General features: G+C 38.7%; 1 protein-coding gene and 2 pseudogenes across 1 annotated transcript; all 3 read right to left on the reverse strand.

The window, feature by feature from the left end:
- Positions 1-1,834: 1,834 nt before the first annotated feature.
- Positions 1,835-45,301, reverse strand: LOC122890949 (annotated as a pseudogene).
- A 563-nt stretch (positions 45,302-45,864) lies between these two features.
- LOC122890950 (olfactory receptor 8S1-like) lies at positions 45,865-46,776 on the reverse strand. Its single transcript, XM_044226375.1, has one exon. It carries the CDS (start codon positions 46,774-46,776, stop codon positions 45,865-45,867), a length of 912 nt encoding a protein of 303 aa, XP_044082310.1.
- Positions 46,777-55,753: 8,977 nt separating this feature from the next.
- LOC122892372 lies at positions 55,754-56,665 on the reverse strand (annotated as a pseudogene).
- Positions 56,666-72,089: the final 15,424 nt, after the last annotated feature.

Consider the following 72,089-nt stretch of genomic DNA (forward strand, 5'->3'; position numbering starts at 1 on the left):
TCCCACATTGGCTCCTTGCTCGGAGGAGAGCCTGCTTCTCTCACTGCCTCTGCCTGCCTCTCTGCCTGCTTGTGTGTACTCTCTCTCTCTCTCTCTCTGGCAAATAAATAAAATATTTTTTAAAAACCCAGTCTACTAGTTCATACACATAGTATATTAGTTCCATTTAATTAGCTCCTCTATAACATTTCTCAATAAGCTGCTGTTATATATTTATGTTTATTAAGTAGATCCAAAGAGTACCTTCCTGATCTTTTAATTTTGCTTCTAGAATGGTTCATATCTATCCCCCACTCCATATACTGGTATACAATATGCATTTGGATCAACTTCATGTACTACATATTTATGTTTATACTTACATTTTTCAAAATTTTATTTAAGTTGAAGTTAGTTCACCTATAGTGTAGTATTAGTTTTAGTGGTAGAATTTAGTGATTCATCATTTGCATAAAAAAGCCAGTGCTAATTGCATCAAGTTCCCTCCTTAATGCCCATCATGCAATAATCCCATCCCCCCATGCACCTCCCTGCAGCAAGCTTCAGTTTGTTCCCTATATTTAAGAGTCTCTTACGGTTTGCCTCCCTCTCTGTCTTTATCTTCTTTTTCCATTCCTTCCCCTATATTCATCTGGTTTGTTTCTTAAATTCCACGTAAGAATTAAATCATATGGCATTATCTTTCTCTGACTGGCTTATTTCGCTTAGCATAATACACTCTAATTCCAGCCACATCATTGCAAATTGCAAGATTTCATTCTTTTTGATGGCTGAATAATATTCCAGTGTGTATGTATGTGTGTGTATATATATATATATATATATATATATCACATCTTCTTTATGCATTCATCAATTGATGGACATTTGGGCTCTTCCCATGTTTTGGCTATTGTGGATAGTGCTACTATAAGCAGTTGCACTACTAAATATCTATTCACAGGATACAAAAATAGTGACTCACAGAAGCACATGCACATACTATATTTTTAGATGTGATCCCCCAGGCAGGAGAGTTTAGGGAAAATAAAATAGGCACAATATACTGACTTTAAGTCTTATAGTCTATTAATTTTTATTTTTTAATTTTCTGTGCTGTATTGGTCATGCTTTTCCAGAAAACAGAGTGAATAGAATAGAATAGAATAGAATAGAATAGAATAAGAGATTTATTATGATAGATTGTCTGGCATGATTAGGGAGGCTGAGAAGTCTCATGCTCTACTGTCTGCAAGCTGGGCACCCAGAAAATCCAGTGGTGTAATTCTAGTCCAAACTTAAAAGCCTAAGAACCAGAGGAGCCAGTGGTGTAAGTTCCAATCTAAGTCTGAAGGCCCAAGAACAGGAGCACCAATGTCTGAGGGCAGGAGATGGATGTCAAGCAGAGAATGCAAATTCACCCTGCCAATGCAGTTCTGTTGTATTTGGGCCCTCAACAGATTGGATGATAACCACCCACATTGGTGAGGGCACTCTTCTTTACTCACACCATTGATTCAAATTCTTCTGGAAATACCCTCAAAGACACACCCAGAAATAATCATTTTGGCCAGACACCTGCTCTGCTCCAAATACACTTCACTTGCTATCTTCTCAGATGAAACCAAGATCCCTCTCTCAGAATATTTTGCAAAGGGCTGATAAGTAGGAGCCTGTGCATCAAACTCTTTTCCCCCAGCTTCCATTTTTGTGATCCTTTATTTGCTTTGAAGTCCAGGCAAATACTTGAATTTAACTGAAATGCAATTTCTCCAAGTGTTCTAGGCCTATCAAAATCTATCTTCTTTAGAGATAATTTTCTTCTATTTCCTGAGCAGAATCACACAGCTTTTTTTCTACTCTAAGGCACTCTTTTGTTGCTTCAGCATCCTCTGCAGAGCTGCCTTCAACTCCTGGTTCTTGAGGCTGTAGATGGGGGCGGGGTTCAGCAAGGATGTGATCACACTGTACGGGATGGAGATCACTCAGTCCAATACTGAGCCTGAGGTGGGACTGATGTACCTGAATAGAGCTGTCCCATAGAACAAGAGCACCACAGTGAGGTGGGAGGAATGGGTAGAGAAGGCTTTGGCTCAGCCATTACAGGAGCGGATGTTCAGAATGGCAGAAATGATTATGGAGTAAGAGAAGAGGATCAGAGGAAATGTCAGCAGTCCTAGAAATACACATGACACTGCTAGAAGAATCTGATTGACAATGGGATCAGTACAAGACAGAGGAAAGAGTGGAGGTAGCTCACAGCTGAAATGGGGGATGATGTTGGGACTCACAGAAACGTAACTTATGGATGAAGAGACTATTCATCAAGGAAATCAGAAATCCCATTGTCCAAGCTATGCTCACAATCACAATACAGAGAGGTCTGTTTATGACCATGGTGTAGACCAGAGGGTGGCAGATGGCAGCATAGTGGTCATAGGCCATGGCAGAAGGCAGATAAAATTCTGTTCCCCCAGAGAGAGTGAAAAAGAAGTTCTTTTCTTTTCCAAGATTCTTTTCTTCTGAGATAGGAAGTTCTGCAGCATTTTGGGCCCAGTGACTGAGGAGAAACTGAGATCCAGGAAGGATAGGTGTCTGAGGAAGAAGTTCATGAGTGTGTGGAAGCAAGAATCAACCATGATCACCGGGATCATCACCAGATTCCCCAGCAAAGTCAAGAAAGTAAATCCCCAGGAACAGCACAAAGAGCATGGTCTGGATCTGGGGGTCACTAGACAATCCCAGAAGGACAAACTCAGTAATTATACTGACATTTTTCAAGGTTGCTTAGAGATTCAGTCCCTTTAAAGAAATGAATGATTTTTCCACTGGGAAGACATTGATCTGAGTCTTTCTCAGTGAACAGGGGTTTTCTACTCACAGACAATATACCTCCTCACCTATGGACCAAAGCGGGAAACTCAGGATAAGGAAGTATCTTTTCAAATACAATTTCTTCACTTGCCCTTCTTTTCTAACTAGTAGCACTGTCTTCTCATGATCGCTATACCTTCATCACTCTTTTAATAAAAATACCATGCATGTGTAAGTCAGGTATGTCCTGGAATCAAAAGGGAAAAGAGCACCAGTGGTTAAGCCTGGAAAACCTTTTATGGTTAAAGACTAGGAGGTCCATGGACAAGTGATTCCTCTTCAGAATAGTAAGGTCATAGACTCACAGTAAGGGAGGGTGGTGTCATAGTGGACTTTAAAGCCTTTATTTTACACATGGGCAGAATGCATTGCCTAAGGTCTCATAGCAAAATGATGTTGGGTTGGTACTAGACCAGATATTTCAACTAGTGTGGTATGCTCCCAATGCACTACACTTGGTGTTTTGATTTGAATGTTACAAGTTGAGTTTTGTGTGGTTCTGGGGTCATAAGAAAATTTTCAAGTAGGGAGTTCACCTAAAATATATTTCAATATTTCTTGGCTCTAGTACTTAGACAGTGGTCTCTACAGTTGTATGTCAGCTGCTGTTGAAGTGGAAAAAGAACTAGTCTTAAAGTAGTAATCTTAGTTTGAGTCTCAGCTCTAACATCTAATAGCATCATCTGGTTAAAAGTTACTGTTTCTTTAAGCCTTACTGTATTCATCTGTGATATTGAGTAAATGAAACAAATACTTTTGTAAACCATATAGCTTATTACATGCTGTGCAAAAATCAAACTTTTGTTTGTAAGAATAAAGATTGATACAGAGTACTGAGAAATAGTAAAGATGTCCTTATTGGGTAGTATGCTTATGGCCTTTTTTCTCTTCTTTTTTTAAAATTTAATTTTATTTTACCAGAGTTCTAAGATTCATTGTTTATGCACCACACCCAGTGCTCCATGCAATATGTGCCCTCCTTAACACTAACCACCAGGCTCACCCATCCCCCCACCTCCTTCCCTTCCAAAACCCTCAGTTTGTTTTTCAGAGTCCACAGTCTCTCATGGTTCATCTCCCCCTCCGAGTTCCCGCATTTCACTTTTCCTTTCCTTCTTTTAATATCCTCCATGTTATTCCCTATGGCCTTTTTTCTTTTAAGACATTTTTCTAATGTTGTAAAATTATTTTTCCACTGCATATTTCTCTTTTTGTAAAGAAATGACTTGGAGAATTTCAGGAAACTCTCAACCTAACTTTGTTATCTCCAGGGAGGATGGCAGAGAGAAAACTGGATTGAAGTGAGAGAGAAGACCGAGGGCAAAGGAAGCTGAACTCCTAAAGAGCGAATTGTTTTGCGGTCTCTTCCACATCACTGCTGGGCATCTCGGTAGTTTGGTTCTGCTTGGGTAAATGGACTGAAACGGTACCCCCTTGAAATCCCTCATACCTTGGATGCCAGAACACTACCAGGGCTGTGTTTTTAAAGTCTGTTGAATGGAACTGTATATATTCCATTGTAGTGCCTTAGGGACCACTCTAAGTGTTGCGGTGGTAAGGAATTAGAAGCACCTTTGGGCATCTGTCTCAATTGCCTCATTTCTCCTTTCATTTATTTATCATACTTGATTTGGTAGTAGGATTTCACTGAAGCAAAGGGTTCTATTACAAAAAGCTGTCTAAAACACAGTGAACTAGGGATTCCATTGACAGAAGCACTAGGAATCTCTCACTCTCTATTCTTCACCTTTTTCATTTTTAATCCCCTGGGGAAACTTTCCTACTCTTCATCTGGCTTTGTAGCCATTAACACATTCCCATTTAAAATAAAAGCCTAATGTGTGGTGTGTGTGTGTGTGTGTGTGTGTGTGTGTGTGTGTCCAGAACCTGATACGTAAAGAAAGAGAACAGAAAGACCCCACATGGACAAAGGGCAGAAGACATACTTACAGCTCAGCTCTAATGAGAAGTAGCTATGTCTTATTTTGAGAAAGATACTACCCTAATCTAGGTCCTGTGTAAACTAGAGGGGTTTGGGCCAGAGGTCTGTCTACTAGATCTTCCCCAGATACATATACCAGCGTGCCTCTAAGGCTTTCACCAACTTTACTGAGCAGGACTGCTTTTGGTCCGATGTAACATCTGGTTTTCCAGCCAGGCTGCCTTGCCACAGGACACTGTTGCTGGAAGGAGATGTAGTTCCAACAGCTTGAGATGAGAGACCTCCAGCCAGGTCCCATGAAAAGTAGACTTTGTTTTCCAGCCAATAATATGAGAAGAGACAGATACAGACAGGTGTGGTTAAAAGCCAAAGTATTCTGATGCAGGTCTTTCTGGAGGTGACTCTTAAGACTTGGATTTTTCTCTTCTTTTTTCTCTGAGTACTGAGAAGAGCTCCTGGCCAGTTTGTGTGAGTTGTATTTCTTCTTTCTTTTATTTATTTATTTGACATAGAGAGAGAGATCACAGTTAGGCAAATAGGCAGGCAGGGTGGTGGGGGGGACACAGGCTCCCCACTGATCAGAGAGCCTTATGCGGGTCTCGATCCCAGAACCCTGAGATCATGACCCGAGCCAAAGGCAGAGACCTAACCCACTGAGCCATGCAGGCACCCTGTATTTCTTCTTTCATTAAATCTCTGGGATCTTGTGCCAGGCAGGCCCTGGGAAGGTAATGAGAAGAGCTGCTGGAGAGTCAGGAATTGTTCACTGCTCATGGGGAAGGGAACATTAACCAGAGCCAAAGGTGTCACCAGTCATAGGACAAAGTGGCTACTAACATGGCTATTACCAAAAGAAGTCTGGCTGAAAGTATAGAAGTGCAGAAAGTTTCTGGTCACAAATTGCTTTACTAACTAAGAAGCAGGGGATCAGGAGGCTCTGTAAAGGATTTGTCTTGTCTCTGACAGCTCTTGGATTTTGAATGTGAAAATGTGCACAACACAAATAACCAGGTCTATACAATTTAAAAGTTCATTATTCCTATAAAGACACTCCTTTCTCAACCCTTGCTTCTCCAGCTTTCAGCTTAGGCTCTTGCCTCCTATTTCATTGAGAAAATGTTCCTTTCTCTAATTTTATTGTATTGCTCTCTATGGGGCTTTAGCACTGTTATTGCTAAAGTCATTCCCATTTGAAAACATAGTGGGCAGAATTAATATCCCTTACTCCTCCAGAAGGAGTCAGCTTCCTTAGGGCCAGTGCTGTAGCAGGAAAGGACCTACTCTGCTAAGGAAACAGGTGGTGAGTATAGTCAGAAGAAAAGATGAAATGAAAACTTTGGCTTACCTCTACAAACTAGATTTTACTCCTCTGTAACAGGGAATGAAAGAGAAGGTAACTGGAATATATAAGAAAGCATATAAGACATCAGACTGGTGGAGTTCCCAAGAACTTCTTTATCTTTTTTTTTCTCTTTATAGTCAGTTTTTCTTTTTGGGGGGGTAGGAGTATACTCTACACTGTAGTCTCCTTGTCATTCACTTCTCAGCCCACCATCATACCTTTTTTTCTGTTAACTCTATTGGGGACAATTTACCTACTATATTCAGAATCCCACAAGAGAAATAAAGACTGTGGTTGATTGGTGAACACTGGTGGACTCAGTGAAGGCTTTGCCTTGACCCCCAGAAGACCGGATGCCCAGGATATTCTGGACTAGGAAAAGAGGCTTAGGGATACTATATGAGCCCCACATATGGAAATGGCCTCACAAAACTTACCTGTTAACAGTAAGCTCCATATTGGATGAAGGAGGAGTGGAGGCAGCTCAGAATTGAAGAGAGGCTAATGGACCTACAGAAGGGGAAGTTGAATGTAGCAGTCAGCCTAGGCCAAGTTATGCTATGATAACAAGTGACCCCAAATTTCAGTGGCTAACAACAATAATGATTCACTTCTGATGCTACATGTCTATTAAGATGGCAGTGCTTTTGTTAGTACATAGTCTTTACTCCAGGATTTAGCCTTATGGAGCAGCCTTTATTTTATTTTTTATCTTTTGTATTTTGTGGTTGTATTTAATATGATTTATGGGATGTTCAAAAAGAAGTACATGAAATCTATGCAACTGTTTGAGAAACAATTGTAAAATCTTGAGGGGTTATGTTTCATAATATCTTTATAAGAATAGCTAAGTTACTCTTTTTTTAAGTTTTCTTTTTTAAGATTTATTTATTTATTTGACAGAAAGAGACAGAGCGAGAGAGGGAACACAAGCTGGTGGAGTGGGAGAGGCAGAAGCAGACTTCCCATTGAGCAGGAAGCCTGATGCAGGGCTCGATCCCAGGACCCTGAGATCTGGTACTCATCACAACTATACTGCTATACTATATATATATATATATATATATATATATATATTATACTGCTTGAATATATATATATTATACTGAATATATATATATTATACTGCTTGAAGCAATCTACACATTTAATGCAACCCCTAACAAAATACGAACAGCCTTTTTAAAAAAGATTTTATTTATTTGAGAGAGAATGAGTGAGAGAGAGCATGAGGGAGGAGAAGGTCAGAGGGATAAGCAGACTCCCCAAGGAGCTGGGAGCCCAATGCAGGACTCGATCCCCAAAGTCCAGGATCATGACCTGAGCCGAAGGCAGTTGTTCAACCAACTGAGCTACCCAGGCACCCCGACCAACAGCATTTTTCACAGAGCTAGAACAAACAATCCTAAAATTTGTATGGAACCACAAAAGAGCCCCTGAAAAGCCAAAGCAAACTTGAAAATGAAAAGCAAAGCCAGAGGCATCACAATAATTTATTTTTGCTTTTGTTTTCTTTGCCTCGGGAGACATGTTGAAAGAAGTTGCTATGGCTGTTGTCAAAGAAGTTACTGCCTGTGTTCTTCTCTAGGATTCTTATGGTTTCAGGTCTCACATTTAGGTGTGATTCATTTTGAATTTATTTTGTGTATGGTGTAAGAAAGTGATCCAGTTTCATTATTTTGCATTTAGTTGTCCAGTTTTCCCAACACCATTTGTTGAAGATCTTTTCCCACTGGATATTCTTTCCTGCTTTGTCTAAAATTAATCGACCATATAGTTGTGGGTTCATTTCTGGGTTTTTTAATTCTGTTCTACTGATCAATGTGTCTATTTTTGTGCCAGTACCATACTGCCTTATCACTTCAGCTTTGTAATATAATTTGGAGTCCAGAATTGTGATGTCTCCAGCCATACTTTTCTTTTTCAAGATTGCTTTGGTTATTTGGGGTCTTTGGTGGTTCCATATAATTTTTAGGACTTTTTGTTCTAGTTCTGTGAAAAATCCTTCAGTATTTTGATAGGAATTGCATTAAATGTTTAGATTACTTTGGGTAATATAGACATTCTAACAATATCTGTTCTTCCAAGCCATGAGCATGGAATATTTTTCCATTTCCTGTGTCACCTTCAATTTCTTTCATCAGTGTTTTTCTTTTAAACAATTTTAAAAAGATTTTTTTCCAATTTATTTATTTTTAGAAAAACAGTATTCATTATTTTTTCACCATACCCAGTGCTCCATGCAATCTTTGCCCTCTATAATACCCACCACCTGGTACCCCAACCTCCCACCCCCCCCCGCCACTTCAAACCCCTCAGATTGTTTTTCAGAGTCCATAGTCTCTCGTGGTTCACCTCCCTATCCAATTTACCCCAACTCCCTTCTCCTCTCTAACACCCCTTGTCCTCCATGCTATTTGTTATGCTCCACAAATAAGTGAAACCATATGATAATTGGCTCTCTCTGCTTGAGATTTTATGCATTTGTCAGTGAGAGAGAGAGAGAGAGAGAGAGAGAGAGATAACAATCAGGGGAGCAGCAGGCAGAGGGAAAGGGAGAAGCAGGCTCTTTGCTGAGCAGGAAGCATGATGCAGGTCTTGATCCCAGGACCCCAGGATCATGACCTGAGCCAAAGGCAGATGCTTAATGGATGGGCTACCCAGGCATGCTTTCATCAGTGTTTCATAGTTTTCAGAGTAGAGAACGTTCACCTCTTTGGTTAGGTTTATTCCTAGGTATCTTATGGATTTTGGTACCATTGTAAATGGGATAGATTCCTCATTTTCTCTTTCTGCTGCTTCATTATTGGTGTACAGAAATGCAACAGACTTTTTATGTTGATTTTGTATTCTGCAAATTCACTGAATTAGTTTATCAGTTCTAGCAGTTTTTTGGTGGTCTTTCAGGTTTTCTATATAGAGTATCACATCATCTGCAAATAGTAAAAGTTTGACTTCTTCCTTGTCAATTTGGATGTCTTTTCTTTCTTTCTTTCTTTTTTTTGGGGGGGGGTCTATTATTGCTGTGGCTAGAACCTCCAGTATTATGTTAAACAACAGTGGTGAGAGTGTACATCCCTGTCTTTTTCCTGACTGCCTTCCTTAGTTTTCCCCAATTGAGGATGGTATTAGCTGTGGGTTTTTCAAATATGGCCTTTATTATATTGAGGTATATTCCTCTAAACCTACTTTGTTCAGGATTTTTATCGTGAAAGGATGTTGTACTTTGTCAAATGTTTTTCTGCATCTATTGAAATAATCATATGGTTCTTATCCTTTCTTATATTAATGTGGTCTATCATGTCAATTGATTTGCAAATATTGAGCCACACTTGCAACCCAGGAATAAATCCCAGTTGATTGTGGTGAATGATTTTTTTAAAATGTCTTGTTGGATTCAGTTTGGTAGCATTTAATAGAGAATTTTTACATACATGTTCCTCAGACATATTGGCCTGTAGTTCTCTTTTTTAGTGGAGCCTTTAACTAGTTTTTGTAACAAGTAATGCTGACCTCATAAAATGAATTTGGAAGTTACCCTTCCTTTCCTATTTTTTTATTTGGTAGAATTCACCTGTGAAGCCATCTGGCCCTGGACTTTTATTTGGTGGAAGTTTTTGATTACTGATTCAATCTCTTTGTTGGTTATCAGTCTATTCAAGTTTTCTATTTCTTCGTGTTTCAGTTTTGGTAGTTTACATGTTTCCAGAAATTTATCCATTTCTTCCTGATTGAGCAATTTGTTTTGGTGTATAGTTTTTCATAATCTTCTCTTATAATTGCATTTCTCTGATTTGTGATTTTATTTATTTGGGTCATTTTTCTTTTTGACAAGTCTGGTTAGAGGTTTATCAATTTTATTGATAAATTTTATTAATCTTTTCAAAGAACCAGATTGATCTGTTCTATTGTTGTTTTATTTTGTTTTTTCAGTTTGTCATTTATTTCTGCCCTGATCTTTATTATTTCCTTCCTTCTGCTAGCTTAAGGCTTTTTTTGTTGTCCTTTTTAGTTCCTTTAGCTGTAAGGTTAGGTTGTTTATTTGAGGTATTTCCTGCTTCTTGAGGTAGGCCTGTATTGCTATATACTTCCTTCTCAGGACAACTTTTGCTACATCCCAAAGGTTTTCATTTTCGTTTGTTTCCATGTATACTTTTAATTTCTTCTTTGATTTCTTGGTTGACCCATACATTCTTTAGTAGCATGTTGTTTAACATCCATGTATTTGTGGTCTTTCCAAATGTTTTCTTGTGGTAGATTTCAAGTTTCATAACATTGTGGTCAAAAAAGGTGCATGGTATGATTTCAATCTTTCTGTATTGTTGAGGTCTGATTTGTAACCTCATATATGATCTATTCTGGAGAATGTCCCAAGTGCAGTTGAAAAGAATGTATATTCTGCTGTTTTAGGATGGAATGTATTGAATATATCTGTTAAGTCCATCTGGCCCCATATATCATTCAAAAACATTGTTCTATGTGTATTTTCTGTTTAGGTGATATGCCCATTTGGTGTAAGTGGGGGTTAACATCCCCTAACATTGTATTATTATCAATGAGTTGCTTTATATTTGTTATAATTTTTTTATATATTTGGGTGCTCCCATGTTGGGTGCATAAATATTTACAATTGTTGTATGTTCTTGCTGGATTGTCCTTTTTAATATGATATAGTGACCTTCTTTGCAAGAGACTCATTTTAGACCTAAAGACACCTGCAGATTGAAAGTGAGGGGATAGGGAAACATTTATCAAGAAAATGGATGTCAGGGTGACTGGGTGGCTCAGTGGGTTAAAGCCTCTGCCTTCAGCTCAGGTCATGATCCAAGCATCCTGGGATCAAGCCCCTCATTGGGCTTTCTGCTCATCAGGGAGCCTGATTCCCCCCTCTATCTCTCTGCCTTCCTCTCTGCCTACTTGTGATCTCTGTTGTCAAATAAATAAATAAAATCTTTGGCTAAAAAAAAAAAAAGAAAAGAAAATGGATGTCAAAAGAAAGCTGGAGTAGCAATACTTATATTGGACAAACTAGACTTTTATTTAAAAGTTTTTACTTATTTAAGTAATCTCTACACCAACAAAGGACTCGAATTCATGATCCCGAGATCAAGAGGTGCACACTCCTCTGACTGAGTAGGCCAGGTGCCCCAAACAAGATTAAAACAAAGATGATAACAAGAGACAAAAATTTTATATCTTGTCATCATTGGTTGAAATTAAGTGTCTTCTCACAAGGAAAACTCCAGGCTCAATGGCTTTACCAGTGAATATTCAAAACTTTTAAAGAAGTAGTGATACCAGTATTACCAAACTCTTCTGGAGACTGAAAATAAGGAATACTTCCCAACTTGTCTTATGAGGCCAAAATAACTTTTCCAAAACTGACAAAATTATTATAAGAAAGGAATATTACAGTGGTGCCTGGGTGGCTTCATCAGTTAAACGTCTGCCTTTGGGTCAGGTCATGATCCTAGGGTTCTGGGATTGAGCCCCTCATTGGGCTCCCTGCTCAGTGGGGAGTCTACCTCTCCCTCTCCCTCTGTCTCTGTCCCCCTACCTTATGCCCACTCTCTCCCTCTTTCTGTCAAATAAATAAAAAAGGAATATTACAGGCCAGTCTCTCTAATGATCCTAGATGTAAAATCCCTAAAGCAAAATGTTAACAAATCTAATCCAGTAATATAAAAATTATAATTCAATATTACTAAGTTGAATTTGTAAAGAAATTGGTTTAACATCTGAAAAATCAATCAGAATAAAGGAAAAAATAATAAGATAGTATCAATAGTTGCAGAAAAATTATTTGATAAAATATATCACCCTTTCACTTTTAAAACCTGTCAGAAAACTAAAGATAGAAGGGAATTTTCTCACTCTGATATGAATGTCCTCAAAATCTACAGCAATCAAACTTAATGATGAAATGTTCAGAACTTTTTTTCTTAGACTGGGAATGAAACATGGATGTCTGCTGTTACAGCTTCAACATTATATCAGAGATACTAGCCAGTGCAATAGGCAAGAAAAAGAAATAAAAGGTGTAAGTGCTGTAAGCAACAAAAACTGCCATTTCCCAAGATAATGTGATTTTCTATATAAAAAGTCAAAAGAAGCTATAGATAAATTATTAGAATTAGTAAGTTATTTAGAAAGTTTGGCACTAATAGTATCAATACATAAAAATTAAATTTTTGTATTTTTATAAATAAGCAAACTTTCATGGTTCACCTCCCCTTCCAATTCACCCAAATTCCCTACTCCTCTCTAACGCCCCTTGTCCTCCATGCTATTTGTTATGCTCCACAAATAAGTGAAACCATATGATAATTGACTTTCTCTGTTTGACTTATTTCACTCAGCATGATCACCATGAGAGACTATGGACTCTGAAAAACAGTCTGAGGGGTTTGAAGTGGCGGGGGGGTGGGAGGTTGGGGTACCAAGTGGTGGGTATTATAGAGGGCACGGCTTGCATGGAGCACTGGGTGTGGTGAAAAAAATAATGAATACTGTTTTTCTGAAAATAAATAAATTGGAAAAAAAAGACAAAAAAAATAAGCAAACTTTCCAAAATGAAATAAAAATGCCATTTTTAATCACATCAGCAAACACTGAATACTTAAAATGTATCTAACATAATACTCCATAGTGTATATGGACCACATCTTCCTTATCCATTCATCCGTTGAAGGGCATCTTGGTTCTTTCCACAGTTCGGCGACCGTGGCCATTGCTGCTATAAACATTGGGGTACACATGGCCCTTCTTTTCACGACATCTGTATCTTTGGGGTAAATACCCAGGAGTGCAATGGCAGGGTCATAGGGAAGCTCTATTTTTAATTTCTTGAGGAATCTCCACACTGTTCTCCAAAGAGGCTGCACCAACTTGCATTCCCACCAACAGTGGAAGAGGGTTCCCCTTTCTCCACATCCCCTCCAACACATGTTGTTTCCTGTCTTGCTAATTTTGGTCATTCTAACTGGTGTAAGGTGATATCTCAATGTAGTTTTAATTTGAATCTCCCTGATGGCTAGTGATGATGAACATTTTTTCATGTGTCTGATAGCCATTTGTATGACTTCATGGGAGAAGTGTCTGTCCATATCTTCTGCCCATTTTTTGATATGATTGTCTGTTTTGTGTGTGTTGAGTTTGAGAAGTTCTTTATAGATCCTGGATATCAACCTTTTGTCTGTACTGTCATTTGCAAATATCTTCTCCCATTCCGTGGGTTGCCTCTTTGTTTTTTTGATTGTTTCCTTTGCTGTGCAGAAGCTTTTGATTTTGATGAAGTCCCAAAAGTTCATCTTTGCTTTTGTTTCCTTTGCCTTTGGAGACATTTCTTGAAAGAAGTTGCTGTGGCTGATATCGAAGAGATTACTGCCTATGTTCTCCTCTAGGATTCTGATGGATTCCTGTCTCACATTGATGTCTTTTATCCATTTTGAGTTTATCTTTGTGTACGGTGTAAGAGAATGGTCGAGTTTCATTCTTCTACATATAGCTGCCCAGTTTTCCCAGCACCATTTATTGAAGAGACTGTCTTTTTTCCACTGTATGGTGTATTATGCCTCCATCAGAAAGGACGAATACCCAACTTTTGTAGCCACATGGACAGGACTGGAAGAGATTATGCTGAGAGAAATAAGTCAAGCAGAGAGAGTCAATTATCATATGGTTTCACTTATTTGTGGAGCATAACAAATAGCATGGAGGACATGGGGAGATAGAGAGGAGAAGGGAGTTGGGGGAAATTGGAAGGGGAGGTGAACCATGAGAGACTATCGACTCTGAAAAAGAATCTGAGGGTTTTGAAGGGGCGGGGGGTGGGAGGCTGGGGTAACAGGTGGTGGGTATTATAGAGGGCATGGATTGCATGGAGCACTGGGTGTGGTGCAAAAATAATGAATACTGTTATGCTGAAAATAAAAAACAAATTTTAAAAAATGTATCTAACAAAGTACATTTAGCATCTTCACACAGAACATGACTTACACAAGTTCACATAGCTAGATGGTCTCAGAACTAAGAGCAGCCCAGGTGTTCTGATTTTACATTCAATTCTCTTTCCAGTGCTTCACACAAGACAATAAATATATGTGGATTTAAGGAGTTTTGGGTTGAGACTGGTATGAATGAGTGACCCCAATATTCCTTGATCCAATTTTCTATATGCCCTAAGGTTCTAAAACAGCTTCTGTGATAGTAAAATGAGCACTAGATTCAGTCAGAAAGTTTTTGCTGATTATGGCTGTGAAACCTAGTCAAGACCTAACCTTCTCAAACACAAAATGGGAATAAAAATGAAGTCATATGTGAGAGTAGTTTTTATAATCTAGGAAATGTTTTATAAAAGTTTTAAAAACTCTATTATGCAGAACACTGAAATGAAAAAGGACAAATTAAAAAAAATGTAATCTGTTGAGTGTCAAGTTTATACGTACTTTTCCCAATTAAATATTTTACCTATGCTGTTAAATTGTTTTTACTAAATGCATTTTTTTTTTTTAAAATAGGAAAGTACTTTCTGGTTCCCAGTCCCTCCTAGCCTGATTTCTAAGACTTTTTCATCTTTTTTTCTCTTCAGATGTTCTCCCTCTCCTGCCAGGATACACTAACTTACCACTTGCATTTTATATTGTACCCCATTGAGAAAAGCCTTAATTCCCTTCCTTTTTTCCTTCCTTCCCCCAAAGTCATTTCATACATTCTCCTTCCCACCCACACTTACTTAAGCCTACTCATAGGATAATAACTATTATTTATTTAATGCATAATTTATGCCAAGTACTGTAACAAGCTCTATATGTGCTCTTGGTATCATTTAATCCTTACAGAGCCTTGTAACATAGGTATTACTGACCCCGTTTCTGTGGGTCAGAAATATTAAGTGATGCAATCATGGGCCTTACAAAGTAAGTAGAGTTGGGACTCACTCAAGGCCCTCTGAGTCCAATTCCTACATGTTTCCTACTTTGCAACACTGCAGCAGTTTGCTTATAGGTAAGTCTTTCCTGATTTGGAGACTGTGCTTTCTCCTGGGGGAACATGGCAACTCAGACAGGAATTAGGTGGTTCTCAGAGTTTGGGCCATTGACTATGTCTGGAATTTCTCTTTACCCAGCATGTCTCAATACTCAATACAGGTATCAGTGATATGACTCTTGGAACAGAAATGGGGAATTCTGGGCCAGGTAAGATTCCAAGAAGAGAAAATTAAAGGAAAAGCTAAACTGAGCACTAAGAATAATTAAGGCTGAAAGAAGCAGAAATCTACAGAGGTTGGGCAATTAGTGTATCAGAGATGGCTCTTCTGGTTTTCCCTCGTTTCCCTACCTGAAGCATCTGAAGAAGTCTTGATGGTGACACATCAACTTACTGTCAACATGACAGATTAGGATTTACTCATTCAAAGAGGAATTCTCTTGTTCTCTTTCCTAAAAACAGCAGCCAAAAAATCTTCCACACCCTTCATTACACTCTCCCAACAGCTACTTTTGCTATGTTTTGATCCCATCTGGAGGCAGGCACTGACCTCAAGGAACCTTAGAAATCCCTAGGATCCTAGACTCTACTACAAGTTTTCTGGAGTCTTTTCTGGAGGCTAGTCAAGTATGTGGCATTTTCCCATCTCCACCCACCTGTTCTATAGTCACTACAGCTCTTCATTTACTGTTTACTTTTTTCTTCAATGAAAAAAAAATTAACTAATGAAATAGCTTTGAAAACAAGTGACTTATGGAGTCTTTGAACAGAAGTAGGGAGAAAGACTCCCTCTTTGCTTTCTGTATTCATGATTGATTGATTGTCCAGATCCTGTGCATGAAGAAATAGAACACAAAATCCCAAATGTGCAAGTAGGTAAAGACCTCAGAGTTGCAGGACAATTACTACTTCATTTTGTGACTTGAGCCATAATCTTCCCCATCTTGGGTTCAATTTCTATTTCTAATAAGAAATTTAAAACTAGTCCCTATTCACATCCTTCTGGTTCAGTGTTTTTCTGAGCAGACCTGTCCTGGGCCCAAAATATACCCTGCAGTTTGAACCAGACTGTCTAAAACCTCCAAAGTAGGGCTCCAACATGTGAAAGAAACTCTAGCAGTAGGCATCTTCGGCAGAGGGCTCCAGATAGATTCAGCACAAAGCAGGCTTAGTTCCCAATCAATGCTAGGTCCAGAGTCAAATTAAAACTCAAAACAGCTCACTTCAAGATCACTTCTAGGAAAAGATCAAGTGTTCAGGCATCTAATTGATGCTTTTTTGAGTCTTTTGGTTTCAGCTAAAAGAATATGGTACACCTCTATCATTTTAGTCTTCTTTTATCTCCTCAGTGTTGAGGAGAGCTTAGGCCCAATTCACATGACTTATCTTTTTTCAACACCTTGTTGGCAATCTTGTGTCAGGTAGGCCCTGGAGAGGGATGTTGAGTAGGCATTCCTGGGAGCCAGGAACTGTTCACTGTTCACTGCTCAAAGGAGAAGCAGCAGTAGCCAGAACCAAAGAAGTCCTCTGTCCAGAGATGGACAAGCTAAAAATGTTGTGGCTGGAAGAGGACACAGGAGTGCAGAAGGCTCCTGGCTACAAACTGCTTTGCTGATAGGGGAACAGGGGATACATACATACATCCTGGTCAACTCCGGTGTATGAGACTCTACTGAGAGCCTCTTTAGTCTCTAATAGTCCCCACCCCCTCACTCTTTCTGCCCAAGCATATATAATCTTTCCCAGTGTGACTAGTTCAATGATTTCATTCTTTCCTGAAGTTACCTACTCCTTTAACCTGACACTCTTAACTGTCAGCTGATAATTCCCAGAGGAAATGTTCTATTCTTGCTACAGGTGATCTCTGACTTTCTAATCCCCACACATGGAGTTACTCTTTTTTTCTCCCCTTCAGTCTGAGGAAAAGTCCCTCTTTCATCTATGGTCAGTGCCTCTCTCTGCTCTGGATCACAGCCTGACCCTTCTTTTTGAGCATCTCCCTGAATTAACCATGATCTTTCTCTACTGTTGTCTCTCCTGTCCATGAAGACTTTGCACTCAATATATACATAAAAACGACATATTTTTTTTTATTATTATTTTTTTCCAATTTATTTATTTTCAGAAAAACATTATTCATTATTTTTTCACCACACCCAGTGCTCCATGCAAGCCATGCCCTCTATAATACCCACCACCTGGTACCCCAACCTCCCACCCCCCCGCCACTTCAAACCCCTCAGACTGTTTTTCAGAGTCCATAGTCTCTCATGGTTCACCTCCCCTTCCAATTTACCCAAATTCCCTACTCCTCTCTAACGCCCCTTGTCCTCCATGTTATTGGTTATGTTTATTCTATATATGTTATTTAAAATAAAACAAGGACAATTAGTAACCCTCTCTTCCATAAGTAGTCTTAAAGATTTAATGAAATTTACAGCCCTCCCATGAATAAAGAAGTCAATTCCTTTTAAAGGCTTCTATATGTAAAAACATAGATTTAGATGTTTTCCCATTTGGGACACAAAGGAAAGTACAAGTTAGTGAAAATTTTACTCTTAACCATCTATGTTTTTTTTCAAGGTGGATAATATAAATTATTAATATTATTATTATTATGTTATGTTAGACACCATACAGTACATCATTAGTTTTAAAGTAGTGTTCCATGATTCTTTATTTGCATAAAACACCCATGCTCCATTCAATCCATACACTCCTTAATACCCATCACTAGGCTCACTATCCCTTTACCCTCTCCCTTCTGAAACCCTCAGTTTATATCCTTGAGTCCATAGTCTAGTCTCTCATGATTCTTGCCCTCATCCTATTTCTCCCTCTTCATTTTCCCCTTCCTTCTCCTAATGCCCTCCATGCTATTTCTTATTTTCCAAAAATAAGTGAAACCATGTGATAATTGATTTTTTTCTGCTTGACTTATTTCACTCAGCATAATCCCTTCTAGTCCCATCCATGTGAATGCAAATATTGGGCGTTCATCCTTTCTGATGATTAATATTCCATTATGTATATGGATGACATCTTCTTTATCCATTCCTCTGTTGAAGGGAATCTTGGCTCTTCTTTTCACTACATCCCTACCCTTGGGATAAACACCCAGTAGTGCAACTGCAGGGTCACAGAGAAGTTCTGTCTTTAATTTCCTGAGGAATCTCCACACTGCTCTCCAAAGTGGCTGCACCATCTATGTTTTAATACAATGCTAAGATTGTGCCAATCCTTCAGAAAAGATATATATGGAACATACAACAGAGGTGCTATATTCTATGTAACATAGTATATACAACATAGTATATAACACCTCTGTTGTATCCCATAGTCAAGTACATTATTATTTCTATGATGAAATTTCTGAGTACTCCTTCTATGTGGGATTAAAAAGAGGTTACACATAGTCCCTTTTACATTTTTCCAGAGTTTGGTTTTTGGAAGAGAGACTGCATTATGTACTTAACAAACCCTTTAAAATCAGGTTGTAATTTTTATTTTTCAATTCAGCAGAGGTGATAAAAAAAAAAGAGAAGGGCAGAGAGAGGGAGAGAGAGAGAACGAGAGAGAGGGAGAGGGAGGGAAACACAATGGTCATGAATTTGGGCTCATAGTGCACAATTCCTGAGTGTCAATCCTGACTTCATCACTCACTGGCTAAGTAATCTTAGGTAAGTTCATTCTGTGCAACCCTCAATTTCTTCATTTATAAAAAGGGACCACCCCTTTTACCTTACAAGATTGCTGTAATGAATAAATAAGATTGTTTTAAAGTATACCAGAACTGTCCTGGCTAACAGCTTGATAAATGTTAGCTCTCACGTCTGTTTTTATGGCAAAAATAAAAGTAGAGAAGAAAGTGTGCAACAAAAATTATTGCAAAAGACATTCAAAATAAAGTAAACCATAATTTATGACCATAAGTGTAAAAATTACAGTAGTATTAAATATGTTTTTTTCCAATTTATTTATTTTTAGAAAAACAGTATTCATTATTTTTTCACCACACCCAGTGCTCCATGCAATCCGTGCCCTCTATAATACCCACCACCTGGTACCCCAACCTCCCACCCCCCCGCCACTTCAAACCCCTCAGATTGTTTTTCAGAGTCCATAGTCCCTCGTGGTTCACCTCCCTATCCAATTTACCCCAACTCCCTTCATGAAGTTTTAAGTATTCTCATTAAAAGACACAGGTTTAAGAAACAAAAATCTAATGATATCTGCTTAAAGATAAACTACATACAACAATATAATACAGAATTGTTAAAACTAAAGTGATAGACAAAGATATATATATATATATATATATATATATAAAATACATAAAAAGAAAGAATAAGTGTTTGCAAGCCAGGTTGTCTTGGGGCTCTCCACACTGAGGGTGGAAGCTGAAGTGCAAGCCAGTGTGTCTCAAGTGTTCAGTGTGTCTCAAGGAGTGGCTTGGCTAGGTTGAAGCTGAGGCTGGTACAAGGAGGAGTGTTCCAGGGCACTCTGCATGGCGGGTGCCCTTGTAGGTTTGCTGAAAGTGATGAAAGCATGGACCTGAGTTTCCCAGAGTACTCCAAGCAGGGGACACCCTGATGAGGCAGCAGGATCTGAAGCAATCAGCCAAGAATTTCCTGAGTGCTTGCACTGGAGGGTGGAATGTTTTGGGGGTGGGGGAAGTGCTCTGGCAAGCTTTCTGAAGCTAAAGTGGTGGTACCGTGTGCTAAGTGAAATAAATCAGACTGAGAAAGACGAATACCATATGGGGAATCTAAAAAAACACAAATGAATAAACAAAAAGCAGAATCAGAGAACAAGCAGATGGTTTCCAGAGGGGAGGTGGGTGGGGGAATGTGCAAAATGGATGAAAGGGAGTGGGAAATGCAGGTTTCCAGTTATGGAAGGAAAAAGTCACAGGATGAAAGACACAGCATAAGTAATGTAGTCAATGATACTGTAATAACTATGTACTGGGACAGATGGCTACACATGGTGAACACACGTGGTGAACATAGTATAATGTATAAACTTGTCGAATCACTATGTTGTACACCTGAAACAAATGTAACATTGTGTGTCAACTATGTCTAAATAAAAAAGTTAAAATGAAAGAGTAAGTGGAAATACTTATATCACAGAAACTGAAATTCAAATAAAAACCATTAAGCCAAAAAAGAGTTCCATTTTATAACAGGTATAATCCACAATAAAGACAAAGCTACCTTTTTATGCTACATAGTATAATTTCAAAATGAATGAAGCAAAAATGTGGAAATATAGCCAGAAGCACAATTATCATGACATATACATATATATACATATATATCATAACTATATAACAAATACATATCTATATCAAATACATATAACTATATATCAAAGTATACATAAAATATGTGCATATGTAGTTTTTAGTCTTTGATGGATGAAATGGAGAGAAAATCAACAATACTGCAGAAGATTTGAACATATAATCAGTAAGATAACACAAACTTGATCCTGAAACCCAAATAACAATCACTATTAATTATAATATATATGATCCATTCCCAAATACAAGTTAATTTGATTTAATTTTATGTTATTTGAAAAGCTGTATTATCCTTCAATAGGTTTTTGTATGAATGTAATGATCATTTAATTTGAGAAAATTTTATAATTTCTCCAATAAGAAGACATATGATAATCTTAGTAAGGGTTGGAAGTCTACTTTATAAAATTTGATACCTATTTTGATAGTATTTCTTTATTTTTTTTAAAAGATTTTGTTTATTTATTTGACAGAGATCACAAGTAGGCATAGAGGCAGGCAGAGAGAAAGAGGGGGAAGCAGGCTTCCTACTGAGCAGAGAGCCCAATGTGGGGCCTGATCCCAGGACCCTGAGATCATGACCTGAGCCAAAGTCAGAGGCTTAACCCACTGAGCCACCCAGGTGCCCCGACAGTATTTCTTTAAAACAAAAACAGATAGCTAGCTAATGTGAAAAAATATGGGTCACAAACTGATATCTAATATACTACTTATTGTGAATTGCCAGATACATTTTTATTTTTCAAAAGATTTTATTTATTTATTTATTTATGGGGGACAGAGAGGGAGAGAGAGAGAGAAAGGAAGAGCAGAGGGAAAGGGACAAGCAGATTTCCTGCTGAGCAGGGAGACTCATGTAGGGTTCCATCCCAGGACCCTGAGATCATGACCTGAACCGAAGTGAGATGCTTAACTAACTGAACCACTCAGGCACATGACAAGATGCATTTTTATTAGAATTAGGAACAAAACAAAAATGCCTGCTCAAACTATTACTTTTTTTACTATTATGGAATTATTGGTTTATGTTAAAATATATGGATAATAAATAAAAATTTTAAGGATGAGAAAAAGGATATTCAACTTGCATTTTTATAAAAATATATATCATATTAGGATTATTTAGGAGCAAAGAGAATCTCAGATCAGCTTAAGAAAATAAAAGAGGGGTTGTTGAGTTGGAATTGGAGTACTTTCAGATTGAAGGCAATCTTCATCTTTAGCTTCCTTTCTCTCTTTCTCTTTCTCATGGACATTATCCCTTTAATATTAAGTCTCTGACTTACCTCTTCTCTTTAGTCTCTTCAAGCTAAGAGAACCTGATTACCTTATTTAATCGCCATTTCAAATGGAGTATTACTATCAGTAGCTCCCAAATCTGGCATTCTTCTCTGGTCTAGTGGTCATGTCTGTATTTCCTTATGACATTTTTAGTAGCACGTTTTCACTCCAAAGACAGTGTAAAAAAAAACCCCAAAAAACAAAAAAACACTTGAATTCTATATCCTTGGATAAGGATAGGAGAGCTGATACTGGCATTTGATTTTAGCCCCTGAATTTGCATTCTGATCTATCATTGTGAAGATGCCAAGTTATCACCTAAAATGAAAGCAATGAAATTTGATGTCTTATTTGGTAATGGTAAAGCAGTATTGTTGCAGACCAAATCTCCTTTCCAAAAGTTAAAAAATTAAACAAAATGTAAATATATATATAAGCATACAGTTTTTTGAACATTGGAGTTATCAGAGATTTAGCAAAACAGCTGAAATTTGAAGGGTTAATATAATCAAAGGAAGGGAAATATTTGGTACTGCTTTCTGCTTTAAGGGATCTGTTGATTTTGAAAGCAAAAACAGAAGCAGAATGGCTAAGAAGCTGAGTAGTAAGCAGCATCTGAGAAGCTGACCAGAACTGCTGGCAGTTCTATAGGTCTGGGGAGACAAAAACTGGAACTCAGGACTACCAAAAAAGAGGGGATCTGATAAACACTTGAAATTTTTAGTTGGGACCTCCAAGGAGCTATACACCCTAGGGGTAAGGGTAAACTGAAAATAGACCAATTCTCATGAAAGATTGTCAGGATTAAGGTTATCTTTCATCTTCTTCACTATATCCTCTCTGAAGGAAGAAGACACCTATAGGTTAAAATGATTTCTATAGTTTGTTACATAAAATCAATTCATATATTTTTATACATCTCTCAATATATGCCAAAGGCAATACCACATGATTGGAAAGCAGGATCCAGATATTGAAGTGATCAGAATGGATTCCCATGTTGCTAACTAAGAAGTTTAAGAAATTTGATGACAGGAGTACCTGGATAGCTCAGTAGGTTAAGCTGCTGCATTTGGCACAGGTCATGATTTCAGGGTCCTGGCATTGAGCTCTGCATCAGGCTCCTGCTCAGGGAAGAGTCTGCTCTTCTCTTTTCCTCTCCCTCTGTGCATTCTCTCTCTCTCTCTCTCAAATAAGTAAATAAGTAAATAAAATATTTTTAAATAAATAAATAAATAAATAAACTTTTTAAAAAGGAGTTTGAGGACAAAATATGTAGACCTTTTCAGGATAAACTGGAACCTATTTAAAAAAGAATCATAGTAGATTTTTAGAAGTGAAAAAAAAATAGTTCAACTTAAGAACTTAATGGATGTATGTAACAACATATCAAGCATAACAGAAGTTTGAAGAAGATGGGTCAGAAGAAAGCATCCAGACTGATGCACTGAGAAAAATAGGATAGAAGATATAGAGAAGAGCATAAAAAGCATGTAGGTAATGGTGAAAATATAATGCACAAGTAATTGAAACCACAGGAGAGGGAAGAGAGAATAGACGAAGACAATATTTGAAGAAAATTATCCCAAACTGACCAAAGCTGCCATCGAGCTCCTGATTGAACTATAGCTCCAAGGTCATAATGAAATATGAAATAGCTTTTAAAGAGAAAAATAATAGGAAAACCTAGGGGAAAATATATATATGTGTGTGTATATATATATATATATAACCTTCTAATTAGCAATATTAAATTTACAGCTAACTTCTTAATGGAAGCTGAAAGACAAAATCACGAGGAACTGTCAAGAGCTCTATGGCCAGGGAGTCAAGATGGCGGAGAAGTAGCAGGCTGAGACTACTTCAGCTAGCAGGAGATCAGCTAGTTAGCTTATCTAAAGATTGCAAACACCTGCAAATCCATCGGCAGATTGAAGAGAAGAACAGCAATTCTAGAAACAGAAAAACAACCACTTTCTGAAAGGTAGGACCGGCGGAGAAGTGAATCCAAAGCGACGGAAAGATAGACCTTGGGGGGAGGGGCCGGCTCCTGGCAAGCGGCGGAGCAACGGAGCACAAAATCAGGACTTTTAAAAGTCTGTTCCACTGAGGGACATCGCTCCAGAGGCTAAACCAGGGCGAAGCCCACACGGGGTCAGCATGGCCTCAGGTCCCGCAGGGTCACAGAAGGATCGTGGGTGTCTGAGTGTCGCAGAGCTTGCGGGTATTGGAACGGGGAAGCCGGCTACAGAGACAGAGCCGACAGTAAGCTCACAGCTCGGGGTTACCTTGAACCAGTTGCAGGCTCGGTGAGCTCGGAGCGCGGCCGAAGGTCAGGCAGACGGGAGTTACTGGGCGCTGTTCTCTGAGGGCGCACTGAGAAGTGGGGCTCCCGGGCTCTCGGCTCCTCCGGGCCAGAGACCAGGAGGCCACCATTTGTATTCCCGTCCTCCAGAACTCTACGGAAAGCTCAGGGAACAAAAGCTCCTGAAAGCAAACCCGAGTGGATTACTCAGCCCGGCCCCTGGTAAGGGCGGTGCAATTCCGCCTGGGGCAAAGACACTTGAGAATCACTACAACAGGTCCCTCCCCCAGAAGATCAACAAAAAATCCAGCCAAGACCAAGTTCACCTACTAAGGAGTGCAGTTACAATACTAAGGAGAGCAACAGAATTCCAGAGGAGGAGAAAGCAAAGCACGGAACTCACGGTTTTCTCCCTGTGATTTTGTAGTCTTGCAGTTAATTTAATTTTTTTTCTTTTTCATTTTTTTTCTCTTCTTCTGCTAAATTTTTTTTAACTTTTACCCTTTTCTTTTTTAACGTTTTTTAACTAGTTTATCTAATATATATATTTTTTCTTTTTTATACTTTTCTTTATTCGTTTTCTTTTTTTAATTCTATTCTTTTCTTTTTTTTTCTTTTTCTTTCTTTCTTTCTGAACTACTTTTTATCCCCTTTCTTGCCCCTCACGATTTGGGATCTCTTCTGATTTGGTTAAAGCATATTTTCCTGGGGTTGTTGCCACCCTTTTAGTATTTTACTTGCTCCTTCATATACTCTTATCTGGACAAAATGACAAGGCAGAAAAATTCACCACAAAAAAAAGAACAAGAGGCAGTACCGAAGGCTAGGGACCTAATCAATACAGACATTGGGAATATGTCAGATCTAGAGTTCAGAATGACAATTCTCAAGGTTCTAGCTGGGCTCGAAAAAGGCATGGAAGATATTAGAGAAACCCTGTTGGGAGATATAAAATCCCTTTCTGGAGAAATAAAAGAACTAAAATCTAACCAAGTTGAAATAAAAAAAGCTATTAATGAGGTGCAATAAAAAATGGAGGCTCTCACGGCTAGGATAAATGACGCAGAAGAAAGAATTAGTGATATAGAAGACCAAATGACAGAGAATAAAGAAGCTGAGCAAAAGAGGGACAAACAGCTACTGAACCATGAGGGGAGAATTTGAGAGATAAGTGACACCATAAGACGAAACAACATTAGAATAATTGGGATTACAGAAGAAGAAGAAAGAGAGAGGAGAGCAGAAGGTATACTGGAGAGAATTATTGGGGAGAATTTCCCCAATATGGTAAAGGGAACAAGCATCAAAATTCAGGAGGTTCAGAAAACACCCCTCAAAATCAATAAGAATAGGCCCACATCCCGTCACCTAATAGTAAAATTTACAAGCCTTACTGATAAAGAGAAAATCCTGAAAGCAGCCCGGGAAAAGAAGTCTGTAACATACAATGGATAAAAATATTAGATTGGCAGCAGACTTATCCACAGAAACCTGGCAGGCCAGAAAGAGCTGGCATGATATATTCAGAGCACTAAATGAGAAAAACATGCAGCCAAGAATACTATATCCAGCTAGGCTATCATTGAAAATAGAAGGAGAAATTAAAAGCTTCCAGGACAAACAAAAACTGAAAGAATTTGCAAGCACCAAACCAGCTCTACAGGAAATATTGAAAGGGGTCCTCTAAGCAAAGAGAGAGCCTATAAGTGGTAGATCAGAAAGGAACAAAGACAATATACAGTAACAGTCACCTTAGAGGCAATATAATGGCACTAAATTCAAATCTCTCAATAGTTACCCTGAATGTTAATGGGCTAAATGCCCCAATCAAAAGAAACAGGGTATCAGAATGGATAAAAAAAAAACAAAACCCATCAATATGTTTCCTCCAAGAAACTCATTTTAAGCCCAAAGGCACCTCCAGATTTAAAGTGAGGGGGGGTGGAAAAGAATTTACCATGCTAATGGACATCAGAAGAAAATAGGAGTGGCAATCCTTAATATCAGATCAATTAGATTTTAAGCCAAAGACTATAATAAAAGATGAGAAAGGACACTATATCATACTCAAAGAGACTGTCCAACAAGAAGATCTAACAATTTTAAATATCTATGCCCCCAACGTGGGAGCAGCCAACTATATAAACCAATTAATAAAAAAATCAAAGAAACACATCAACAATAATAGAATAATAGTAGGGGACTTTAACACTTCCCTCACTGAAATGGACAGATCATCCAAGCAAAAGATCAACAAGGAAATAAAGGCCTTAAATGACACAGTGGACCAGATGGGCATCACAGATATATTCAGAACATTTCATCCCAAAGCAACAGAATACACATTCTTCTCTAGTGCACATGGAACAGTCTCCAGAATAGATCACATCCTCGGTCCTAAATCAGGACTCAACCCGTATCAAAAGATTGGGATCATTCCCTGCATATTTTCAGACCACAATGCTCTGAAGCTAGAACTCAACCACAAGAGGAAGTTTGGAAAGAACACAAATACATGGAGACTAAATAGCATCCTTCTAAAGAATGAATGGGTCAACCAGGAAATTAAAGAAGAATTGAAAAAAATCATGGAAACAAATGATAATGAAAATACAATGGTTCAAAATCTGTGGGACACAACAAAGGCAGTCCTGAGAGGAAAATATATAGCGGTACAAGCCTTTCTCAAGAACAAGAAAGGTCTCAGGTACACAACCTAACCCTACACCTAAAGGAGCTGGAGAAAGAACAAGAAAGAAACCCTAAACCCAGCAGGAGAAGAGAAATCATAAAGATCAGAGCAGAAATCAATGAAATAGAAACCAAAAAATCAATAGTACAAATCAACGAAACTAGGAGCTGGTTCTTTGAAAGAATTAATAAAATTGATAAAGCCCTGGCCAGACTTATCAAAAAGAAAAGCAAAAGGACCCAAATAAATAAAATCATGAATGAAAGAGGAGCGATCACAACTAACACCAAAGAAATACAAACTATTATAAGAACATACTATGAGCAACTCTACGCCAACAAATTGGACAACCTGGAAGAAATGGATGTATTCCTAGAAACATATAAACTACCACAACTGAACCAGGAAGAAATAGAAAGCCTGAACAGACCCATAACCAGTAAGGAGATTGAAACAGTCATTAAAAATCTCCAAACAAACAAAAGCCCAGGGCCAGACGGCTTCCCGGGGGAATTCTACCAAATATTTAAAGAAGAACTAATTCCTATTCTCCTGAAACTGTTCCAAAAAATAGAAATGGAAGGAAAACTTCCAAGCTCATTTTATGAGGCCAGCATCACCTTGATCCCAAAACCAGACAAGGATCCCATCAAAAAAGAGAGCTATAGACCAATATCCTTGATGAACCCAGAAGCGAAAATTCCCACCAAAATACTAGCCAATAGGATTCAACAGTACATTAAAAGGATTATTCACCACGACCAAGTGGGATTTATTCCAGGGCTGCAAGGTTGGTTCAACATCTGCAAATCAATGAATGTGATACAACACATCAATAAAAGAAAGAACAAGAACCATATGATACTCTCAATAGATGCTGAAAAAGCATTTGACAAAGTACAGCATCCCTTCCTGATCAAAACTCTTCAAAGTGTAGGGATAGAGGGCACATACCTCAATATCATCAAAGCCATCTATGAAAAACCCACCGCAAATATCATTCTCAATGGAGAAAAACTGAAAGCTTTTCCACAAAGGTCAGGAACATGGCAGGGATGTCCATTATGACCACTGCTATTCAACATAGTACTAGAAGTCCTAGCCTCAGCAATCAGACAACAAAAGGAAATTAAAGGCATCCAAATCGGCAAAGAAGAAGTCAAATTATCACTCTTCGCAGATGATATGATATTCTATGTGGAAAACCCAAAAGACTCCACTCCAAAACTGCTAGAACTTGTACAGGAATTCAGTAAAGTGTCAGGATATAAGATCAATGCACAGAAATCAGTTGCATTTCTCTACACCAACAACAAGACAGAAGAAAGAGAAATTAAGGAGTCAATCCCATTTACAATTGCACCCCAAACCACAAGATACCTAGGAATAAACCTAACCAAAGAGGCTAAGAATCTATACTCAGAAAACTATAAAGTACTCAAGAAAGAAATTGAGGAAGACACAAAAAAATGGAAAAATGTTCCATGCTCCTGGATTGGAAGAATAAATATTGTGAAAATGTCTATGCTACCTAAAGCAATCTACACATTTAATGCAATTCCTATCAAAGTACCATCCATCTTTTTCAAAGAAATGGAACAAATAATTCTAAAATTTATATGGAACCAGAAAAGACCTCGAATAGCCAAAGGAATATTGAAAAAGAAAGCCAGGGACACCTGGGTGGCTCAGTGGGTTAAAGCCTCTGCTTTCAGCTCAGGTCATGGTCCCAGGGTTCTGGGATCGAGCCCCGCATCGGGTTCTCTGCTCAGCAGGGAGCCTGCTTCCCTTCCTCTCTCTGTCTGCCTCTCTGCCTACTTGTGATCTATCTGTCAAATAAATAAATAAAATATTTAAAAAAAAAAAAGAAAGAAAGAAAAAGAAAGCCAAAGTTGGTGGCAGCACAATTCCGGACTTCAATCTCTATTACAAAGCTGTCATCATCAAGACAGCATGGTACTGGCACAAAAACAGACACATAGATCAATGGAACAGAATAGAGAGCCCAGAAATAGACCCTCAACTATATGGTCAACTTATCTTTGACAAAGCAGGAAAGAATGTCCAATGGAAAAAAGACAGCCTCTTCAATAAATGGTGTTGGGAAAATTGGACAGCCACATGCAGAAAAATGAAATTGGACCATTTCCTTACACCACACACGAAAATAGACTCAAATGGATGAAGGACCTCAATGTGAGAAAGGACTCCATCAAAATCCTTGAGGAGAACACAGGCAGCAACCTCTTCGACCTCAGCCGCAGCAACATCTTCCTAGGAACGTTGCAAAAGGCAAAGGAAGCAAGGGCAAAAATGAACTATTGGGATTTTATCAAGATCAAAAGCTTTTGCACAGCAATGGAAACAGTTAACAAAACCAAAAGACAACTGACAGAATGGGAGAAAATATTTGCAAACGACATATCAGATAAAGGACTAGTGTCCAAAATCTATAAAGAACTTAGCAAACTCAACACCCAAAGAACAAATAATCCAATCAAGAAATGGGCAGAGGACATGAACAGACATTTCTGCAAAAAAGACATCCAGATGGCCAACAGACACATGAAAAAGTGCTCCATATCACTCGGCATCAGGGAAATACAAATCAAAACCACAATGAGATATCACCTCACACCAGTCAGAATGGCTAAAATCAACAAGTCAGGAAATGACAGATGCTGGTGAGGATGCGGAGAAAGGGGAACCCTCCTACACTGTGGGTGGGAATGCAAGCTGGTGCAACCACTCTGGAAAACAGCATGGAGGTTCCTCAAAATGTTGAAAATAGAACTGCCCTATGGCCCAGCAATTGCACTACTGGGTATTTACCCTAAAGATACAAACGTAGTGATCCAAAGGGGCACGTGCACCCGAATGTTTATAGCGGCAATGTCCACAATAGCCAAACTATGGAAAGAACCTAGATGTCCATCAACAGATGAATGGATAAAGAAGAGGTGGTATATATACACAATGGAATACTATGCAGCCATCAAAAGAAATGAAATCTTGTCATTTGCGACAACGTGGATGGAACTAGAGCATATCATGCTTAGCGAAATAAGTCAAGCAGAGGGAGAAAGACAACTATCATATGATCTCCCTGATATGAGGAAGTGGTGATGCAACATGGGGGCTTAAGTAGGTAGGAGAAGAATAAATAAAACAAGATGGGATTGGGAGGGAGACAAACCATAAGTAACTCTTAATCTCACAAAACAAACTGAGGGTTGCTGGGGGGAGGGGGGTTTGGAGAAGAGGGGTGGAGTTATGGACATTGGGGAGGCTATGTGCTATGGTGAGTGCTGTGAAGTGTATAAACCTGGCAATTCACAGACCTGTACCCCTGTGGATAAAAATATATTATATGTTTATAAAAAAATAAAAAATTTATATATAAAAAAAGTAAAAGACAGAAAAAAAAAAAAAAAAGAGCTCTATGGCCGGTGGGGAGCTTGGGTGGCTCAGCTGGTTAAGCGTGTGACTCTTGATCTTGGCTCAGGTCTTGATCTCAAGGTTGTGAGTCAAGCCCCATGTTTGGCTCCACACGGCATGGAGCCTACTTTAAAAAAAAAAAAGAATTATATAGTAAAAATGTTCTTTAAAAACAGAAGTTAATATGTAGAAGAATGAAACTCGACCATTCTCTTATACCATACACAAAGATAAACTCGAAATGGATAAAAGACCTCAACATGAGACAGGAATCCATCAGAACCCTAGAGGAGAATATAGGCAGTAACCTTTTCGATATCAGCCACAGCAACTTCTTTCAAGATATGTCTCCAGGGGCGCCTGGGTGGCTCAGTGGGTTAAGCCGCTGCCTTCAGCTCGGGTCATGATCTCAGGGTCCTGGGATCGAGTCCCGCATCGGGCTCTCTGCTCAGCAGGGAGCCTGCTTCCTCCTCTCTCTCTGCCTGCCTCTCTGCCTACTTGTAATCTCTCTCTGTCAAATAAATAAATAAAATCTTTAAAAAAAAAAAAAAAGATATGTCTCCAAAGGCAAAGGAAACAAAAGCGAAGATGAACTTTTGGGACTTCATCAAGATCAAAAGCTTCTGCACAGCCAAGGAAACAGTCAAGAAAACAAAGAGGCAACCCACGGAATGGGAGAAGATATTTGCAAATGACAGTACAGACAAAAGGTTGATATCCAGAATCTATAAAGAACTCCTCAAACTCAACACACACAAAACAGACAATCATATCAAAAAATGGGCAGAAGATATGGACAGACACTTCTCCAATCAAGACATACAAATGGCTATCAGACATATGAAAAAATGTTCATCATCACTAGCCATCAGGGAGATTCAAATTAAAACCACATTGAGATACCACATTATACCAATTAGAATGGCCAAAATTAACAACACAGGAAACAACATGTGTTGGAGGGGATGTGGAGAAAGGGGAGCCCTCCTACATTATTGGTGGGAATGCAAGTTGGTGCAGCCACTTTAGAGAACAGTGTGGAGATTCCTCAAGAAATTAAAAATAGAACTTCCCTATGACCCTGCAATTGCACTCCTGGGTATTTACCCCAAAGATACAGATGTAGTGAAAAGAAGGGCCATCTGTACCCCAATGTCAATAGCAGCAATAGCCATGGTCGCCAAAACTGTGGAAAGAACCAAGATGCCCTTCAACGGACGAATGGATAAGGAAGATGTGGTCCATATACACTATGGAGTAGTATGCCTCCATCAGAAAGGACGAATACCCAACTTTTGTAGCAACATGGACAGGACTGGAAGAGATTATGCTGAGTGAAATAAGTCAAGCAGAGAGAGTCAATTATCATATGGTTTCACTTATTTGTGGAGCATAACAAATAGCATGGAGGACAAGGGGAGATGGAGAGGAAAAGGGAGTTGAGGGAAATTGGAAAGGGAGATGAACCATGAGAGACTATGGACTCTGAAAAAGAATCTGAGGGTTTTGAAGGGGCGGGGGGTGGGAGGTTGGGGGAGCCAGGTGGTGGATATTAAGGAAGGCAGGGATTGCATGGAGCACTGGGTGTGGGGCATAAAGAATGAATTCTGTTACGCTGAAAAGAAATAAAAAGTTAAAAAAAACAGTAGTTAAATTTAAAGAGGTTAAATATACTTTTAGACCAAAAAATACCCCCCAAAACAAACAAACAAAAAATAGAGAATTTATTACCAGCACATTTAGTGAGAGTCCTTCAGGAAAAGAGGAAATAAATGATTTGGAGTTGGAAGTAGAGAAGCAAGAAGAAATGAAGATCAACAAGAAAATGTATATGTCTGGGTAAGTCCAAAAGAATATTGATTGTATAGAATAATAAAAACAATGTCTTTTAGGGGCGCCTGGGTGGCTCAGTGGGTTAAAGCCTCTGCCTTTGGCTCAGGTCATGATCCCAGGGTCCTGGGTTTGAGCCCCGCATCTGGCTTTCTGCTCCGCAGGGAGCCTGCTTCCTCCCCTGTCTCTCTCTGCCTGCCTCTCTGCCTACTTGTGATTTCTCTCTCTCTGTCAAATAAATAAAATCTTTAAAAAAAAGTCTTTTATGAATAATGTGTGTGTCTATATAATACATATCAGCAGAGCACAAAAGATAGGAATGGAAAATAGAGTTAAATGGTTCTAGGGTCTTTGCACTGCTTAGAAAGCAGCCAAAATACTGTTTATATTTGACTTCAATAAAACAAGAATGCATGTTGTAATCTCTAGGGCCACCACTAAAAATATTTTTAAAAATATAAAACAAGTTAGTGGAAGGGAAAAATAGAATAATAATTCTTAGTAAATTCAAAAGAAAGCAGGTGAAAAAATAATGAATACTGTTTTTTAAATAAATAAATAAATAATAATTTAAAAAGAAAAAAAAAAAAGAAGAAAGCAGGAAAGGAGAAAAAAGGGAACAGAACAGATGGGACTTTGAAAACAGTCAGATGGTAAATGTAAACCAGAATATATAAATAATTGTATTAAATGTAAATCGACTCAACCCAATTAAAAGGTAAAGATAATCATATTGGATTAAAAAACAAAAACTGGGGTTCCTGGATGATTCAGTTGTTAAGCATCTGCCTTTAGCTCAGGTTATGATCCCAGCGTCCTGGGATTGAACCCCATATCTGGCTCCCTGTCAGGGAGGAAGAAGGGGGGAGCCTGCTTTCTCCTTCTCCAGCTCCCCTGTGCTTGTGTTCCCTCTCTCGCTCGCTCTCTCTGTCATAAATAAATAAAAATCTTTAAAAAGAAACCCAACTGTATGCTACCTATAAGAGACATATCTGAAATATAAAGACACTTAAGGATGACACTAGGATGGAAAATGATATGCAAATCAACATTAACCAAAAGAAAGTTTGTGAAACTGTATTAATACCAAAGTTTGAAGGAAAAAACAAAAACAAAAACAAAAAAACAAACCAAAAAAACTGGACATAATGCACATTTAATAATGACAGAAAAATCGATCCAACAAGAACATAACAATTTTAAATTTGTAAGCACGTGTAGATTAGATCACTGTTTAACAAATATCCAGTAACTCCCTCTCCCACCACCATCACCTTCATGGAGAAATGCACTTCATTCCACTGAAGTTAGGAATGCTATGGCTGTGTGAATGGACTGCTTTGGCCAATGGAATATAAGCACAAGTGGCAGACTGCCAGCTTTGAGCCTAGGCTTTAAGAGGCATTGCATGTTCCTTATCCATGGATAAGGAAGATGTGGTCCATATACACTATGGAGTATTATGCCTCCATCAGAAAGGATGAATACCCAACTTTTGTAGCAACATGGACAGGACTGGAAGAGATTATGCTGAGTGAAATAAGTCAAGCAGAGAGAGTCAATTATCATATGGTTTCACTTATTTGTGGAGCATAACAAATAGCATGGAGGACAAGGGGCGTTAGAGAGGAGTAGGGAATTTGGGTAAATTGGAAGGGAAGGTGAACCATGAGAGACTATGGACTCTGAAAAACAGTCTGAGGGGTTTGAAGTGGCGGAGGGGTGGGAGGTTGGGGTACCAGGTGGTGGGTATTATAGAGGGCACGGCTAGCATGGAGCACTGGGTGTGGTGAAAAAATAATGAATACTGTTTTTCTGAAAATAAATAAATTGGAAAAAAAAAAAGAGGCATTGCATGTTCCTGTTTGTCTTTTGAAGAGTTTCTAACTTCCATGACGAGAATAATGACCCTGGGTAGGCTTTGCCTACTTAGAATGAGACATGTGGAACACTACAGCCGGGAAGTAAGTCTAGCCAATCTTCAGACCTCAGCCTAACACTTAGATATCTCAATTGATTTGTGTGCCTGTAAATGATACAACTAGTTACTGCTATTTTTTGTGGTTGTTTATTGTGCAATGGTAATTGACTGATAGAGCTTCTAACAAAGCCTCAATATATATAAAGTAAAAAATTAAACTAAAAGAAATGGACAAAATGCACCCTTGATAACCATCTAATATATAAAAAGTAGGCCAAAAATCAGTAAATATATGAAAGATTAGAAAACACGAGTAATATCTTGACTTTACATATGTATACATAAATCATTGTATCCCATGACTGCAGAAGGCTCACTGTATTCATATGTACCTGAAACATTTTCTAAAGTTCATTACATACTAGGACATTAAAAAATCTCAGTATATTTTAAAGAACTGAAATCAGACAGAGCATGGTATTTTCTAAGTAGAAATAGTTCAATATTTCAATATTTCAATTAAAAAAAGGCTAGGAAATCCTTAAATGTTTGCAAAATAAGCAATACTTTCATATACTCACAGATCAGAGAAGAAATAACAATGGAAGTTAAATTTGATGCATTAAGCTAGCTGTCTGGCCGTAATTAGGTTGGCAGTTCTAATGTAGAAATCCTACAATTATCTTCTATTGTTTTATTCATGCTTAATTATTTTAATAGTTACTAGTTAGAATTAATTTCTCTTTTGCAGTGATAATTTACAGTTAAAAGATCTTTCCACAGGGTTGGGGCATTTTAATTGTTACAGGCAAAAGACAAAATTTTGAAGACTAATCAGTTCTTGGGCTAAGTGGAGGGTGAAAGATGTCAAAATACAGTGAAAGAACTAAAGGTAATCACCAGTAGTCGCATTATTAAATACAAATGAAAGACTTCATTAAACAATTTTTAAAAAGTATTTTACTGCAATAGCATTAAATTATTTCATTAAAATAGTATATGATGGTGCGCCTGGGTGTCTCAGATGGTTAAGTGACCGCCTTCAGCTCAGGTCATGATCTCAGGGTCCTGGGATCGAGTCTTACATCAGGCTCTCCCCTCCTCTTCCGGGAGCCTGCTTTTCCCTCTCCTTCTGCCTGCCACTCCACCTGCTTGTGCTCTCTTACTGTCAAATAAATGAATAAAATCTTTTTTAAAAATAGCACATAGTAGGGGCGCCTGGGTGGCTCAATCAGTTAAATGTCTGCCTTTGGCTCAAGTCATGATCTCAGAGTCCTGGGATTAAGCCCTGTGTAGGGCTCCCAGCTCAGTGGGAAGTCTGCTTTTCCCTCTCCCCCTGCCCCTCCCCCACATGTGCTCACTCTCACTCTCTCTCTCTTTATCTCTCAAATAAATAAATAGAATCTTTTGAAAAATTAAAATAGCACATAGTATATAAAAAGAGTCAATTGTTAAAAAGAAAAATAAACAACAGTGATAATTACAGTGATTCAAAAGATAATCCATTATGCTCAGAATCAGATAAAATCAGCCAAACAAAAAGCAAACAAATATAGCTTTGTATTACTAAACCAAACATAGATAATATTTTAACAGCAAATGATAGTATCTATCTTATTATCAAAGTTAGTTTACATTTTTTTAACTTTTGTAATATTGTACATGCTTAATTCATAAGCTTGATTTCACAGTGTATTACATGCCATAAAGGTAAGTAAGTTACATCTTGTTTAAAAATATTTTTTAATGTTTCTTTTGATGGCTGCATAGTATTCCATTGTGTATATATACCACATCTTCTTTATCCATTCATCTGTTTGCGACAACATGGATGAAACTAGAGTGTATCATGCTTAGCGAAATAAGTCAAGCGGAGAAAGACAACTATCATATGATCTCCCTGATAAGAGGAAGTGGTGATGCAACATGGGGGCTTAAGTGGGTAGGAGAAGAATCCATGAAACAAGATGGGATAGGGAGGGAGACAAACCATAAGTGACTCTTAATCTCACGAAACAAACTGAGGGTTGCTGGGGGGAGGGGGGTTGGGAGAAGGGGGGTAGGGTTATGGACATTGGGGAGGGTATGTGCTTTGGTGAGTGCTGTGAAGTGTGTTAACCTGGCGATTCACAGACCTGTACCCCTGGGGATAAAAATATATGTTTATAAACAATAAAAAATGAAAAAAAATATTTTTTAATGTTATAAGAAAATAATTTAAGAGAATATTGATAATATTAAAAGGGTGTTTTTTAAGTAAAGATTTTATTTATTTACCTGACAGAGAGATCGCAGTAGGCAGAGAGGCAGGCAGAGGGGGCGGGGGAGGGGGGGAGAAGCAGGCACCCTGTTGAGCAGAGACCCTGAGATCATGACCCAAGCCAAGGCAGAGGCCCAGCCCACTGAGCCACACAGGCACCCCCAATGTTTTTTTTTGTTTTTTTTGTTTTTAATTTAAAAGGATATATACACTTTTTAAATTAGGTAAGTGTGTGTGTGTGTGTTGTGTTGTGTTGTGTGTGAGATACTTACTTGTGAAATAATATATGGATATATTGGTCTCTGCTCCTTGTTTCTGCTAGTATTGGGTCTTAGACCCCAGTTACTGATGCATAGCTCCTAAATCTTTATAATTTCTTGAGTGATAAGAACATCTGACACAGAGTTCCTAAGTCCCTTACAATGTCCTGAGTGATAAACACACCGACTCTTGGTGGGCTCCTGGATGGGGGCTGGCCACTAGAAAAACCAAGCTGTGATTAGAGACTTGGAAATTTCAGTCCTACACCTCATCCTCTGGAGAGGGGAGAGGGGCTGGAAAACAAGTGAATGGATTAGGTCTATGTGATGACACTTTCATAAAAATCCCTAATGGATGGTGTTCAGAGAGCTTCCAGGTTACCAGGCTTGTGGAGATGCCAGGAGTGTGGCCCCAGAATGCAAATGGAAGCTCAGTAACTCTTCTCACATACTTTTCCCCATGCATCTCTTTAATCTGCCTCTTCCTGAGTTTTGTTCCTTTATAATAAACTGCTAATCTAGTCAGTAAATTGTTTTTCTGAGCACTCTGAGCTGCTCTTGCAAATTACTAAACCCAAGGAGGGATCGTGGAAACCTCTGATTTATAGCTGCTTTGTCAGAAGCACAGGTAACAACTAGACTTCCAATTGGTTTCTGAAATTGTGGAAGGGGGCCAGACTAAGCCTTTCACCTCCAAGTCTGTGCTAACCCCAGAGTCAGAACTGAATTGAATTGTACACCTAGCTGATGGCAGAGAATTGGTCAGTGTGGGAAAAAAAATCCGCACTTCTGGCTATGGAAGTGTTGTGAGTATGAGAGTGAAAGAAAACACAGTGTGTTTTTCCAGCATATATTTACTTGTCAATATATAATAAATATCATATATGTGGCATGTACATCATAATTTTCATTATTATATATTATCTTTGCCAGTAATACTTTAAAAGATATAATAGGAAAAGATATTTCATTTACATTATCTGTTAAAAAAAAAAGATTAATCCTGAAGAAGGAACATAATCAGTGTGAAGAAAAGTCACATGTTTCCCAAGTAGAATATCTCAGCGAATAGAGGTTCCAATTTCCTAGATCCAAATCCTGACTGTTGCAAAATGTTGCAAAAATATCTGTTCTTTTTCTTTTTTTCAGTTTTCCAAGATTCATTGTTTATACACCACACCTAGTTCTTTCCAGTCACAGGCATCAGTGCTATTGTTTAGGGCCATTCAGTATTTCCCTTGCATGTGCTCTTGGCAGTTCATGGAAATTGAGAAGATATGCTTAAAAAACAAAGAAATACCCCCGGGGTTTCCCACAAATAAAGGCAGGTCATGAGGAAGGGAACAAACATCCAGTAGTAGCTGATGAAAGTGAGTCTCCTTCTACAGATATTTTTGGTTATGACTCCATCTTTCAAGCCCTGGGATGGCCAGGAGCAGTAAGGATGGCACATTAATACAGTTTGACCAGGTGAATCTACTTTCCTAATGAAACAACTGAAAATGAAGACCAGTGTTTAGGCACAAAGATGTTGGTTACAATTATTTATAATTGAAAAACCTTACAAAAATTCTAATTGTTCCATAATTTTGAAATAATTCATATTAACCCAAATCAAATGAAATCATATTCTTGCTTTTCCTTTGTTCATCAGATTTAATAGGTCACCAAGTTTCTTAATTCTACTTTGTAAATATATCTGAGATGTCACCAAGCTTCTTAATTCTACTTTGTAAATATATCTGAGATGTTAACTTCTTAAAGATGAAGTTCTAGGGAAACCAGATATTCTAAATGAGACATGTGGCTGGTTGTATTCTTTACCAAGACCCTTTTTCTCTGAAGTAATCAGACAGTTTGCTACTTCCAAAATAAACCAGGAACTTACTCCAAAGTACATTTTTGTGTTTTTTTTTTAACTTTTTAAATTTTTAAAAGAAGATTTTTTCCATTTATTTATTTTCAGCATAACAGTATCATTATTTTTCACCACACCCAGTGCTCCATGCAAGCCATGCCCTCTATAATACCCACCACCTGGTACCCCGACCTCCCACCCCCCCGCCACTTCAAACCCCTCAGATTGTTTTTCAGAGTCCATAGTCTCTCATGATTCACCGCCCCTTCCAATTTACCCCAACCCCCTTCTCTCTAACTCCTCATGTCCTCCATGCTTTTTGTTATGCTCCACAAATAAGTGAAACCATATGATAATTGACTCTCTCTGCTTGACTTATTTCACTCAGCATAATCTCTTCCAGTCCCATCCATGTTGCTACAAAAGTTGGGTATTCATCCTTTCTGATGGAGGCATAATACTCCATAGTGTATATGGACCACATCTTCCTTATCCATTTGTCCGTTGAAGGGCATCTTGGTTCTTTCCACAGTTTGGCGACCATGGCCATTGCTGCTATGAACATTGGGTTACAGATGGCCCTTCTTTTTACTACATCTGTATCTTTGGGGTAAATACCCAGGAGTGCAATGGCAGGGTCATAGGGAAGTTCTATTTTTAATTTCTTGAGGAATCTCACACTGTTCTCCAAAGAGGCTGCACCAACTTGCATTCCCACCAACAGTGTAGGAGGGTTCCCCTTTCTCCACATCCTCTCCAACACATGTTGTTTCCTGTCTTGCTAATTTTGGCCATTCTAACTGGTGTAAGGTGATATCTCAATGTAGTTTTAATTTGAATCTCCCTGATGGCTAGTGATGATGAACATTTTTTCATGTGTCTGATAGCCATTTGTATGTCTTTATTAGAGAAGTGTCTGTCCATATCTTCTGCCCATTTTTTGATATGATTGTCTGTTTTGTGTGTGTTGAGTTTGAGGAGTTCATTATAGAACCTGGATATCAACCTTTTGTCTGTACTGTCAATTGCAAATATCTTCTCCCATTCTGTGGGTTGCCTCTTTGTTTTCTTGACTGTTTCCTTGGCTGTGCAGAAGCTTTTGATCTTGATGAAGTCCCAAAAGTTCATCTTTGCTTTTGTTTCCTTTGCCTTTGGAGACATTTCTTGAAAGAAGTTGCTGTGGCTGATATCGAAGAGATTACTGCCTATGTTCTCCTCTAGGATTCTGATGGATTCCTGTCTCACGTTGAGGTCTTTTATCCATTTTGAGTTGATCTTTGTGTACGGTCTAAGAGAATGGTCGAGTTTCATTCTTCTACATATAGCTGTCCAGTTTTCCCAGCACCATTTATTGAAGAGACTGTCTTTTTTCCACTGTATGTTTTTTCCTGTTTTGTCGAAGATTATTTGACCATAGAGTTGAGGGTCCATATCTGGGTTCTCTACTCTGTTCCACTGGTCTATGTGTCTGTTTTTATGCCAGTACCATGCTGTCTTGGTGATCACAGCTTTGTAATAAAGCTTGAAATCAGGTAACGTGATGCCCCCAGTTTTATTTTTGTTTTTCAACATTTCCTTAGCGATTCGGGGTCTCTTCTGATTCCATACAAATTTTAGGATTATTTGCTCCAGCTCTTTGAAGAATACCGGTGGAATTTTGATCAGAATAACATTAAAAGTATAGATTGTTAAAATGTCTATACTGCCTAGAGCAATCTATACTTTTAATGCTATTCTGATCAAAATTCCACCAGTATTCTTCAAAGAAGATTTTATTTATTTATTTATTTGACAGAGACACAGTGAGAGAGGAAACACAAGCAGGAGAGTGGGAGAGGGAGAAGCAGGCTTTCCACCCAGCAGGGAGCCTGATGCAGGGCTTCATCCCAGGACCCTGAGATCATGACCTGAGCCAAAGGCAGCCACTTAACCAACTGAGCCACGCAGGCAACCCCATTTTTAATTTTTTAAATAATTATTATGAGCATCGTATCTCAATATAATGCAGTTATTAACTTCTACATTATATTGAAAAAACTTTTTGAAAACACAGTGATATATCTTAATAAAGCATAAAACACTCAAGATGTTGATAACAAGTTTGGAAATTACGAGAGGCTTGGATCAGAAATTGGGTTGGCCTGGTGGACATGGAAGTTATCAAGATCTGTTGACTAAGGACGTGACTTCTACTTCTGAGCATTATAACTGATTAATTGTCTCACAGTATTCTTTGCTTGAATAATTAACATACTAAATTTAAAAAACTTAATGGGTTACCAAGATGACAGTTTTGGCTCTTCAGAGCTCACAAATGAAGTGAAAAAAGAAATCCTAGGAGTTAAGCAAGTACTCTAACCAGCTTGATACAGAAGGTAAGGTTAAATCTAGAAACCAGTGAGGCTAGGGAGTTTAATAGGAGAATCCTAATAGAAATAATTCCAGTAAGAGAACTCCAATAGTGAATTTGACAAACATTCATTGGAATAAATCCCAGAAGCAACATTGCCTAGCATGTGAGCATGGACTCTGTACCTAAACTACCTGGGTTTAAATCCCAGCTCTCCCACTCACTTTGGGAAAGTCACTTTTCCTCTCGGTGCATAAGTTTCTAAGTTTGTAAAATGAGGAAAATAACAGTATCTATGAAAATAATAGTATCTGTCTCATAGAGTTGTTCAGAGCATTAAATTAGTTAATATACATAAAGTTCTTAGAATGCCTGATACATAGCAAGAATTATATAATTGTTAGAAATAAGGGGCTAAAATATCAGTGTGAACATAAATAAGAAATAATCTACCATGGGGATGGGGCCATGAGAAAATTGGCCCTTTTGACATTGGAGTTGGGTAAAGAGGGAAAGGGATATTTCCTGCAAATTCATAGCTACAGCTGGTGCTCAGACAAGTGTGACGTCTGAGTTCATGCTGTCTGTGTGTGTGGTCTGAAATACCTCAAGCAGAGAATTTAATTTAAAGTGGGGCTAACTCAAAGGTAACTGAAGGAAATAGATAACCTTTCTACGAAAATAGAACTTAACTTAAGCTACAATTTAGAATTTCATGGCCAGAAAAATTACCTTTCAAGAAATAAAGTAATTTTCAGGCAAACAAAAACAATTAATCACAAACAGACTGACACAGAGAATTCTAAAGGATCAGATATGGACATGAGAAAATGATCACAATGAAAGATGCAAAAAGACATGGTAAACTTGCCTGCATTTCATTAAGGTTTCAAGAGCAAGTAGGCTGGTGGGTACGCCACTGGAATCAATTATTAATGTGTAATTTGTCACTGATACTCAAAATGATATTCAATATTTGTAAAATATTTTCAGTCCCTTCTATAAAAGATTCCAAGTATTATGGTTTAATAAAAGATCCCAAGTGCTATAGTTTAATAAAACAATCCCCAAAGTAATGATAAATTTTATCAGAGAATTCAATATTTGTAGTTGGTAATTCTATTATAAAATGTTTTGTTGGCATGCAAAGGCAATATTGATATAAATAACCTCTAATTTTACACTGTAATACAAAGTTTTCTGTAATTTAGTAAAGTATAGTGATCTATAGAATGTATAGGGAAAATACAAAACATTTGAAATTTCCTGTATTTGTCCTATAAGTTATGAAATATCATTATAATGCTATATATAATCTTGCGTTTTGTCTATAATTGTACCTTCATAAATATACTTTCCGTAATTCAAGTTTCCTCAGCATACTGTAAATACTATATAAATAACAACCATATTATTTTTTTAAAAAAAGACATGATGAACCAATGTCTCACCTGGGTAAATCTAAATAAAAACTGATTGATTAAATAATATAGTAATAATAATGTCTAATTTGTGGGGGAAAAGGGAAGAACTAAAATACTGGATTTAAGTGGCATATAAATTTGGGATGTTGTTTCTTAAAGTATTTTATGATCTTTATATTGTTTTGGAAGAGGATAAAGATACTAACTTTAGATAATTAGATGGAAACTTTAGTTAGAAAGGTACTAACTTTAGGATAGCATCAAAAATAGACAACAAGGATGCCTGGGTTACTCAGTTGGTTAAAAATCTGCCTTTGCTTGACTTATTTCACTCAGCATAATCAAGCAGAGAGAGTCAATTATCATATGGTTTCACTTATTTGTGGAGCATAGCAAATAGCATGGAGGACAAGGGGCGTTAGAGAGGAGTAGGGAATTTGGGTAAATTGGAAGGGAAGGTGAACCATGAGAGACTATGGACTCTGAAAAACAGTCTGAGGGGTTTGAAGTGGCGGAGGGGTGGGAGGTTGGGGTACCAGGTGGTGGGTATTATAGAGGGCACGGCTTGCATGGAGCACTGGGTGTGGTGAAAAAATAATGAATACTGTTTTTCTGAAAATAAATAAATTGGAAAAAAAAATCTGCCTTTGGCTCAGGTCACGATCTTAGGATCCTGGGATTGAATCCCTTATCAGGCACTTTGCTCAGCAGAAAGCCTGCTTTTCCTTTTCTCTCTGCCTGCCACTTCCCCTGCTTGTGCGCGTGCAAGTTCTCTCTCTCTCTTCCTCTCTCTCTCTCTTTCAGGTAAATAAATAAATAAATAAATAAGATCTTAAAAAAAAACAGATAAGCAGAGGAAAAAATGGAAAGGGAAAAGGAGTGAGAAATAAGAGGAAGTTACAGTAGAAGTGGGGCACATAGAAATGGATCTGAACGGAAGAATAAACATTGTTAAAATGTCTATACTGCCTAGAGCAATCTATACCTTTAATGCCATTCCGATAAAAATTCCACAGGTATTTTTCAAAGAGCTGGAGCAAATAATCCTAAAATTTGTATGGAATCAGAAGAGGCCCCAAATTGCTAAGGAAATGTTGGAAAAGAAAAACAAAACTGGGGGCATCACATTACCTGATTTCAAGCTTTACTACAAAGCTGTGATCACCAAGACAGCATGGTACTGGCATAAAAACAGACACATAGACCAGTGGAACAGAGTAGAGAACCCAGATATGGACCCTCAACTCTATGGTCAAATAATCTTTGACAAAGCCGGAAAAAATATACAGTGGAAAAAAGACAGTCTCTTCAATAAATGGTGCTGGGAAAACTGGACAGCTATATGTAGAAGAATGAAACTTGACCATTCTCTTACACCATACACAAAGATAAACTCGAAATGGATAAAAGACCTCAACGTGAGACAGGAATCCGTCAGAATCCTACAGGAGAACATAGGCAGTAACCTCCTCAATATTAGCCACAGCAACTTCTTTCAAGAAATGTCTCCAAAGGCAAAGGAAACAAAAGCAAAGATGAACTTTTGGGACTTCATCAAGATCAAAAGCTTCTGCACAGCCAAGGAAACAGTCAAGAAAACAAAGAGGCAACCCACAGAATGGGAGAAGATATTTGCAAATGACAGTACAGACAAAAGGTTGATATCCAGGATCGATAAAGAACTTCTCAAACTCAACACACACAAAACAGATAATCATGTCAAAAAATGGGCAGAAGATATGAACAGACACTTCTCCAATCAAGACATACAAATGGCTATCAGACACATGAAAAAATGTTCATCATCACTAGCCATCAGGGAGATTCAAATTAAAACTACATTGAGATATCACCTTACACCAGTTAGAATGGCAAAATTAGCAAGACAGGAAACAACATGTGTTGGAGAGGATGTGGAGAAAGGGGAACCCTCTTACACTGTTGGTGGGAATGCAAGTTGGTGCAGCCTCTTTGGAGAACAGTGTGGAGATTCCTTAAGAAATTAAAAATAGAACTTCCCTATGACCCTGCCATTGCACTCCTGGGTATTTACCCCAAAGATACAGATGTAGTAAAAAGAACGGCCATCTGTACCCCAATGTTTATAGTGGCAATGGCCACGGTCGCCAAACTGTGGAAAGAACCAAAATGCCCTTCAACGAATGAATGGATAAGGAAGATGTGGTCCATATACACTATGGAGTATTATGCCTCCATTGGAAAGGATGATACCCAACTTTTGTATCAACATGAACAGGAGTGGAAGAGATTATGCTGAGTGAAATAAGTCAAGCAGAGAGAGTCAATTATCATATGGTTTCACTTATTTGTGGAGCATAACAAATAACATGGAGGACATGGGGAGATGGAGAGAAGGGAGTTGAGGGAAATTGCAAGGGGAGGTGAACCATGAGAGACTATGGACTCTGAAAAAGAATCTGAGGGTTTTGCAGGGCTGGGGGGTGGGAGGTTGCAGGAACCAGGTGGTGGGTATTATGGAGGACACGTATTACATGGAGCATTGGGTGTGGTTCATAAAAAATGAATTCTGCTATGCTGAAAAGAAAAAAAAGAAAGAAATGGATCTGAACACACGAATAATTACTGCAATAATTGTTGATTAAACTCTTTTAATCAACAAAGAGACTGAATAAAATAATCAAAATGCAGCCCTGTGCTGCTTACAAAGACATACCTAAAAACACAGAATAAATAATGTTAAGTGAAAGAAGCAAGTCATAGAAAAAAACTTACAGTATGATTCTACTCATACAAATTTCAAGAACAGGTAAAACTAAAAAAATTATTTAGGGATAAAAGCAGTGGAATGAGTATTGTGCAATTCAGTACAGGGGTTACATCTGGGGAGAGAAAAAGGGTGAGATGATGGGACTACATATGGAGCTTCTAAGGCTCTGGGAATGCTCTATTTCTTAGGTGAAAGATGAAAATAAAGGTAGTCTTGTGACAAAACATACAGAAGCAAGAACTCAGCCCCCGGGCTCCTGACAGCATAGCCCAGGCAACCAGGTGAGGAAGCAGAGGCTCTTAGAGAAAGTGCTTGCACAGGAACTGCTATCTCATCCTGTCTGTTACTCCTGCCATTAGCCTCAGGCTGTCTTTACTTCCGAAGACAAACTAGTGACCACTACCCAGGCACACTGGCTGTTTGATGGCCTCAAGTGCTCTCAGGTAAGGTGAAGGAAGCTTGGGAGCCACTGTTCTGGAACGTCTGTCCCTTGGCTTCATGCCGTGCTGGCTTCTGGAGAATCTTTTAGCTTCCAAAAGGCAATAGGAGGAATGGGCTGGTCAGCCTTCAGTAGACAGTCCAGCACTTTCCCTCTTTTCAGTGTCTTAAAATAATGTAGGTTTTTATTTTTCTCTTTTACAGTCTTGCAGAGGATGTGATCATATCACACAGTCAAATATTCTCATCTTGACTACCTGACAGATCAACTCTCTCATTTAAGAGATTCTTCATTTTGAGATGTCAGAACTGTATCTTTCACCAAACACAGTTTTCTCAAACATTAGTTGCCCTAGAACATTTTTTCTCATACTCACCTGGCTGACTAATTGAAACATAGATTGTGAGCTCTACTGTTGATTCAGTAGATTAGTGATTGGGCCCGAGAATCTGCCTTTCTTGCCAGCTCACAGATAATGCTGATTCTGCTGGTTTGTAGATGACAGTTTGAGAACCACTGACCTCAAATGTTTTATCCTCTCAAGGTATTTCTGAAGATCTATCTTCCCCATTCTCTGACTGAATACTACACATAGAACCCCCCACCCCCATCTGAGGAGCACATTCACTTCCTCAGCATCCTCTGCAGAGCTGCTTTCACCTCCTGGTTCTTGAGGCTGTAGATGAGGGGGTTCAGCAAGGATGTGATCACACTGTACTGAATAGAGACCACTCGTTCCAACACTGAGCCTGAGGCAGGGCTGATGTACCTGAATAGAGCTGTCCCATAGAACAAGAGCACCACAGTGAGGTGGGAGGAGCAGGTAGAGAAGGCTTTGGCTTGGCCCTCAGAGGAGCGGATGTTCAGAATGGCAGAAATGATTCTGGAGTAAGAAAAGAGGATCAGGGGAAGTGTCAGCAGTCCCAGAAATGCACTGGACCCTGACAGAAGGAATTTGTTGGCAGTGGGATCAGTACATGACAGAGGGAAGAGTGAGGGTAGCTCACAACAGAAATGGGAGATAATGTTGGACCCACAGAAACGTAACTTGTGGATGAAAAGATTATTTACTAGTGAGTTCAGAAAACCCATTACCCATGCTGCACTAACCATTACCATGCAGAGAGGCTTGTTCATGACCATGGTGTAGAGAAGGGGATGGCAGATGGCAGCATAGCGGTCATAGGCCATGGCAGAGAGAAGACTGGCTTCAGCACACCCAGAGAGAAGAAAAAAGAAACTCTGGGTGATGCAGCCCCACACTGAGATGCTTTTCTTCTGAGATAGGAAGTTCTGTAGCATTTTGGGCATAGTAACTGAAGAGAAGCAGATATCTAGGAAGGACAGGTGTCCAAGGAAAAAATACATGGGGATGTGGAGGTGAGAATCCCCTCTGATCACCAGGATCATCACCAGATTCCCCATCAGGGTCAGGAGGTAAATCCCCAGGAACAGCACAAAGAGCAGAGTCTGGATGTGGTAGTTAGCAGACAGCCCAAGGAGGATGAACTCAGTGAAGAAAGTGAAGTTGTTCATGGTCTTTTATAAATTCCATTCCTAGAAAGGAATCAACTGTATTACAGAATCTGAGTAGTTTCTAGTAATCAGAATATCACTCCCATACCCTAAAACTTTTCAAGAAATACTCCTTTCAGCTTAAAAATATAAAAAGTAAACAAGTTGAGTGTTTCCAGTTGTGACTGCTATGGGTTGAACTGTATCCCTTCCTCTCCAAAAATATGTTGGAAGTCCTAACCCTCAGTACTTCACAACGTGACCTTACTTGAAACGAAGATAACTGCAGATATGATAAATTAAGATTAGCTCATACTGGAATAGGGTGGGCTCTTAATCCAATAGGACTGATGTCCTTATAAGAAAGAGGAGAGCACCATGTGGAGACACACACACAAAGGGAAGACAGCCATGTGACAAAACAAGCAGAGATTGGAGTGCCGCAGCTGCAAGCCAATGAATGCCAATGATTAACAGCCACCACCATAAGCGAGGAAGAGGTAGGGAAGGATTCTTCCATACAAGTTTCAGGAAGAAGTAGTCCTACTGACACCTTGATTTCAGAGTAACAGCCTCTACAACTGTGAGACAATAAAATTCTATTGTTTTAAGCCAGTGTTTGGTACTTTGTTATAACAGCTCTAGGCAACTATTAACAGTAACGTTAAAGATTTCTGCCCCTTGGCCCTTCCTAACTGATCTCATTAATTTTGTCAGTGAATATAGCAAACATCTGGGAACCTAAATCAAATTACATTCTTTGACCCTTGAGAGTATATTTATGAAAACAAATAAACAGCATGCTTCAAATGCAACTGTTCCAGAAGACAGACATTTAGTTGCAAGTCTTTTTACATTTAGGTTTGGATTACAAAGCCAAAAACTACAGAACTGACCATCTATTGTAGACAGTCTGAGTTTTGGATAAAGATGTGGAAAGGGACTTGGAAAATGCTAGTAGGGGTTGTATGGGACTTTCCAAACATTTCAAGATCCTTCAGGGGTACTCTGCCTATTGAAGCCTGTACTGGCAAAGTTGGAGAAATGTTTGTGGGAATGGGTGGACATGCCCCAGAAAAGCTTGCTCTGTCCTCAAGCCCAGGAGGTCAAGTTCTCACAGCATCTCAGAGTAGGGATATGAAGGCTCACAGAGATGAGGTGACTTTCTCTGCATTGCAATTTATCAGCAGAACAAGAATTAAACAGAACACTCTGTTCTCAGTCTTGTGCTCTTTCCAACACAACACAGCCAGCAGAGGGATGACATATTTTTTGAGTCATTTAAAGTACTCTTGACATATTTTTGAGCCATTTAAAATATGCTTAGAGGACTATATAGCTGTGTCTTAAATATAGCACTATGCTTAAAATTAAAAAGCTGGACCTGAGAGCTATGTGAACTTGAGCAAGTCATTTAACCCTTCTGAAGGACAATTTTTCACATGTTCAAAATGGAACAATTACATCTGTCTCATGTGGTTGACATGAACTTATTGAAAAGGCTTTTCAGTGGTTAAAGACAAATTTCTGAAGAAACCATTCTGAGGAGCTTTCATGGAAAGGAACTGACTACTAAAAGAAGGGATAGAAAGAAATGGGTGAGCCTTGCCCTTTTTTGGGAATATTAATGGCTAGTGGCATTGCTCTTAAGATCAAGAAAACTTCTCAATCATAAAACTTTTTAATCATAGCAATGGCATTATTGGTAGAAATCTACCTCTGAAACTTTCTAAGAGACTGAACTACCAGTCTGTCCTCTCTGCCCATTATTCTTGTTTAGAGACAAGGAATATAGCTTAATGATCTCTTGCTATCCCTAAAGCCATAAGATCTTGGAACTCTAGTGAAAGTCAGGTAAGAGGGAAGGATAAGGACTCCTTCTGTTTCCTTTACTCCTGCCATTTTTTTTTATTGTGTTATGTTAGTCACCATACATCATTAGTTTTTGATATAGTGTTATAAGATTCATTTGTTTACATATAACACCCATGTGGGAGAATGCTGTCCTATTTTCCATCTAAATGCCCCCTTGACAGCTCCTCCATGCCAAAAGAAGGACTGCCTTAGTGTCAGGAACCAGGAACATGAATAGAGGAGACAGATCCCATATGAACAGAAGTACACATAGATCAACATCTCATAAGATTCTACCCCCAGGGGGGAATAAATTGGTCTACTTATTTACTTTAGACAAGATATTTCTCTTGTGCTTGATTTTGCTTCTTTTTCAATACCATGAGGTCAGGATTCCTCCCAGTTATGCAAACCTATGAAAATTGGACTTTCACACAGTTAGGCAAGTGGGACGAGACAGTGCTTTATCTAGGTCTTGGGCAAAGTCAATTTTATAACCTGATATTTTCTAGGATCAGACCCTGTGCTGTCAGTTCTAGCTAACACCTAAAGGGCTGGCATTCTCTGCACTGGGACTTTCTGGGCCTTGCTAAAAGCCACCAGTTCCTGTCAGTCTTTCTGTAGTAACCTACCTGAGTCCTGAGAAAAGCTCCTGACCAGTTTGTAGGAGTCTTATATTTCTCCAGCCCGATTTTCTTTGGCTATCTCTTTGCCAAGATAACCCTGGGAGGTGAACATGAGGAAATACACCAGGGAACCTGCTCACTGCCCATGGGGCAGTATCAGAGTCATTTGAGATCTTGTGCTGACTTTGAAAGGTTGGCTGTAATTTGGATGTAAGGGTACAGAAACATTTCCAGGAGGATCACAAGGCATGATGCAGAATCTGACAAATAAAACTCATTTTGGGTTTTCTCAACCTTAGCTATATGAGTAGGTGCACAGAGAGGCATGAGTGTGCCTGCTAGCATGCACACACACACACACACATATACACACAGACACACACATACACCCCTACATACTCATGTAAAGTCTAACTTTCCCTTTTCTATTTTGGATATATTCCAAACTCTATTGTCTTCAGATGTGTAATGGTTTTTTCCATCACATTCTCCTCACAAGGCCTCGCAAGAGCAATTAGAGCTATGAGGCAGGAACTCTTAATTTTCTTGATTTCCCATTTACAAATGTATTTCTCTGACCTTTCTTTAGTAGATGTATCTGCCTTGGGTCCAAGACTAATACCTGTATATGTATTTTAATACCCATTTCATCCTGAGTCTCTGGGTTCTTCTCCTTCAACTATGCCAATTATCTGTTTTTGTCATTTGTTTCTTTCTCTTTCTTTCTTTCTTTCTTTCTTTCTTCCTTTCTTTCTTTCTTTCTTTCTCTCTTTCCTTTTTTAAGATTATTTATTTATTTGAGATATATATAGAGGGAGTGGATGCAAACTGGGGGAGGAGTAGTGGGAGAGGGACAAGCAGACTCCACACTGAACTCAGAGCCTGACATGGGGCTCTATCCCAGGACCCTGAGATCATGACCTGAGCCAAAATCAAGAGTTGGTTGCTCAACCAACTGAGCCACCCTATCATCAGTTTCTTTCTATTACTCATTTGTACTAAGAATACAAACATATTAAAATATGCCTCATATTTAAAAGTATCCAGTTGACCCTCATTTTTCACTGGGGGTGAACTGATTTTACGTCTCATTACTTACTACTCTACTTCTCCCACAGCCACTTCTACTGAAAGTCTAACTTCACATATTACCTGCCAAGCATTTTTACTTTTTATTCCACAACATTCTGAATTCTGTATCCACCATTCCTTTTCTCTCATGTTGCTAGTGACTTCTACAACCAATATGAATTTTTCTACTGATACTGGGATGTAAGAGACATTACATTTCAGTCCTCATTTTCTAGGGTTTACTAAACATCTCATCTCTGGACTGTGCATAGTTAAGAAAAAGTTGGGGAGAAGAAGTGATTTTTTTTTTTGAGCCATCAAGAAAACAGCCTTACTTTAGAAGGAGTCTGGAATTCTTCCTCAATAGGATAAGGTTAGAAGGAAGAGTGGTTTCCATTAGTGATGGATACCTTTCTTATAAGCTGTAGGGCACCAGTTGATAATGGGTGACTACAAGTAATCACATTGCATAAACATAGCATAAACATGTAAATATCAATTCACTTTGTTTAGGGATATCAGGTTTAGAAGTATTACATATAGCATTACAATTTACTTATTTGTTTATTAATACATAAAATAACTTTTCACAAAATAAATTTGATATGGCTATATTAAATTTAGTATTGTTAGATTAAAAAGTACAAGTATTTGAAGGAAAGTGACTGAGGGACACTTGGATGTCTCAGATGGTTAAGCCTCTGCCTTTGGCCCAGGCCATGATCTCCAGGTCCAGGGATGATGATGATGATGATGATAGTGGAAATGATGATTAGGATGATTTTAGAGAGAAAGCAAGCAAGCAGGGGGAGGGGGAGAGGGACAAAAAATCTTAAGCAGACTATGTGTGGAGCATAGAACCAGATGTGGGACTGTGAGATCATGACCCGAACTGCAATCAAGAGTAGAACGCTTAACCAACTGAGCCACTCATACAACCCCTCTTAAGTTTTTCTATGTACATCATTGTGTCATCTGGAAATGAACATAGTTTTACTTCCTCCTTTCCTTTCTGGATTCCTTTTATTCCTTATTCTTGCATAGTAGTCTCAGCCAAACCCTCCAGGACAATGTTGAATAAATGTGGCAAGAATGGACATTCTTTTCTTGTTCTTCATTTTAGGGGCAAAGTATTTAATCTTTCACCATTAAGTTTAACATTCCCTAAGCATTTTCCCTAGGTGTCTGCAGTTTTCTTGTGATGTCTTTGTCTGGTTTTGGTATCAAGGTAATACTGGCCTAATAGAATCAGATAGGAAATGTTCCCTCTTGTTCTGCTTCTTAGAAGAGTTTGGGAAGAATTAGTATTAATTCTTGTGCAGTCTAGGATAACCCTATTTCTAAAGTGTGACCTTTTTATGGGCCCTTAAATTCTCAAGTGTTTGATGTGGTTCTTGGACTCTGGATGGTCATTACTTAGTAGCTCTCAATCATGTGGAATCTCCTACTAGAGTTGTTTTCACAGCCTCCTGCAGTAGTGGTGCTTACTTCACCTACTTCAACTTCATTTAATGATGATTCATGCACAGCATGATATGAAACAAAGGCTCATGGAGATCTATATTCAAATTTCTGGAATTCTTTATCTATGTATCTCTTCTTTCTAGCTCTACCCCACAAATCCCACTCTTTGTTCTTCTTGAACTCAATCTGTGTCTCCTAAACTCAGCAACACTGCCATTTTCTGTTTGTTTTTTCTCCTCTCGTATCATCGTTTAAAAAGTGCCTCCAGTGGGAAAGGTAGGACTCACCTTATCTGTTTCCTGTATCTCAGGACTCAAAGTCCTAAGCTTTCTGTTTTCCAGTAAGGGATCTTTTTTTTTCCCGGATATTTTGTTCATTTTTCTTGTTATTTACGGGTAGAGGGACAAAGCTGGCATCAGTTACTCCATACAGTTAGTCATGGAAATCCCATGAAGTAGTTTTGATTGTCTCCTATGTGGTAGATATTGTTTCAGATGCATAAAGTACAGATGAAATCTCTGCTCTCAAGGTGCTTACATTATATTGGGGAGGACAGAATGTAAATACAAATGTACATAAATATTGTTAGTTGGTGATGCATGGTAGAATGGGGGAGGGTAGAATATTTAATATAGCATATTTAGGAAATAATTCTGTGAGAAGAATACTCTTGAGGAAGACCTACATAAAGAGAAGGGATAAGCTGTGTGAATATACAGAGAAAAATGTGTCAATAGAGGAAAGAGCAAGTGCAAAACTCTTGGATGGGGAGAAATCTGGAGTCTTTGAGAAACAGTAAGAGGGTCATTGTGATTGGAGTATAGTAAAGGAGGGAAAAATGAGAGAAATTAGGTCACCAAGCCCATAAAAGCCAAATTTGGTAAGTCTTGTAGATCAAGGAAGTGTGAATTTTAAATGTGGTAGGAAGCTATAGATTTTTCTTCTTTACCTCTTTAGGGGAATGATATAATCTGTTTTATGATTTTTCTAAAAAGTTGATCAGTCTGGTTTCTTTGTAGCTTTAAGGGACAGTAATGGAAGCAGTGAGACTAGTTAGGAAGTTATTGCCTTATTACTAGCTAATATTCAGCTAGTATTCATGACAGACAACAAAACCAAAATCCATTTTTATCTGTTGGGAATCCATTTTAATTGTTCTGTACTATTGCCTTCTGGTTATTAACTATTTTGAATACCAGTACTGAATCTAGGTGGGAGAAAATGGTGGCTTAAACTAGGTTGGTAGAGGTGGAGGTGATGAGATGTGTCCAGATTCAGGATATATTTGAAAACAGAACAAATGGGATCTGTTTATGTGTTGAGGAGAAAGAGAAAAAAGGAATCAAAAGATGATTCTCAGGTTTTGGATGAATTATGGTGCCATTAACTTAAATAATGAGTTCAATCTGAACTTATTTAAATACACCATTCAAATAAAAAAATACTATGAATGCAGTAACAAGCAGAAAAATGGTATGCTAATAATAAAAAAGAGGAAATACCAATGTTTAACAATTGTTTGAGAAATGTTAAATATTATTTATGATGAAAAATACATGCAAATATAAGAAAGAAGTAGCATTTTATGCCAACAAATTGATAAAGATTAAAATATAATTTAAAAACTGTTCTCAGGCCTGGCAAATAAACATTGTCAGACACTCTAATATTGTGTTGGTTTGGCTGTAAATTAATGCAAATATTTATGCAAGCATATGGGTAATATAAATCAAGATCATAAAATACTTATAGCACAAAGATAGGAGTGGAAATGTGAGAAGATAAGGGATTACAGTTTGAGTGTAAGCCATGCTTTCACCAACACAATTCATACATATATGGGAGGTGAGTGGGGAAGTCCACTATGGATTTTATTCCACTATAGATCTATAAGGGTCTGCAGTAAGAATTGAAAATAAAGGAGCAGGCGGCAAGCTCACATGTAAGTGTATGCCAATAACTATCTCAGTCTTCTAAGGGAGGGGAGATTGAGCATAGATTGTTCTGTGGATCCATCTCTCAAAGATGCAGGCAAGGAAGAGAATGGTTGCATCATGTTTACATCAGTTTATGTGACTTCACTTTATCTTTTATTAGGGTTTGAACTGGATAAGGATGCCCTTATCTGTTATGCCCATAAACTATATCCAAATATGTACACTTTGGAAAGTTTCTCTTAAGAATATTTAAAAAGTCAGGGTGGGGGAGCACAATGATGTTATTACTAACTATTTCTTTATTTAAAAAGTCATTAAGTCATGTTCATTCTATTCCTACCATATCTCAAATTTAGATCACTGAAGGAGAACCGTGTTCCACATGAGGTACCTGGTAGACTACATAAGCTCTGTACTAAACACTGTTTTCCTTGACAAAATCAGATTATGTCAATCTTTAGAATAACTGATGCAAGGGGTAATAATTATTGATATAAACCATTATCCATAATATACTTCATTTTGAAGTATATTTTTCTGAAAAATGATTTTTACATATTTACATCTCTAAAAATTATAAAATACTTCTCTTGTTCATCCGCTATACATTTCTCCTAATTTTTATAGAATTTATTATATATTTAAGATTAAAAGTTAATAATGAAAATGTGAAACAAACCAACAATATTTGTTATTTTGATTTGTAAGAAGTTAAGAAAATGCCCAAAAAACCCCCACCTTAGTTTTGGTTAATTCTTATACGGGTAGAAACACAATGTTTCATATTAAACATTTCATTAAAGAGGTCATATGAGTCAGCCTACACTTTGGGTTGTGAGCCCTCCACCCCATGAATCTTTTGTGACAAGAAGATAATTTATTTGCTTGAATATGTGTCAAAGGAACAATGAGAAGTAGACTCAGAAGGGGTTTGGCTGAGTGAGACCATCAGATACTGAATGAATTAACTGGCTTGATATCCTCAGGGTTGAGTGAAAACATCATTTTGAGACATCATTCACCAGTTTGAATTCCAACAAGGTCTCTCTATTCTAGTTGCCAAACATCTTTTTTTTTTCCAATTTATTTATTTTCAGAAAAACAGTATTCATTATTTTTTCACCACACCCAGTGCTCCATGCAAGCCGTGCCCTCTATAATACCCACCACCTGGTACCCCAACTTCCCACCCCCCCCGCCACTTCAAACCCCTCAGATTGTTTTTCAGAGTCTATAGTCTCTCATGGTTCACCTCCCCTTCCAATTTACCCAAAAGCACATACCCTCCCCAATGTCCATAACGCTATCCCCTTCTCCCAACCCCCCTCCCCCAGCAACCCACAGTTTGTTTCGTGAGATTAAGAGTCACTTATGGTTTGTCTCCCTCCCTATCCCATCTTGTTTCATGGATTCTTCTCCTACCCACTTAAGCCCCCATGTTGCATCACCACTTCTTCATATCGGGAGATCATATGATAGTTGTCTTTCTCCGTAGTTGCCAAACATCTTGATCTCATCCCAGACATTGGTTACCACCAGCAAACCTGAACATTTTTTTTCTTTTGAATGGTCTAGGGCAGGTCCTCATCAATCTCTATCTTTGCTTTCTGGCAACTAGGCATATCAATTTTTTAGATTACCCCGGGTTAGGTGGACAAAAAACTTCATTCAATATCATCTTTAATTAGCAACTAGTTTCCACTTTAAAATGTGTTTCACACTCTTATCTTTAAACACACATACACACACCACTTTGAGCTCTATAATATCAAAACTCTTTAACAAAACAGATTTGGACCTAGTCTGTCTACACTACTCCATCCTAATACTTATTTCTCATTCTTCACTAAATTTTCTTGCCAAATACAACAAAATAAGCAATCACACACTTAAACCTCTATTACCAAGACCCAAGAGGTTATTTCATCAAATAGAAAAAATTTTTGAAGTGATCAGGTTAGCCATTATCAATATATTTCATCACCCATTTTTTCATTGTCTCCAAACCAAATACAGTATGAATCTTTTATACAAAGAGAGACACAGTTATTGCTTCAACATTTTATGTAGAGCTACTTTCACCTCCTGGTTCTTGAGGCTGTAGATGAGGGAGTTCAGCAAAGATGTGATCACATTGTATGGAACGGAGACCACTTGTTCCAACTTGGAGCCTGAGAGGAGAGTCATGTATCTGAATAAGGCTGTGGCATAATACAAAAGCACCACAGTGAGGTGGGAAGAACAGGTAGAGAAGGTTTTGCCTTGAGCCCCAGAAGAACGGATGACTAGGATGGAAGATATGATTCTAGAATAAGAGAAGAGTTATCAGGGGAAGTGTCATAAATCCCAACAAAGCACATGACCCAGCAAGAAGGGCTTCGTTGGCAGTAGGATCACTGCAGGACAGAGGGAAGAGTGAAGGAAGCTCACAACAAAAGTGAGGTATGACACTGGGGCCACAGAAATGTAAAGTGTAGGTTAAAAGAGTGTTTGGCAAGGAGTTTAGGAACCCCACTGCCCATGCTGCAATTATCATTCCAACACACAGAGGCGTATTATAACCACACTGTAGAGGAGAGGGTGGCAAATGACTGCATAGCGGTCACAGGCCATAGCAGACAGCAGGCAGGCCTCTGTGCTCCCAGAGAATATGAGAAAGAAACTCAGGGTCACACAGCCCCATGTAGATAAGGGTTTTCTTTGAGTTAATAAATTCCAGAACATCTTGGGCATGGTTACTGAAGAAAGGCAAAGATCTAGAAAAGACAGGTGACCTAGGAAGAAATACATGGGTGTTTTAAGATGAGAATCATTTCTGATCACCAGGATTATCATCAGGTTTCCCATCAGGGTCAAGAGGTAAATCACCAGGAACACTGCAAAAAGCATGGTCTGGATATGAGGATTTCTGGACCATCTTATGAGGACAAACTTGGTAATGATGGTGACATTTTTCATGATTAAAGATGCTGGCCCTAGAAAGAAACATAATGCAATTGTCCTCTCAGATGAATAAGACTGTCTCTCCTATTTAAAAAAAATGTAACTTCCAGCTTAAAGGTATAATAAAAAAACTATGAGGTCAAGAAGTTTCCCTTTGGATAACCCCCATTACTACTTCAATTCTGTTGGCATGCAGCATTCCGAAGTACTTCCTCTGTAATTACTTCTTTGAATTTTAATACCCATTTATTCAGAAAATATTTAATAAGCATCCAAGTGCTGGGCACTGTACCAGATCCTGAAGATACAAAGTTGCTTGAGACATGATTCCTGCCCTCAAAGGGCTTAAAATTTAATAGGGGCAGAGAGACATGTAAAGAAGCAGAATAAAGCTGTAAAACATAATGCATAGGATACAGTTATGGCACAAATATAATCAATTATCTCTGGATGACCTGGTGAACAAAGAAGGGGTAAAGTTTAAGCCTGTTTTTTTTTCTTTTGCCAGAAACATTCAAATATTTAATAATTTTTAAAAACTTTTTTTTTTTTTGGGAGAAGTGTGGGGAGACAAGGAGACACAGGCCATCTTTAGTGAAAAAAAAAAAAACCAGGAAGCTTCACTGAATATTCAATTACATGCTGAGCTGTTCTCAATCATGTGGGTGGTGACAAGAAGGTAGAAAGATTATAAAAAAAAAAAAAAAAACACAGTCTTTACCATGAGTCTATTGACATCCTGGGTAATTTTTATGGAGGGAAGAAAATCCCATGAACTCCTCACTGCTTAAATAAGGAATATGCTCCATCGAGGTGAACTACCATGAGAAGTGTGGGTTACTGTGAGGTCACACAGGCACTTGGGGGTCCATGTTGGTGGTCCATGAAGTCTTTATGGGCAACATGCTTTTTATTTTTTGCTCTGAAATAATTTGTTTTAATTTAAATTCAATTATCCAACACATACTACACGATTAGTTTTATTTTTATTTATTTTTAAAATTTCTTTTCAGTGTTCCAGAATTCATTGTTTATGCACCACACCCAGTGCTCCATGCAATATGTGCCCTCCATAATACCCACCACCGAGGTCACCCAACCTCCCACCCCCCTCCCCTCCAAAACCCTCAGTTTCTTCCTGTTGACTGTTTCCTTCACTGTGCAGAAGCTTTTGATCTTGATGATGTCCCAAAAGTTCATTTTCCCTTTTGCTTTCCTTTGCCTTTGGAGACATATCTTGAAAGAAGTTGCTGTGGTCGATGTTGAAGAGGTTACTGCCTATTTTCTCCTCTAGGATTTTGATGGACTCCTTCCTTACATTGAGGTCTTTTATCCATTTTGAATTTATCTTTGTGTATGGTATATGAGAATGGTTGAGTTTCATTCTTCTACACATAGCTGTCCAATTTTCCTAGCACCATTTATTCCTGTCTTTTTTACACTGTTAGAATGAGACTGTCTTTTTTCCACTGTTAGAATGGCAAAAATTAACAAGACAGTAAACAACATGTGCTGGAGAGAATGTGGAGAGAGGGGAGCTCTCTTATGCTGTTGGTGGGAATGCTTAGTGCAGCCACTTTGGAAAACAGTATGGAGATTCCTTAAGAAATTAAAAATAGAGCTTCCCTATGACCCTGCAATTGCACTGTTGGGTATTCACCCCAAAGATGTAGTGAAAAGAAGGGCCATCTGTACCCCAATGTTCATAGCAGCAATGGCCACAGTCACCAAACTGTGGAAAGAACCAAGATGCCCTTCAACAGACAAATGGATAAAGAAGATATGGTCTATATATACAATGGAATGTTATGCCTCCTTCAGAAAGGATGAATACTTAACTATTGTATCAACATGGCCAGGACTGGAGGAAATTATGCTGAGTGAAATAAGTCCAGCAGAGAGACTCAATTATCATATGGTTTCACTTATTTGTGGAGCATAAGGAATAACATTGAGGACATGGGGAGATGGAGAGGAGAAGTGAGTTGGGGGAAATCAGAGGGAAAGACAAACCGTGAGAGACAGTGGACTCTGAGAAAAAAACTGAGGATTTTGGAAGGCGGGGGCATGGGAGGTTTGGTGAACCTGGTAATGGACATTATAGAGGGCATGTATTGCATGGAGCACTGGGTGTGGTGCACAAACAATGAATTCTAAAACACTGAAAAGAAATTTTTTTTAAAAGTCCATTGATTCTTCTTGGTTTATTCTAAACATGATTCTGAGCACAGGGTGGTCTCCCAGATTTCTCCCTAACATGTTTTGTTACTCTTTTGTCTCCTCATTATTATAAAATTTCCTCTTTTAATAACCTCCTGCAGTATTTATGCTTTGGAGTCATCATCTAGCATTCAGTGACTCCAGAGCCTTATTAGTGGCCTCTCTGTATGTAGTTTTCCCCATTCTGTGTTGACTTGCAGCTGCTATAATTCCTTGGGCAAAATTAAAGTGGTGCCAGGACTTTTGCTTCAACTAGGATGGGACTGGAGGAGATTAGGCTAAATGAAATAATTCAAACGGAGAAAGTCAACCATCATATGGTTTCACTTATTTGTGGAACATAAAGAATTGCGTGGAGAATATTAGGAGAAGGGGAAAATGAAGGGGGGGGGAATCTGAGTAGGAAATGAACCATGAGAAACTATGGACTCTGGGAAGCAAACAGAGAGTTTTAGAAGGGAAGAGAACGGGGGGATTGATGAGCGTGCTGATGGGTGTTAAGGAGGACATGGATTGCATGGAGCTCTGGGTGTTACACACAAACAATTAATCATGGTACAATACATAAAAAACTAATGATGTACTATATGGTGACTAACATAACAAAATAAAGGCAAATAAAAAAAACCAATTGGTGGCAGGAATAGCCTGAAATCCTATGCATGTAGGATAGAGAGGTAGACAGACAGTTAGATGATAGAGATGAAAAATCTCCACTCTACTTATAATCAAAGTCTTGCAAGCTAAAACCAGATGATGATATGACTCTACACCTATTTATTTGGAGATAAACTATTTAAAACTAAAAATAGCCAGTGCTGGTAAGATTTGGTGAGACTTATATGCCCTTTTACATTGTTGGTAGCATTATATGTTGGTATAATACTTTTGGCAATATGAAATATAAAATCTCTCTTTTGGGAAATTATCTTAAATACATGCTTCACAAGAAGAGAAAAAAAAAAACTATGTATGAAAATGTATATTCCAGGGTTGTTTTCAAGACATTACCACTAGGACAAACCTAAAGATCTAATTATTGGAGAATAGCTGCTACATTTCAGTAGAAACACAAGACAATATTATCTAATGATGAAAATAATTACAGAGAGTCAGAAACAAAATATCCATGACACATAGTTTAGTAAAAAGATCAGAATATATAATTACTATAAAACATTAGATTATGTGAAAATATGCACACAGTAGGGTTTTATATGAAGTTAAAAACAGAAAAAAACAGCTTTTAGGGTGGTAAGAGAATGGACAATTGGTTTGATTTTTACATTAAAATATGCTTTTTATACTTTCAATTAAAATATATTTTGGCGTGGATAATATATGAGCCACACTGCACTTTTTTGCTTCAAACTCAGCATTTAATTAAACCCCATTCCAATAAAGAATATACACCTCTTTTCCCATTCTATTTCTGCCTTGCACGTTCTGCAACAAAATTGAATTTGGTCTAAAAAGCCATTTCTTTATATCAGGGAGATCATATGATAGTTGTCTTTCTCCGCTTGACTTATTTCGCTAAGCATGATATGCTCTAGTTCCATCCATGTTCCAACCATGTGAAAAAATAATGAATACTGTTTTTCTGAAAATAAATAAATTGGAAAAGAACAAATAATCCAACCCAAAGAGGAAAAAAAAAAAGCCATTTCTTTAAGAAGGAGTGTTAGTTGCTCAGATGGAGAATGGAAATGACTCAAAGAGTCAGATTTTTCCTATTAATTATTCTGCCTTTTGCCTGTTCTTTGTCTACTGGTTTTCAATCCCAAATTCATGGTCTAGGAAACTTGGCTGGAAAAAGTGTTTCCTGAGGCCACTGGGAAGGTTGAAGGATAGAGCTTGTCTGCATTGAAAGTTCCCTGGTAGTGTATGCCTCCATCAGAAAGGACGAATACCCAATTTTTGTAGCAACATGGACAGGACTGGAAGAGATTATGCTGAGTGAAATAAGTCAAGCAGAGAGAGTCAATTATCATATGGTTTCACTTATTTGTGGAGCATAACAAAAAGCATGGAGGACATGGGGAGTTAGAGAGAAGGGGGTTGGGGTAAATTGGAAGGGGAGGTGAACCATGAGAAACTATGACTCTGAAAAACAATCTGAGGGGTTTGAAGTGGCGGTGGGGTGGGAGGTCGGGGTACCAGGTGGTGGGTATTATAGACGGCACGGATTGCATGGAGCACTGGGTGTGGTGAAAAAATAATGATACTGTTATGCTGAAAATAAATAAATGAAAAAAAAATAGAAAAAGAAAAAAAAAAGAGAAAGTTCCCTGGTGGAGAAACCTTCCACTCCCCACCACACTACCACCCCTCCCCCCAGAAAAAGTGTTTTTTTTTGGGGGGGGGTAATTTTTTTATTTTTTATTTTCAGCATAACAGTATTCATTATTTTTGCACTAACCCAGTGCTCCATGCAATCCGTGCCCTCTCTAATACCCACCACCTTGTTCCCCCAACCTCCCACTCCCCGCCCCTTCAAAACCCTCAGATTGTTTTTCAGAGTCCATAGTCTCTCATGGTTCACCTCCCCTTCCAATTTCCCCCAACTCCCTTCTCCTAACTCCCCTTGTCCTCCATGCTATTTGTTATGTTACACAAATAAGTGAAACCATATGATAATTGACACTCTCTGCTTGACTTATTTCACTCAGCATAATCTCTTCCAGTCCTATCCATGTTGCTACAAAAGTTGGGTATTCGTCCTTTCTGATGGAGGCATAATACTCCATAGTGTATATGGACCACATCTTCCTTTTCCATTCGTCCGTTGAAGGGCATCTTGGTTCTTTCCATAGTTTGGCGACCGTGGCCATTGCTGCTATAAACATTGGGGTACAGATGGCCCTTCTTTTCACTACATCTGTATTGTTGGGGTAAATACCCAGTAGTACAATTGCAGGGTCATAGGGAAGCTCTATGTTTTAAGGAAAGAGAGTGTCTTAAAGTAAAGGATGCTATGCTTTTGCAGAGTGAGAAGAAAGAAAGGAGTATCAAGGATATTCTCACTTCTTTATTTCTCACTCTAGTTGCAAACTTCGTGGTCTCCTTGAGTAAATCTTTGGAGACACAAGGTGATCAGTGTTTTAGGTAATGAAAACTCTTTTAAAAAATCTTCTTCTCCAACAAGAATATAAAGGAAAGTTAGAGATTTTGCTTCATCTCTGAAAAGTTATACGCAAACAGCGAATCATGGAAAACTACATAAAAAACTAATGATGTACCGTGTGGTGACTAACATTAACATTATACAAAAAATTCTGAGGAACTGCACAATTAGACTGTGCTTTCTACATATTTGGTCTTTCTTGGAGATGAGGCCATGAGCTAAATGAACTCTCAAATTAACTTCAGCTTAAGATCCTGGCATTTAGCTAAGAAATTCCCCACCATGGAGCACTGGGTGTGGTGAAAAAATAATGAATACTGTTTTTCTGAAAATAAATAAATTGGGAAAAAAAAAGAAATTCCCCACCAGAGAAAATGAGACTACTCTGAACTCACTGCCACCCATTAAAAAAAAAATGCTCTATCCAGCTACCCACCTGATAGCTAAACTGTCATCTCTCAATTCAATCCCATAGGAATCTCAGCCTTTTGTCCTGAATCTGACAAAGGAGGATGACAGATTATGGATTAATAAAGTGACAAACTCCTCAACCTCCTAAATATTTCCTCTCAACCCAGTCATGACCTTCTTTTGTGAATTTGGGAAGGTACTTTTGCTTCTTCTTCCTGGGCTCAGTTCCCTCTGCTCTGCAATGAAAGATCTGGAACAGTTGCCTAGTAAGATTTCTCGCATCTATAGGATAGAGAAGATTGAGAAGGCCTGTTGAGTCTAGCTTTTCCTTGGAGACCTGAGTTGCTGCCTTCTGTCTTGTTTTGAGAGATGAATGTTGAAGGATACTTAAATAACTCAGGTCTCAGGAAAAACTGATTTCCTTTCCCAACAAGTTGAAAACTGTGTGTCTAAAGCAGTTAAGCAAGCCACCTTGTGTTAAGCTTTGGATAAAGGCTTAAGTGTTGATATACATGGGTTCTGGTTTGAGCCATTACCAGTTAAGAGGCTTTGGGCATCTTTTTTTCTTCCTTTGTCTTCTTTCTTTATCTCTTTTGATTATGAGGAGAGCTTCTGGCCAGTTTGTATGAATTTTATCATTTTTTCTAATCTTTTCCTACTTGGTACCCATATGGCAGGTGGGCCATTAGAGAGGGAGAGTGAGTAATGAGGGCCCCAGGGAGCTAATCTGAATTCATGGGGCAAATGGCAGTAGTCAGTTATCTGGACCTCTGGCACTCTGGCCACTACTATAGTTTGGGTAAGTGGGAGTAAAGGGTGAGCACTGAGGGCCTGCAAATGCTTCTACTAGGCAAAGAGTAGCCTGGGGCTTCCTCAGGTTTGGCAGAACTTTATCTTCACTATATATTTTGCTTGCACACATAGTCCTACCTATGCTCTCTTACAAATGAGCCTCACACGGAATTTGATGGAGTGAATTCGATGGATGGATCATTTTATTTCAATCTCCAACCTGAAGCATGAACTCTACATAGCATCTTCCATAAGTGTTCACCCAGCCATTTAGAACTTCTTCAGGAATTCTCTTCCACCAGCTAGCTATTTTAAAACTGATTTAAAGTTTGTTTGTCTTTATCCTGCCTAAAATCCTGATATTAAACTGCCTATGTTACCATTTCCACAAATACCTAAATGCTTTAGTATTTCTCACTATAAAAACAAAGCAAACCCAAAAGCAACAAGCAAAAACAAACAAAAACTCCCTTTACTCCATATTACCTATACCTATGGCTCTATTTTCTAAATATCCTTCATAGCAAAACTTGTCAATGAAGTTATCTGTGGTTTCTCTTCATACATTCACTCCTCATCTTACTCTAGCTAGCTGAAACTTCTCTTGTTGGTATTATCAACTACTTCCAAAACCAAAGTTGCAAATTCCAATGTAGCTTTTCTGTTTCTTCTCACTTGAATTTTCAGTGGCATTCGACACAACTGACTTCTCTGTCCTCCTTGAAATACTTTTCTTGGCTTTTTGATTTAAAAAATTACCTGATTTTATTCCTTACTCAGTAGCTGGTACTCCTGTTTCTCTTGCTGGATCGTTTTCAACTTGAACTAGAAAAGCTAGAGTGAAACCATATGATAATTGACTCTCTCTGCTTGACTTATTTCACTCAGCATAATCTCTTCCAGTCCTGTCCATGTTGCTACAAAAGTTGGGTATTCATCCTTTCTGATGGAGGCATAATACTCCATAGAGTATATGGACCACATCTTCCTTATCCATTCATCCGTTGAAGGGCATCTTGGTTCTTTCCATAGTTTGGCGACCATGGCCATTGCTGCTATAAACATTGGGGTACAGATGGCCCTTCTTTTCACGACATCTGTATCATTGGGTAAATACCCAGGAGTGCAATGGCAGGGTCATAGGGAAGCTCTATTTTTCATTTCTTGAGGAATCTCCACACAGTTCTCCAAAGAGGCTGCACCAACTTGCATTCCCACCAACAGTGTAAGAGGGTTCCCCTTTCTCCACATCCTCTCCAACACATATCATGGAGGACAAGGGGTGTTAGAGAGGAGAAGGGAGTTGGGGTAAATTGGAAGGGGAGGTGAATCACGAGAGACTATGGACTCTGAAAAACAATCTGAGGGATTTGAAGTGATGGCGGGGTGGGAGGTTGGGGTACCAGGTGGTGGGTATATAGAGGGCACAGATTGCATGGAGCACTGGGTGTGGTGAAAAAATAATGAATACTGTTTTTCTGAAAATAAATAAATTGAAAAAAATTTTAAAAAAAAGCTAGAGTTCTCCAGAGCTTACTCCCAGGACCTCCTCTTCGTTTATTTTTCTTAGATGTTCTATGCCAATCATATAATATTTCTAAACACCACATATACCACAAGCACTAGCCCTGTCTCCTCCCTAGAACTTCAAAATAATGAGGAACATTTTTCTTCATGTGCCTGTTAGCCATTTGTATGTCTTCTTTGGAGAAATGTCTGTTCATGTCTTCTGCCCATTTTTTGAATTGATTATTTGGGTTTTTTTGGGGTGTTGAGTTTGAGAAGTGCTTTATAGATCTTGTATACCAGCCCTTTATCTGTAGTGTCATATTTGCAATATCTCCTCCCATTCCATGGGTTGCCTCTTTGTTTTATTGACAATTTTCTTTGCTGTGCTTTATCTTGATGGTCCTCAAATTTCTGCCTTTGTTTCCCTTGCCTTTGGAGACATGTCTTGAAAGAAGTTGCTGTGGCTGATGTTTAAGAGGTTACTGTTCTATACTCTATGTTCTCTGTTCTATGTTCTATGTGTAGGCAGGAAAGAACATCCAGTGGGAAAAAAGACAGTCTCTTCAACAAATGGTGTTGGAAAAATTGGACAGCCACATGCAGAAAAATGAAACCATACATTTCCCTACACCATGCACATAATTAGACTCAAAATGGATGAAAGACCTCAACAGGAATCCATCAAAATCCTTGAGGAAAACACAGGCAGCAAACTTCAACCTCAGCCACAACAACTTCTTTGTAGAAACATCACCAAAGGCAAGGAAGCAAGGGCAAAAAGGAACTATATGGACTTTGTCGAGATAAAAAGCTTTTACACAGCAAAGAAAACCAAAAGACAGCTGACAGAATGGGAGAAGATACTTGCAAGTGACATACCAGATAAAGGGCCAGTATCAAAAATCTATAAAGAACTTATCAAACTCAACACTCAAAGAACAAATAATACAATCAAGAAATGGGAAGAAGATATGAACAGACAATTCTGCAAAGAAGACATCCAGATGGCCAACAGACACATGAAAAAGTGCTCCACACCACTCGGCATCAGGGAAATACAAATCAAAACCAAAATGAGATACCACCTCACACCAGTCAGAATGGCTAAAGTTAACAAGTCAGGAAACAACAGATGTTGGCGAGGATGTGGAGAAAGGGGAACCCTCCTACATTGCTGGTGGGAATGCAAGCTGGTACAACCGATCTGGAAAACAGCATGGAGGTTCCTCAAAAAAGAGTCTTTTTTTTTTAAAATTCATTAGTTTTTGTTTTAGTTTTTAGATCCCATATATAAGTGAAGTCATTTAATATTTGTGCTTTATTTAAAACTCAACTGCCTTTTCTTTCAGTAGGATTCAGTCTCTCTCCCCTACTATAATTTTAAGTCTAGTATAAAAGTTGAAAGAATAAAAAAGCTATATATACAATAATTTGTTAATGGATACACAATATAAAAAGATGTTCCAGAGATGAGTTAAGAGGACCAAGGCAAAGGAAATGAAAATTGGCTTGGGTAAAGATATAACAATCCTATTTCTACTGTGTTTTCTTTTTTTTTTTCCCAATTTATTTATTTTCAGAAAAACAGTATTCATTATTTTTTCACCACACCCTGTGCTCCATGCAAGCTGTGCCCTCTATAATACCCACCACCTGGTACCCCAACCTCCCACCCCCCCCGCCACTTCAAACCCCTCAGACTGTTTTTCAGAGTCCATAGTTCTCATGGTTCATCTCCCCTTCCAATTTACCCAAATTCCCTACTCCTCTCGAACGCCCCTTGTCCTCCATGCTATTGGTTATGCTCCACAAATAAGTGAAACCATATGATAATTGACTCTCTCTGCTTGACTTATTTCACTCAGCATAATCTCTTCCAGTCCCGTCCATGTTGCTACAAAAGTTAGGTATTCATCCTTTCTGATGGAGGCATAATACTCCATACTGTATAGGGACCAGATCTTCCTTATCCATTCATCCGTTGAAGGGCATCTTGGTTCTTTCCATAGTTTGGCGACAGTGGCCATTGCTGCTATAAACATTGGGGTACAGATGGCCCTTCTTTTCACGACATCTGTATCTTTGGGGTAAATACCCAGGAGTGCAATTGCAGGGTCGTAGGGAAGCTCTATTTTTAATTTCTTGAGGAATCTCCACACTGTTCTCCAAAGAGGCTGCACCAACTTGCATTCCCACCAACAGTGGAAGAGGGTTCCCCTTTCTCCACATCCTCTCCAACACATGTTGTTTCCTGTTTTGTTAATTTTGGCCATTCTAACTGGTGTAAGGTGATATCTCAATGTGGTTTTAATTTGAATCTCCCTGAGGGCTAATGATGATGAGCATTTTTTCATGTGTCTGATAGCCATTTGTATGTCTTGATTGGAGAAGTGTCTGTTCATATCTTCTGCCCATTTTTTGATGTGTTTGCCTGTTTCGTGTGGGTTGAGTTTGTGGAGTTCATGATAGATCCTGGATATCAACCTTTTGTCTGTACTGTCATTTGCAAATATCTTCTCCCATTCCGTGGGTTGCCTCTTTGTTTTTTTGACTCATTCCTTTGCTGTGCAGAAGCTTTTGATTTTGATGAAGTCCCAAAAGTTTATTTTCGCTTTTGTTTCCTTTGCCTTTGGAGAAGTATCTTGAAAGAAGTTGCTGTGGCTGATATCAAAGAGATTACTGCCTATGTTCTTCTCTAAGATTCTGATAGATTCCTGTCTCACGTTGAGGTCTTTTATCCATTTTGAGTTTATCTTTGTGTACGGTGTAAGAGAATGGTCGAGTTTCATTCTTCTACATATAGCTGTCCAGTTTTCCCAGCACCATTTATTGAAGAGACTGTCTTTTTTCCACTGTATATTTTTTCCTGTTTTGTCGAAGATTAATTGACCATAGAGTTGAGGGTCCATATCAGGGCTCTCTACTCTGTTCCACTGGTCTATGTGTCTGTTTTTATGCCAGTACCATGCTGTCTTGGTGATCACAGCTTTGTAATAAAGCTTGAAATCAGGTAAGGTGATGCCGCCAGTTTTATTTTTGTTTTTCAACATTTCCTTAGCGATTCGGGGTCTCTTCTGATTCCATACAAATTTTAGGATTATTTGCTCCAGCCCTTTGAAGAATGCCGGTGAAATTTTGATTGGAATGGCATTAAAAGTATAGATTGCTCTAGGCAGTATAGACATTTTAACAATGTTTATTCTTCCGATCCAAGAGCATGGAATGGTCTTCCATCTTTTTGTGTCTTCTTCAATTTCTTTCATGAGTGTTCTATAGTTCCTCAAGTATAGATCCTTTACCTCTTTAGTTAGGTTTATTCCCAGGTATCTTATGGTTCTTGGTGCTATAGTAAATGGAATCGATTCTCTAATTTCCCTTTCTGTATTTTCATTGTTAGTGTATAAGAAAGCCACTGATTTCTGCACATTGACTTTGTATCCTGCCACGCTGCTGAATTGCTGTATGAGTTCTAGTAGTTTGGGGGTGGAGTCTTTTGGGTTTTCCATATAAAGAATCATGTCATCTGCGAAGAGAGAGAGTTTGACTTCTTCATTACCAATTTGGATACCTTTTATTTCTCTCTGTTGTCTGATTGCTGTTGCTAGGACTTCTAATACTATGTTGAACAATAGTGGTGAAAGTGGGCATCCTTGTCTTGTTCCTGATCTCAATGGGAAGGCTGCAAGCTTTTTCCCATTGAGGATGATATTTGCTGTGGGTCTTTCATAGATAGATTTGATGAGGTTCAGGAATGTTCCCTCTATCCCTATACTTTGAAGCGTTTTAATCAGGAACGGATGTTGAATTTTGTCAAATGCTTTTTCTGCATCAATTGAGAGGACCATGTGGTTCTTCTCTCTTCTCATATTAATTTGTTGTATCACATTGATTGATTTGCGAATGTTGAACCATCCTTGTAGCCCAGGGATGAATCCCACCTGATCATGGTGGATAATCTTTTTAATGTGCTGTTGGATCCTGTTGGCTAGGATCTTGTTGAGAATCTTAGCATTCATATTCATCAGTGATATCGGTCTGAAATTCTCCTTTTTGGTAGGGTCCTTGCCTGGTTTGGGGATCAGGGTAATGCTGGCTTCATAGAAAGAGTCTGGAAGTTTTCCTTCTGCTTCAATTTTTTGAAACAGCTTCAGGAGAATAGGTGTTATTTCTTCTTTGAAGGTTTGGTAGAATTCCCCAGGGAATCCGTCTGATCCTGGGCTCTTGTTTTTTGGGAGATTTTTGATCACTGATTCAATCTCGTTATTAGATATCGGTCTATTCAGGTTGTCGATTTCTTCCTGGTTCAATTTTGGTAGTTTATATTTTTCCAGGAATGCATCGATTTCATCTAGGTTGCTAAGCTTATTGGCATATAACTGTTCGTAATAACTTCTGATGATTGTTTCTACTTCCTTGGCGTTGTTGTGATTTCTCCCTTTTCATTCATAATTTTATGAATTTGGGATTTCTCTCTTCTCTTTCGGATTAGTGTAGCCAGTGGCTTATCGATCTTATTGATTCTTTCAAAAAACTAGCTTCTAGTTTCATTGATACGTTCTACTGTATCTCTGGTTTCTCCCTCATTGATCTCAGCTCTAATCTTGATGATTTCCCTTCTTATGTGTGGAGTTGGTTTGATTTGTTGTTGATCCTCCAGTTCTTTAAGGTGTAGAGACAGCTGGTGTGTTCTGGATTTTTCAATTTTTTTGAGCAAGGCTTGGATGGCTATATATTTTCCCCTTAGGACCGCCTTTGCTGTATCCCATAGGTTTTGGACCAAAGTGTCTTCATTCTCATTGGTTTCCATGAATTGTTTCAGTTCTTCTTTGATCTCCTGGTTGATCCAAGCATTCTTAAGCAAGATGGTCTTTAGCTTCCAGGTGTTTGAGTTCCTTCGGAACTTTTCCTTGTGATTGAGCTCCAGTTTCAAAGCATTGTGATCTGAGAATGTGCAGGGAATAATCTCAGTCTTTTGGTATCGGTTGAGTCCTGATTTGTGACCCAGTATGTGGTCTATTGTGGAGAAGGTTCCGTGTGCACTTGAGAAGAATGAGTATTCTGCTGTTTTAGGGTGGAATGTTCTGTATATATCTATGAGGTCCATCTGGTCCAATGTGTCATTCAATGCTCTTGTTTCTTTATTGATTTTCTGCTTCGATGATCTGTCTAATTCTGAAAGAGGCGTGTTAAGATCTCCTACGATTAGTGTATTCATATCAACATGACTCTTTATCTTGATTAACAGTTTTCTTAAGTAATTGGCTGCTCCCATATTGGGAGCATAGATATTTACAATTGTTAGATCATCTTGGTGGATAGTCCCTTTAAGGATTATGTAGTGTCCTTCTGTATCTCTGACTACAGTCTTTAGTTTGAAGTATAATTTATCTGATATGAGAATCGCTACCCCAGCCTTCTTTTGAGTCCCATTGGCATGAAAGATGCTTCTCCACCCCTTCACTTTCCGTCTGCGTGTATCTTTAGGTTCAAAATGGGTCTCTTGTAGACAGCATATGGATGGGTCCTGTCGTTTTATCCAATCTGCAACCCTGTGCCGTTTTATGGGTGCATTTAGGCCATTCACATTGAGAGTGATTATTGATAGATACGTTTTTATTGACATCGAGTTACCTTTGAAGTCTTTCTTTCTGTAGACTGTCTCTATATTTCTGTTCAATGCTATTCTTGGGATTTTTCCTCTTTTATAGAACCCCCCTTAATATTTCCTGCAGTGTCGGCTTGGTGGTTGCATAGTCTTTTAAGCCTTGCCAGTCTTGGAAACTCTTTATCTCTCCATCCATTTTGAATGTCAGTCTTGCTGGATAAAGTATTCTTGGCTGCATGTTCTTCTCATTTAGTGCCCTGAATATATCTTGCCAGCCTCTTCTGGCTTGCCAGGTCTCTGTGGACAGGTCTGACATTATTCTGATGGGCTTCCCTCTGTAAGTAAGGAGTCTCTTTGCCCTGGCGGCTTTCAGGAGATTATACCTACAATTATAATTTCTCAGTTTGACTGTCAGGTGTCGTGATGTTTTTTTGGAGTGTATAATCTTGGGTGGAGACCGTTCAGCCTCTAGTACATGAACGCTGGTTTCATTCGCGAGATTCGGAAAATTTTCATGAAGGACTTGTTCCACGGTATCTTCTAGACTTCTTTCTTTCTCCTCCCCTTCAGGAATTCCAATAATTCTGACGTTGGAATGCTTCATGGCATCATTTATTTCCCTGATTCTGCTTTTGTGGGATCTAAGCTGTTTGTTCCAGGCTTCCTCCTGATCCTTTCTCTCTATCTGTTTGTCTTCCAGATCACTAATTCTATCTTCTGTCTCAGTTACCCTAGCTTTGAGAGAGTTTAGATTGGATTGGAACTCATTGAGAGCATTGTGGACCTCCTCCCTGGTAGCTTTAAGCTCCGCCCTAACATTGTGAACATCCTGTCTGGTCGCTTTCAGTTCGGCCCTAATCAATTCTGTTTGGTCATCCATGGCTTTCTCCAACCTAGCTATTGCCTGGATAATTGTTAGCCTGAATTCTCTTTCCGACATATTGTCTATGTTGATAGCCGTTAGCTCTGTTGCAGAAGGTCCATCCTCTGTATTTTTCTTCTGTTGGGCATTCCTCCTCCTAGTCATTTTGGTGGGAGAAGACTGAACAGATGTAGCTGGATGTATCAACTCTGGTGCAGTCAAGGTGCACCCTGGAACACTTCCTGATCTCCGTCTCAGAGAGAAGCCTCAGTCTGGGTGCAGAAGCTGAATAAATTCCCCCTTGGACGCTGGCAGTGCAGGTTCCAAGTTAAAGACCCTGGGGGCGCAGGATCTTCTGCTCGTCCCCAAAGCCAAGGCAGTGGCGGCTGTCTGGGAGCTCCTGACCGCCAGAGAGGTTCCACGCAGCGATCGCACACTGAGATTTTGCCGCCGGCCTGGGCTGGGAGTGCCCGGCTTGTGCGCACCTCTTTTCAGAGGTGGCTGTGGGTCAGGCGCGCGTCTGGGGCACTGAGAACGGGGCGCTGGTCCGTAAGCCGCAGGCTGGGCTTTTGCGCGCCTCTGTCCGGGGAAGAGTTTCGCGCGCGCGCGCAGCTTAGACTTTGAAACAATGGCGCGGGTCAAGAAGCGCCCCCGGGCCTTAGAAACCCAGGAGAGCTGGAGGGACGTGCGCGCGCATCTCAAGCTTTGTGGTAGAGCTAGCGTGCGTTCTGTAGACCGGCACAGCTCCCATCCCCTCACAGGAGCCGGAACCCCCGCGTTCTGGGGCGCGCTGGCGGCTTAGGGACCAGGAGCCGGTTTCTCCGCTGCACTCTCTCTGCCTCCGCGCCAGGGAGGCCGTCTGGGACTGGGGAGTTAAGCCCCTGTCCCTAGCCGCCCCGATTCCCACAATTTG

Source organism: Neovison vison, chromosome 12, assembly GCF_020171115.1.
Source record: "Neovison vison isolate M4711 chromosome 12, ASM_NN_V1, whole genome shotgun sequence".
In the NCBI taxonomy this organism is placed as follows: Eukaryota; Metazoa; Chordata; class Mammalia; order Carnivora; family Mustelidae; genus Neogale; species Neogale vison.

Excerpts from the sequence above, each read along its gene's own strand:
- LOC122890950 (XM_044226375.1), bottom strand. The coding sequence starts at position 46,776 with ATGAACAACTTCACTTTCTTCACTGAGTTCATCCTCCTTGGGCTGTCT.